Here is a 72,089-nt window from a genome sequence, read left to right as displayed (position 1 = left end):
GGGAGAGTGGTAATAAGCATCAAGAATATTTGCACAAATTTAAGTTGATAGACAACAGGTGTGGTACAGCAACACGACAACAACAAAATACCTTATTGAAATAAAATGGCACAATCAAAGTAATACAGCACAACAATGCCACAGTAACACAACATCAAATATACTGCACAGCACTGCAACACAATTCAATAGAACAGCAACACACTGATAAAACAATGGCAACACAAAAACACACTTCAGTAATACAGAAACAAACCAATAAAAGAGGCAAACCAACACAACACAGCACAATATTAAAACAAGACAAAACAACACAACAGCACACATGTGCTATTGTGATAGGCTAGTTTTTGTGGGATTCATTTATTCTCATGTTCATTTGTTGGACCCTTTCCCCCCCATAGTCGAACCTGCTACCCCACAACATAAACTGTGCGTCAGTATCAAAGCACGCCACTGAAACAGCGGAAACCATTCTACTGCACAAAATCGGTCTATGCTTTCCGACAGAATCTTTACTAAATGACCACTCATTAACTATTCTGGATCTCTTCACCCCACCAGATTTCTCAATCATTCGTTGCGACTGCAAAGATTGCTCCTGTGGTGGTCCAGTGATCATACACAATAGCGACCTCCACTGGACTGAATACTCAACATTTGAATACCTAGAAGTTACCCTTCCCTCTAAATGCCCAAACTGCTTGAAACTCCACACCACCTATCATCCTCCATGTGCAAAAACTTCAACTCTTAGAAGAAATAACAGTCCATGTAAGATTAAACTCCTTGAAAGATTCCACAGACATTATCCTAGGAGACGTAAATGTAGACCTGAATTATGTCAATGACGCTACTGTACAAGCACTAGGCTCCCTCCTACAATCAAAAGGTCTCACCCAACACTGTAAAAAGCAAACCCACAGTAAAGGTGTGACCCTTGGTGCCATCATCTCCAACCACAATGCCTTATCCCGTCCATCCATTCTTCCCATGGACTGGTCCGACCATCAACTAATTCTGTTTGACCTAAACATCAAACAACCTAAGCTCCCCACCCAAACCACCTTTTAAAGCACTTGACAAGAAACATGCACCAAATCCAACAATCAGAGCTAGGATCCCTAATTAGTTCCAAAATATCCCCCCACCTGAACTGACCGCAACTGACAAACTCAATTCTCACTACAACACTAAAATGACTGAATTTCCTGACACCCTCGCCCCCTTAAAACTTCAAAACTTAAGAAGTGCCCCCTGCAGATCATAGTATAACGCAGATGTTAACAATGAGAGACAACAACTAAGAATGACAGGAAGAAAATGGAGAAATCAACCCTCTCCAGCTGATCTCTCACTCATCCAAACAGAACACCCAAAGAACCTCCGTTCCTCAACATTCTACAGATGTCTCTACTAAACAATGTGAAGAGTTTGCTAAATTCTTTGCAAACAAGATAACAATAATTTACCTCTCATTAGCCCCTCCTTCTCCTACCACCAAAGACCGTTCCTCCAACACTGCCTTCCCACATACTGCCTCACCAACTAATGTTCACTCTACAATCTCACCACCTCAGAATACTAGAACTGCAGCATCAGCCACCTCCATCCAAAAAATAACACAATCTGGTCCGAATTTGCAAATATATCTGAAAAGGAAGTCAAGGAAAGTCTATCATCCATAAATGTGAACTCCCACTACTCTGACACACTTTCTCCTACCTAGTCAAAAACTCAGACACATCATCACTCCAACCTGGAAAAATATCATCAACTCCTCCCTATCCAGTGGCTCCATGCCGGCCTCCCTTATACTTGGCCAAATCACCCTCCTCATCAAGAAACCTGACACTGACCCCATTGACCTCTATAATTAGAGACCTTCTGCCAAACCCCATCTACTTGCTTAAACCATTGCAAAATATGTCCTTTCCTAATAAAACAATCACATTGAGAAATTGAACTTTCATGACTCATTCCAATCTGGATTTAGGAAAGGCTGCAATACAGAGACTGCAATCCTGACCATCACTCATGACCTACACAGATCCCTCGAGGAAGGCGATACTGGTCTCCTTATCTACCAGGGGCTCTCACAGGCCTATGATACTATCAACCACTACACTCTTCGCAACCTCCTCACATAATGGGCAGGCATCAGTAGCACTGTTTATATCGGTAGTAACAATAGTCAACCAAGAAGCACCCAAAGGATCAATACTATCCTTTATCCTCTTTAACCTCTACATGACCCTCTTGCACTGATCCTGAAAAAAGCCAGAATGACCTACCATCTCTATGCAGAAGAAACCCAAATCTACATAAAAATCTCTTCACTCAAAGGCATCCAACAACAACACTGTCTCCCTGATATACACCTGGCTCAACAACAACCAAACAGATAAAGAAATCATTCCATGTATCCTTTTTGAAGACTTGAAGACCGGAATCCAAACCTTGTTCTATCCAAGCTGGACTACTGCAACACATGGATTACTGGCACCCCAGGAATCCTCCTCCCAATAAAATTCACATTCAACGCAGAGGCTAGACTGATCTCTGGAGAGAGACGATTCAACCACATCAATCGCACTCTCAAGAAACAAAACTGGTTGCCAATAGGAATTAGGAGAATTTCAAAACAGTGTGCATAATACACACAGCTCTCTACTCTTGAAATCCTACCCACGTCGCCAACAAACTCACAAAAGCGGGCTAAAAAGACCTCTACGAAGCTCCAACACCCTTCTCCTTATTCCTCTCAAATTCAAGACAACCAAATCACTTATTGAATTCTTCGTGGGAAATGTCCAGAGATATTGTAATGCCCTTCTTAAGGTACTGGGAGACAACCAATCCTTCCTTCACGTCAAGAAAAACCTAACACTGTCTCTTCTCAATAAATTCCTAAACTAATCCACCTAAATTACTTTGCTTGACCTACCAAATACTGCATCTAACAAACTCACTGCTAACTCTGACCTTGATCCCAAACCCACTCTTGATACCCCACCCACCTCATATACTGTATTACTAAATGTTCTCGCTTGTATCTATCTCCTCTAAATGAGCCCTGTTTTCCTGTTTCCTTTTTATGACCTTTCTTTCCCTCCCACTTTCACCTTGCCTCCTGTAAATGATTTAAAAGATGCACATGTAACTCTTGTACAGCCTTATTCTATGGGCATAGATCCTGTAACTGATGTATATGTAATTCTTGTAAACCTCTCTGAAGCCATGGGGTCTAGTCCAAGCCATATGCAACTCAATAAATAACTAAATTAAAATATGTACATGAGACTTGAATAGCAGCAACCAAGTCGAGAGGCTTGTAGAGCGTCAAAGGTCAACCAGTAATAGGGTGGCTGTTGGGTTCTGAGAATGGTAGTGGACTGTGATATAGTTTTGTTCAAAGAGATGTCTCTTAAGCTATATCCTTATTGGGGCAGCAATGAGGATATGGACATGTTGTTCCAGACCTGACTACAGGGAAGAAGAAGACGTGTTGCTTGGCTTATTTTTCTTTTTTACACGTCTTTGTCTCCAGCGTGGTGGTGTCCTGATTCTGGGTGAGACGAGAGCAACAGTATGTTATGCCAGATGGGCAGAAGTGCTGGTCATGATGGATTTTTAGATGAAACAGCCAGGTTTAGAGTGAGTGTTGCTTGGCAAGGGGTGCCAGTGGCATTACGCATCATATCGCTTCAGCCAATTGATGATGCATGCTGTGGCCAGTAAGATGTCCTTAATGGGACCATCAAGTCTAGGAGGCCCTAGAGCAAGTTGTTGCCATCCCACAGTTGTGAGAGTGCAAGGGCTTCAACGGCAGTTCTCATGTCACTTTCTCAAGTTTCAAGTTTCAAAGCTTTATTCGACAGCATTGTCATAAAAGCATTTTCACCCTAATCTAAACATGAATAAATTCTATACTAAATTACAACAATTTAAAATACACATTAAATACAAAATGCTGGGGAATTCATGTTTTAAAAGAGAATTTTACGACTAAAAATACAGAATCATTGTGCCTATATCAGAAATAATAAGACCAGCTAAAAACATAATACTGTTCATTAATCACTTTTCATTAAAGTTAAATTGCGGGTGCGAATGATCCATGCCCAGCCCAAATATTCAGCTAAGGGAATTGCAAGACAAGGGGAGCAATTTGATCTTAAGATTCTAAGTGCTTCTTGATATCTTCTTATCCCCATATTCTTGCACACTGGTTTTAACCATCTACTTCTTGGTGCGGCATAAAGGGGGCAAGCAAACAAAAAGTGTGGGATGTCCTCAGCATGGACCTTGCAATGGCAACACGTATTAACATTATCAGGTGACCATTTTGAAGTGAAAGCATTTAGAGGTAAACAACCAACTCTGAGCTGAAAGTACAGCTTTCTGTCCAAGGGTTTTGTAATCTAATCCCGGTATTGTTCGCAAGTTGGGGCTAATTTTGTCTCCAGATACTGGGATGTCAACATAGAGGGCTGATTGGAAGTCAAAGCAGAGTGGTGTACCATGTACCAATACATTTTCTTTAACAACCTCTTAGATGGGAAGGCTGTAGGTCAGTGATAGACCATAGGTGGTCTAGATGCAGTTTTTGCCACAAGTTCCTGATTTCATTGAGCCAAGATATTTTGTGGAACCGGTCTGAACTGATAATGTCCATGAGTGCGGATGCATAATGGCTCAGTTCTGGTGTTGTCTTTATGCGCCTCCAAAATAGCAGTGGTCGCAACCGAGCCTGATCCCCAATCTTTTTCCTCCCTAGGTCATATAGGAGTGGGATCAATGGGGTGCTCTGCGGGACTCCTATCAACCGACGTAAGAATTTATTCTCCGCAGTTGACAACACACTAACATTGGCGAAACCCCACAGTTCTGAACCATAAAGGCATGCACCCAGCACTTTCATACCATAAATCTCCAGAACAGGATGGATAGGTTTAGTTAGAGAAGATTTATGTTTCAATGCTATGGCCCCAGAGAGCTGATGGAACTTTAAGACCACAGAATCAATATGAGATTTCCACTTCATGTTGCCCTGTAAGGAAATACCAAGGTACGTGAAGGCATCCACCTCTTCTAGCGCTGTCCCATTGAAATTTATTGTGCCCCTAAATTGTTTGGCAGGATTCAAATTCATGAACTTGGTCTTTGTCGTGTTTAGTTCTAAGCCCCGAGTCCGACAGAAATCCCCAAATGCATTGATTGTCTTTTGAAGGCCACTAGGGGTTCGCTGGACCAGAAGTGTGTCGTCAGCAAACATTAATACTGGGACCCACACCCCACCAAGTATTGGGGCATCAGTTGGAGATTTCTTGAGATAGTCCACTACTCTGTTAATATAGAGGGAGAATAAGGTGGGAGCCAGGACACATCCCTGTCTCACCCCACGCTCTACTGGGAAAGAATCAGTGACCTCGCCCTGGGTCCCCCACCGAATCCTGGCGTAGTTGCTTTCGTGCATACGGACTAGCAATGTCAATAATTCGGGGCTAATACCAAGCTCACTAAGGACAGTCCATAGTTTTTGTCGAGGCACTAGGTCAAATGCTGACCTCAGGTCGACAAAAACGGCATACAATGGGCCATTTGCCAAGGTCACATTTTTTGCAGTAAAGAGCTAGAAAGTGAAATACTTGGTCAATAGAGCTGGTTAGGGGTCGGAAAGCAGCTTGGTACGAGGAAAGAACATCCTTATCATCTATCCAGGCTTGTATTTTATTTTGTATAATTCTACCCATCAGTTTTTGTGCCGAATCGATATGGCTGATGGGTCTATAATTACTTGGTAAAGCCTTATTCCCTTTTTTGAAAACTGGGATGATCTCAGCTCCCTTCCACGAGACAGGTATTATGGCTCCTTGTGCTACTGAATTTGCAAGCCAGATGAAATATTGGCACCAGTTTTCCCGGTCACATAGAAATACATCGGCCGGTATTCCACAATACCTGGGGCCCTCCCACTTGTCACCCCCCAAGTGCTACGTTTACATCCCCTATTGTAAATACTTCATCTTTATAAAATACCATAGGGGGAGGAGGGTGAAACCCGGGGGAAGGGCTGCAAGAATATTGCGGCTTGAAAAAGTCAATCCAGGATTCCTTTGCCACGTGGTTTTTTGAGCATTCCGCTATTCCACCCCTATCCCATTTTATAATTGCCCAAAAAAATTTTTGCTGCTTGGCTGCACAGGCATTTTGTAGATCCAGCCACTGATTTTCATCCCACAACCTTTTTGCCCTAGCTTGTACTTTTCTATAATCATCCCTGGCCTTCAGGACTTCTTCTCTGTTTTTACTCCTCAGCACCAGGCTTAGTTTCTGTCGTGCTCTTCTACAGGATTGATCATACCATCCTTTCTTTGTTAGGGGATGTGCACCCTTTTTTTGGTTACCTTGCTTTAGGAAAAACCCCTGTAGTTTTGAGAAGAACTTGGGGTGTGACTCTTCAATTAGTTTATTAAAATTGGGCTCATTACAATGATCCTGCAAACTACTAACCTCACTTGCCACAGCCAACATTAGATCTTGCATTTTCTCTGGCTTATCTAGCAGTGTTGCCCACTTAACATGGCGTTGGTTATTAGAAGAGATAATGTCCAGGGGCGTGATACCCTTTTCCGAAGAAATGCGTTACTTACCTGTAACAGCAGTTATCCAGTATTGGTGTCTTTCATAGATTCACATGCCTGAATCATTCCCCGTCGCCGAGACGGGAGCCTCCGGTACATAAAAAAGTAATGTCCTAAGGACATACGTAGAGAATATAGGCCGAAGGGCCTCCCCTTTTGGGGCCTTTCCACGTCCTTATGTAAAAGGACCGAACTCTCATCGTTAGCCAATCAGCTCCGACCTCCTTCTAGAACCTTCCCGGGAGGAGCCTCCGTCCCTCAGATTTTCGTACGCACCCAGCTAGGGTGTCGCAATGTAGACCTAGAGGTACGTGAGTCCTTACCGGGGAGGCGGGAGGGTTGCATGTGAATCTATGAAAGACACCAATACTGGATAACTGCTGTTACAGGTAAGTAACGCATTTCTTATCCAGTATTTGGGTGTCTTTCATAGATTCACATGCCTGAATCAGAGTAGCCAGCAGTAATACATGCATAGTGGTAAGGCACATTCTCACATCTAGTAGGCCTGCATAAAGTACAGACAACCTGAGAGAAAACATGGTAATACATAGTCATGCATATAGCAGAGAAAACCATGAAGAATGTGCATACCTGGATGGCGGGACTAGGTAAGGCTCACCTTATTGGAAGAGATGGCGCAGCACCGCTTGTCCCACTGCAGCGTCCTTCTGCAGTTCGATGTCCAGGCAGTAGTGCTTGGAAAAGGTATGCGGGGACTTCCATGTCGCCGCTCGGCAGATGTCCAGGATCGTCACTCCAGCGAAGAGCGCCGCTGACGTTGACATCGCTCTGGTCGAGTGAGCAGCCACTCGGTCTGTCAAAGGCCGTCCGGCCTGATCATGGCAGAAAGCAATCGCTGAAGAAATCCAGCGTGAGATGCTCTGTTTTGTCAAGGGCAACCCCATGCGCGGGTTGCTGTAGGCTACAAAGAGTTGAGAAGACTTCCTGACGTCTTTGGTCCTGTCCAAGTAGAATTTGAGACACCTTTTAATGTCCAGGGAATGCAGCGCCCTTTCCGCTGCCGTGGAAGGGTCCGGAAAGAACGACTTGAGGACAATTGGTTCGTTCAGATGAAAGTCTGACGGCACTTTAGGAATGAATTTAGGGTTGGGCCTGAGTACCACTCGGTCGTGCCTGAATTGGAGATACGGTTCCTGAATGGACAGCGCCTGAAGTTCGCTGACCCTTCTGGCCGACGTCAGGGCTAGCAGGAGAGCCGTTTTCCAGGAGAGATGCTTGAGCGATGCCCGGTGTATGGGCTCGAATGGGTGTTTCATTAATTGGTTTAGCACCAAGTTCAACTGCCAGGTTGGAGGAACTTTCCGAGGCCTCGGAAAGGATCTGTAAAGTCCTTTTAGAAATTGCTTTACCAGTCGACTGGACCAGAGGGAGGGTCCCGATGGGGTCCTGGTGAACCTAGAAATCGCAGCCAGATGAACCTTAATGGAGGCGTGAGCCAGTCCCGATTGAGCCAGGTGCAGTAGGTACGGTAGCAGCTGGACTGGGGTGACCCGGAGCGGGTGTAAGTCTTGTTCCGAACACCACACGCAGAACCTCTTCCACTTCAGCGAGTAGGTCTTGGTCGTGCTGCTCGCTCTCGCTTTGGCCAGTACCTCCCTGCAGTCCTGCGGTATGTCTAGCTCCCCGAACTCACGGTGCTCAGGAGCCAAGCTGATAAGTTGAGCGAACGGAGGTTCGGGTGGTGTACCTGGCCTCCGGACATTGTCAAGAGGTTCGGGAGTTGTCGCAGGTGAATCGGGGGCCTGATGGATAGGCGAAGAAGATCCGAGAACCAATGTTGTCTCGGCCAGTACGGAGCAATCAGTATCAGCGTGCACGGTTCCGTCCTCATCTTCCGGAGGAGCCTCGGTATCATCGGGAACGGCGGAAAAGCGTACGCAAACACGCTGGACCAGCCGATGGAAAAAGCATTTCCCAGCGACCCCCGTTGGGGATGCCAGCTTGCGTAGCTTCGGCATTTGGTGTTCTCTGCCGTCGCGAAGAGATCTATCCTCGGGGTGCCCCATTGTGAGAAGACGTGGGCCACCGTGTCGCCGTTGAGCTCCCATTCGTGGGAGAGAGAGGTCTGCCTGCTGAGGGCGTCCGCGATAGTGTTCTCCTTCCCTGGAACGTACTCCGCCTTGAGGGAGAGGCCGTGCGCCACCAACCAGTTCCAGATTTTTTGCGATTCTCGTGAGAGAGAGAGAGATCGCGTTCCCCCTTGTTTGTTCAGGTAGTGCATCGTCGTGGTGTTGTCTGTTTTGACGAGCACAGGGGAAGAGCCGATGCGTGGCAGGAAGGCCTGTAGAGCCAGGTACACTGCCCTCAGCTCCAGGAGGTTGATGTGTAGTTGTGTCTCCTGGGCGTCCCATTTGCCGCTGACTCGAAGGTCTAACAGTACTGCGCCCCAGCCTTCCAGTGAGGCATCGGTCGTGATGACCAGTGGTGCCGGCGGCAGGAGGAACGGCAATCCGGCCGTCAGGTGAGTCCTGTTTCTCCACCACAGCAGGGCCTTTATGATGGCCGGCGTGATTGTGAGAATGTCGTCGAACGAGCCCGAACACTGTTTCCATTGTCTCGCCAACGCTTCCTGTAGGGGGCGCATGCGGAGCCTGCAGTGCGGTACGAGGAGAATGCATGAGGACATCATCCCTAGCAAGGAGGTGAACGTCCGGACCTTGATGCGAGGCTTCTTGGCCACCGCCGCGGCCAGAGACAGTACTTTGCAGATCCTGTCCTCTGAGGGAAAAGCCTTCGCACGCTCCGTGTCCAGGGTTGCCCCCAGGAAGGTGATCCTCGTTGACGGAGTAGTGCAAGATTTTTTGAGGTTGATCGTCAGACCCAGCTGTTGGAAAAGAGCGCTGCAGGCGTTGAAGGAAGCCAGCGCGTCCTCCGGGGAAGGAGCCTTCACCAGCCAGTCGTCCAGGTAGGGGAACACCTGGTGACCCCTTTGTCGCAGGAAGGCAGCCACGGGTGCCAAGCACTTTGTGAAGATACGTGGGGCAGATTTGAGGCCAAACGGCAAGACCTTGAACTGGTAATGTCTGCCCGCTATTTCGAACCTTAGGTATTTCCTGTGCCTGACGAGGATGGGGACATGGTAGTAGGCGTCCTGTAAGTCCAGGGAGACCATCGAGTCGCCTCTTTCCAGTGCTCCTAGGATCTCCTGGATTGTGACCATCCGGAAGGATTGACTCCTTAGGAAGGCGTTGAGCGCCCGGAGGTCTAAGATCGGCCTCCACTTGTCCCCTTTCTGTTGGACCAGGAAGAAGTGGGAATAAAACCCCTTCCCTTTCTGGGAGTCCGGGACCTTTTCGATGGCTCCTTTGACCAACATGGCAGAGACTTCCTGGAGAAGGAGGTGCAGGTGTTTGTGAGCACGCTTCAGCGGAGGGGTGTTGGGAGGGGTGTTGACCAGTTCGAGGGAATGTCCAAATTGAATTATTTGTAGTACCCACCGATCCGTGGTGATTTTTCGCCAATTGTGGAGGAAGTGGGTCAGTTTTCCCCCAATTCGAAAGGATTGAGACGGTGGTGGGACTGGCTGGAGTAAGTGGTCACTGGCGGCCGCCAGCGCCCTTCTTGGCGGATTTGCCTCTGAAGGACGATCTCCCATAGGATGACTGTCGGGACTGTTGTTTCTGCTGGGGTTGGTTCCTGTTGCCATAGGAATAGGACGACCTATTTTGGTAGGAACCTCTGTAGGAGTACTGACCTCTGGAGCGGCCTCCCCGAAAGGATTGGTTCCGGGACTGGAGGGAGCCCAGAGCCCTCGCCGTGTCGGTGTCTTTTTTGATGGCCTGGAGTGCCTCGTCTATCTTCTCCCCAAAGAGGAATTGCCCATCGAACGGCATATCCAGCACCTTAGATTGGACTTCCTGCCGAAAAGACGTCGCCTTCAGCCAGCCCTGGCGGCGGAGCACGGCAGCCCCGGCCAATTGGCGGAATCCCGTCATTGCTGCGTCGATGGCGCAGTCGATAATTTCAGCCGCGGAGTTTTGTCCTTCCGCCAGAAGAGCTTTCACCTCGTCCTGGACCGTGGCCGGCAGGCCTTGCAGGTAGGGAGCTATGTCTTCCCACAGCTGGCGGTTGTAGCGGCCCAGGAGGGCGATGGAGTTTGCCACCTTGATGGACATGGCGGATGTGGTGGAGAACCTCTTGCCTATGGTGTCCAGCTTCCTTCCATCCTTGTCCGGGGGCGCGGACAGCGGCGAGGAGGGGTTTCGGGATTGTTTTTGGGCCGCCTGAGTGACAACCGAGTCCGGTTTGGGGTGGCCGGTCAGGCAGGCAGGTGCGGAGTTCGGGGCCTTATATTTTTTGTCCAGGCGCGGAACCACCGCCGGCACCGAGGCAGGCGTGAGCATCAGCTTCTTGCCCTGTTCCCATAGAAAGTCTATCAGAGGAATAGACTTGGTCGATTTCTGTGTGTGCTCCTTGAAATCATGGAGGAAGCATTCCGTTTCCGCGGATTCCACCGTCATGTGAAACCGCCTTGCAGCCCTGTCCACCAGTTTGTGGAAACCTCCCACGTCCGCCGCTTCAGAGTGGCGCGGTCTCGGGGATGCCGGGGCAGACGAATGGTGTGATGACGCAGCATCGGCATCGTCGTCTCTGTGGTCCGAGGCGACGTCTTGCACCTCGCCTTCCTCTAAGTCCGTGTCGTCCTCCTCGCTTTCCGATGAGTCCTCCGCCTGTGTCTGCGGTCGGAGTTGGCTCCGAGGACGGGCCGGGGGAGCGGAAGGGTGCGAGGCCGCCGGTTGCGGTTGGGTGACCGGTACCTGGGCACCGCTGTCTGCGTCCGGGAACCTTCGTTTATAGTCCTGCACCAGGGATTTCAAATCGTTGACCAGAGACAGTGGCAAACAGATCATCGGGGTTTTCACCGTGTCTACGGTCAGGGAGCTGCCTCGATACGTCACTCCGTCCCGGATCTCTTGGACGTCCTGGTGGTCTTCGTGAACCTCCTGTTCTTCGTCCGACTCATCGCTTTGTAGTGTGTCTTGTTCTTCTTCGGGTGCCAAGTCCACCGTTGGGCGAACCGAGGGTGTAGGACTCGAGTGAATAGAGACTTCGACCAATCTCGATTCCTTCCAAGATGGCGCCGGGGTCTCTTCCGACGACGTGCGTGAAGATGGCGCTCCCGCCATGTGTGTTGGTGATTTGGGCACCTCCGTCAGGGTCAATGGTACCAATTTTTGTGGGGATAAGGGTTTCGCCGCCTTACCGATGGTAGGGTCGTGGACTTGAGATGCCTTTGTCGAAGGTGTGGTTTTTGAACTTGACTTCGACTGTTTAGGAGACGAACTTGACTTCGATGTCTTGGGTGACGAGCCTTCGGTATGAGGTGTTTTCGGCGAAGGCGTACCTGAAGATTTAGACCTCTTAGGTGACGAAGAGGCGTCCTTCGAGGGTTTGAGAGGAATGGTCGAGGAGACCGGTGCGCCAGAGGACGCAGTGGTGGTCGTCGTGGTCGCCGCGGAGGGCGATGAGGCCGTAGTAGTCGACACAGTGGTCGTGACTGAGGTGGTCCGCTTAGTAGATGGAGCGGGCTTTTTGAACCTCTGGCCATCCTTAACAGACACGGAGGAGGTGGTGGAGCGTGCCTCCGAAGGCTTCCTGTGCGCCTTCTTAGGAGGAGTGTCTGTCTCTCCAGGGGACTGCACCCTGGGTCTCTTCTTGGAGACTTTGGAGGTCGCGGAGACACTACCCTCGGAAGATTCCAGAGTGTCTCGGACCTTAAGCCTGTCGAGCCATTCGCGAAGGCGAGTTTCCCTTTCCTTAACCGTCTTCTTTGGGAAGGCTCTACACACCCTACACTTGTCAGTGACGTGGTCAGGGTACAGGCAATATATGCACAGGTCGTGCTTGTCCTCCGCTTGAATCCGCTGCTTGCCGCAGGAGGAGCAGGCCCTTAGGAGGGCTTTCTTCTGTGAGTCCGCCATGGACGAAGTTTTCTTATTAGATTCCGACATTTAGTCGATGCTAGATGAAATCCTTTTCGTACAAGTGAATGTCGGCGAAGTTTGAGACTTCGAATTTTGGAAACCTGAAGAGCTCAGGTTGGAGACTCCCTAGCACAACGTGCGGTAGAAAAATCTGAGGGACGGAGGCTCCTCCCGGGAAGGTTCTAGAAGGAGGTCGGAGCTGATTGGCTAACGATGAGAGTTCGGTCCTTTTACATAAGGACGTGGAAAGGCCCCAAAAGGGGAGGCCCTTCGGCCTATATTCTCTACGTATGTCCTTAGGACATTACTTTTTTATGTACCGGAGGCTCCCGTCTCGGCGACGGGGAATGATTCAGGCATGTGAATCTATGAAAGACACCCAAATACTGGATAATTTGGCACTATTACTCCTTGGTTTAATTGGAAGAGCAAGCACAACGGGTTGTGATCACTCTCCAATCTAGATGTAACCCTCATGTCTACTAGCATATGCCAATCTCTGACATCTACAAGGATATAATCTATCCGACTACTTGCCCTTATATTGTCAAAAGTATGGGCCCCCGTTGGTCAGACGGGGTACGTCCATTTGCTGCCCTCAGACCCCTAGCCAGACACATGCTCTTTAACTGTACTGCCACCTCGGTCTATTTCTTTACCGGGGGCAAATCTAGCTGAGGAACTCCCCATTTTGCATCCTCCTCTTGGGACATTTCACTATCCTCCTGGCCCAATAGTTCGAATGTGGTGTTCATGTCTCCCCCCACCAAAATTGTAATGTGCGGTGAGAGGAGTTCCAGATCATTGTCTAATGCAGCTACCACCTCTGAAGCTTTACCCCCCGCTACTCCCCTGGCATATATATTGAAGAGGGCCATCTCGTGGCCATCAGCCCAAGTGATCACAATTGGCAATATATCACAGCTGTTAACGGATCTCGCTCTTATAGTACATTGCAATGATTGCCGTACCCATATAATTAGCCCCCCTGAAGGCCGCCCTTTGGGATTCTTTTTTGCAGGGGTAAAGAAATTTAGGAACCCTTGCCGATAGACAGGGAGCACTGCCCAAGTTTCCTGCAGCATGATTATATCATAGAGCTCAATAAATTCGCACCATTCTGGGGACTCTAATTTATTCAAAATCCAGCCAGATTCCATGATAGGAGTTTAAGGCCCTCCTTAACTGGACCCACCCTCTCTTGTGATAGCAATACATTTTGACTGTAGGGAGGTTGGGCCAAATTAGGTGAGGGGCTAACTCTCTTCTCAGCAATCTCAAGCTCGCCAAATAGCGTACCGCCTATTCGATCCTGGGCAGCACCCTCCATCCCATTCAGTCAGTCACACTCATTTAGGTCCGATAGGGCAGAGAATCTATTTTCCAAGGGCATGCCCCAGTTACTTTTTATACCAAAGGAATTTCCCCTCCTTACCACAATATTCCATTTTGTTCTCAATACTGTGGGATTTAGAGTATTACCTTTCCTAGCATAAAAAAAGTCTAATGTTATAGGGACTATCTCAGTGGATCTACGCTGGGGAGAATATATGTTAGCCAGAATATTTGGCAACACTTCGGGGTCTGAGAGGTGTAACACCACACAGTCCCCTCTGAATTTTTTATTACCACCCCCGATCCATTCTACTCTTCTTGCCTTTACTACCTCTTGTGCCAGCTGATCCATGCCCCCTGGAGAAAAGGCCATATTGCGTGAAAGCCAATGCAGTGGTTTGTTTATCAGGGAAGATGAATTCTCTACTTGCCCAGATTCCAAGTGAGGGACATTAGCGAGAACCAATACTAGAGGAGAAGCCTCTACAATTAATTCTACTGGTCCCTTCTCAATGTTGCAGTCTATTAGCCTGTCCCTTTGCCCCAGCCCTTCATAGGCCCCGCTGTTTACACCCAGTCCCCCAGTGGCCCCCCCACCCAGATCATTGCTCAACGTGGAAGTAGGGGGTGTATTAACCAATGGTTCTAACCTGCGCGCTGTCTGAGTTTCTTTTGCCTCAACTCTGAGCGTCTCTTGTTTGGGGATATTTGCTACTTCCTGTAATGTTTTTTGCAGGAGACCCCCTAACCTATTCACCTCTTCGGTGAGATGGTCAATTTTAGTCAGAAGGGGTTTAGTTATGTTCTTGATTTTAGTGTCTAGGGCGTTTACTAATCTCTTAAATTGATCTTCGTCCAGTAATAACTTCCCTCCAGAAATACCCCCCTCATCTTCTCCAACCCTTTTAGGTGGAGAAGTGTCAGGGCGTTTTTTACCTGAACGGAGCCCACCCCATTTTGGGAGACTCTTATCCCCCCCTTAGCAGCTCTAGGGGCTGGTACTGGTGCTGGGAGCTCATCTTCTAGTAGCACTATTTCTTCGTCGGGTATATTATCAGCATCTGACTCAGCTAAGGCTACTATTAGCTGGGTTAAAGAATTACTCTCATGAATGGACTGCTGAAAAACCTCATTACTAGTATCAAGAACAGGTATGTTAGAAGGCCCATTTTCAATTAATGGCAATGGAGGGGAGAGAGTCAAGCCCAGGGAGGATCATTATTTATTTTCACAACAACCTGCACTAGGTAATTATCAAGAGTGTTAACAGCTTGGGGTGTTTTAGATTTAGACATTTTGAGTGATTATAAAACTAGTTTTCCACTGGTGGTACCATACAATATAACAGGTAAGTAGCGTGTTATAAGTAAGGTTAGACAGAAATAAATATCAATAATTGCAGCGGAGGGTGTGATCAAAGATGGGAACTCACAAATAATGTATTGGGCAGCGTTCCTGGCCCAGTCCAGTACCGGCCAGTCCCGGACTGTCACAGACTGTCCGCCCTTTGTCCGGGCTTCGTCCGGGCGTCCCGCGGTACGCGGCGCTGGTGCCGAATTTCACCTAGCTGAGGGGGGCATGGCGGGGAGGTGCTCCTGGCCCAGGTGTCCTGTGGGCGTTGTAGTTTCCTGCCTCCTGTATTGCAGCCTGGCCCCCTGCTACGAGCGTTTCCCGCGAAGCGGGAAATGCGAGAGGTGGTGAGAAGCGCTACCAACTAGCGCTACGGGGCTGCAGGCTCTCAGTGACACAAAGCGCTTCTCCTCTACAGATTTGGCAGCAGAACGGCAAGACGAGCCTCTCCTCAGGGCAGGTAGTTGTTGGAAGTGTTCCGCAGTCCCCTGCGCTGGTGCCGAATTTCACCCAGCTGAGGGGGGCGTGGCGGGGAGGTGCTCCTGGCCCAGGTGTCCTGTGGGCGTTGTAGTTTCCTGCCTCCTGTATTGCAGCCTGGCCCCCTGCTACGAGCGTTTCCCGCGAAGCGTGTCCCTCAGGGGTACACAGGGAGCCCTTCGAGTTTCATTCAAATTCTGAAAAAATGCCTTGAATCCTTGGTATTGCCTAGAAAATCAGTCCTGGTGCAATACATAGACGACCTCTTGGTGGCGTCTAAAAGCAGGTAAGACTGTGACATTGATACCATTGCCTTACTGAACCATTTAGGTGAAGGGGGACATAAAGTGTAACCAGACAAACTACAGTTCTGTACCTCCTCAGTGAAATATCTGGGGCACCAGATAGAGAGAGGTATCAGAAAGGTTACCACAGAAAGGATTAGAATAATTCGAAACATGGAGCTGCCCAATACCCAGAAAGAAATCAGAATGTTTCTTGGAGTTGTAGGATACTGTAGGCAGTGGATTGTGGGATTTGCAGTCCTAGCAAGACCAATGCTAAAAATGACAAAGAAAGGAGCTAAAGACCCAGTGGAGAGGGATGACGAAAGCATGTCAGCTTTTATAAATTACGGGAATGTCTGTGTACAGCTCCCGCATTAGGAATGCCTGACTACTCAAAGGAGTTTGCACTGTTTTGTGACACACGAGACAATTGTGCACTTTCAGTCCTGACCCACATTCATGGTTTAACCAGACGTCCTGTAGCATATTTTTCCTCTACTTTAGATCCAGTGGCTGCTGGATTACCTGGATGTCTAAAAGCAGTAGCTGCAACTTGCATGAGTCTTGAACAAAGTGAGTCTATTATTATGGGACATCCTGTAACTGTGTCTGTTCCACATGCAGTTGTAATCTTGTTGACCAGAACCAAAACTCAGTACCTCACACCTAGTCGGCTGACTAAGTATGAGAGAATTCTTGTAGGTGCAGGAAATGTAACCATTGCCCGATGTAATATTTTGAATCCAGCTACCCTGTTACCAAATTCACTCACAGCAGGAGTGAAGGGAGAAGTTGAGCATGACTGCCTTGATCTGACTGAGTATAGCACAAAACCACGCCCAGATATAAAGGAAGTGTCCCTAACTGATGAAGACTTTGAACTGTTTGTAGATGGCTCATGCATGAGACATGAGGACAGAGGCTTAAGTGCTGCCTATGCAGTATGCACTCTAGGAGGTCCAGTGGAAACATCCTATTTACATGGAGTCAAGTCTGCACAAATAGCCGAATTGGTTGCATTGGCAAAAGCCTGTAAATTTGGGAAGAACATGAAAATAACCATACATACTGATAGCCAGTATGGTTATGGGGTTGTGCATGACTTTGGCCAATTGTGGCTACAAACGGAGTTTCTGACTCCTTCAGGTACTCCTATCAGAAATGGAAATTTTGTGCAAGAATTACTGGAAGCAATCCAGTTACCAAAAGAATTGGCAGTGGTCAAGTGTGCTGCTCACAAATCTGGCGATGACAAAGTGACAGCAGGTAATCGATATGCTGACCGACTGGCCCAACATTGTGCCAAATACAAAATAGCAATCAATACAAAGATGGGGGTAGGCGGAAGCAGCTGCCAACTTATGGTGTTTGAGGAAATAAAAAAATGGGAAGTAGTGAGAGATTTGCAGAATGCAGAAGAACCAGAGGAAAAGGAAAGATGGAGAAAATTTGGTTGTCGAAGAAGGAATGAGGATGGTGTCATTGTTTACCTTGATGATATGCCTGTGTTGCCAGATTGCCTGCTTGCTCCTATGGCTAGATTGATACATGGAGACACACATTTAGGAAGAAACGCTGTGATATGCGTCTTCAGGCAAACATGGTTTAATTCGAAATTCAAAAACATAGCAGAGGCACTTTGCCAAAGGTGCCTAGTCTGTCAACAATTCAATCCAGGAAAGAAAACTGTAGTTTTACCAGGAAAGATTGGGACGGCTGAAGGACCTTTCATACAATTACAACTTGAATGTATTCAGTTACCACCATGTCGAGAAATGAAGTACGTCCTCGTCATTGTCTGCCTGTTTTCAAAATGGGTAGAAGCTTATCCTGCACGCAGAAATGATAGCATCACTGTTGCCAAATTGTTACTGAGGGAATTAATACCTAGGTACGGTTTTCCAGTCACAATTGAATCAGACAGAGGTGGGCATTACCATAGTGAAGTAATAAGACAAATCTTTGAAGCATTCAAAATTACGCAGAAACTGCACTGTGCATATCGCCCAGAAGCCTCTGGAGTGGTAGAACAGCTGAATGGCACAATCAAATCAAGATTGGGAAAAATGTGTGAATCTACTCAGATGGAATGGCCAGATGCTTTGCCACTTGTCTTGATGGGACTCAGAAGTATTCTAGACCGGAACACAGGCTTGAGTCCACATGAGATACTGATGGGAAGAGCATTGCGGCAAGCATGGGTGCCAGGATACAAACTGATAAGAATATCTGATGATTTGGTACTGGAATACTGCAAGCAACTGGGTGACCAAGTGCGTTCTATCTCTCACCAGATTGGGGAAGACGCCGTCGCCAGGCCAACAACTCCAGCACATGACTTGAACCCAGGTGTTTGGGTCGTAATAAACAAACATACTCGGAAGAGTTGCCTAGCTCCGAAGTGGGGAAAAGCAAGACAAGTAATTCTGGTTACCACAACAGCCGTGAAGTGTGCAGGTGTTCCATGGTGTTTCCGTGCCAGCCATACGAAGAAAGTGACTGAATCTGAAGAAACTGAGGCTGAAGGTTGTGTAGCTGAGGGGTCTCCTAAAATTGTTCCTGAAGTAGCTGATGAAGAACAACCGAGCTCCAGTCAAGATGATTGGGTCCCAGTAATCGACCTGACTCTCAATCCAATAAGAACAAGAAGACAAACCTACTTAGATAGAGAGTGGGATAGTGAGGATGAGACAGGAATAGAAGAAGACGATCAGATTATCAAAATCAAAATCAAATCTGATGATGAGGAAGATCAGATAGGGAATGAACAGATTATTGACACTCCTTCAAGAACTCCAGAGCCTGAAAAGGGACAGATCGAAATTAGAGCAGAAGTTCAAGCGGAAGAAAATCAAAAGTTCGAAGTGCTTGAACAGGATCAGATAGAATTAGATAAATGTGTTCAGGAAGAAGAAATTGAAACAAAACAAAGCTCAATCCAGCATATACCTGAACAAGGCCAGGTTAGTGACCAGGCAGAAGAAGCTGAAATAAGACCTGGAACTAGTCAGACAGGAAGAGAAAAAGAAGGAAATGAAGTAGATTTGCCACAACAGAACGAGAATAAAAGAGCACTTGAAGAAAGCCAAATTACAGTGCCAGTGAAAAGATTCAGAAAATGTGACAAAGTACCTAGATTTGTCAAAAGACTGAGACTGAGATCAAAGACTATTGACGAAGAACTTGAGCAAGAAAATCAAGACTCCAGTACAACTGATCAGTCTGGAACAAAGCCTAAAAGAAGAAGTGCCCGAATAAAAAGACTAAACAACAAGTATCAGAGTCCTGAATGGACTTATCTGGTGTTGGAAGACTTTGAAAACCTTTAAATAAGTGACGAAAGTGATGAAGAATTGATCACTGACCAGACTGACGAAGAAGTGAAACCAACCTGAAAGTTGCCCTGTGTAAGCAACCTGTGCAAAGTTACAAAGAGGGGTTGAAGCTTCTTTTGAGCCAAACTGTCTGATTCCACTGTGAATGGAAGCCCGAGGCGAAATTGTTGCAAAAAGTGCTGTAAAGTATGTTTATATAGTGTAGCATTAGTACTTATATTATGGATAGGACTAACAATAACTATTCCTTACATGATGAGTAAAGATACTAATTTGTACCCTACTAAATCAGTGACCAAGGACACAAAAGAGCAACAAACGAAAGATACACCACAAAGAATAGAGACAGAAGAGAAAGCACTTAGCCTTAGACAAACTAGAATGGACTTAGATGCACCAGATGAGGAAGGACTACATTATCATAGAATCAAGAATAGAACTCATTTAAATGTATTTGCAAACCTTTTAGTACATTATGTAGAAGCAATAGAAATAGAAGACTGTTACGTCTATACGAAGCTACCTACTTCAGTAGCTGAGGGTGTGACCTACCATCACTTGCCACTAACATATGGAATTTCCTGTAGTATTTTAGCTAGTTTATTCTATAAGAAAGGACATGTACAGTATTATTACTTTAACTCAGATGTGATTTTTTCTGAACTTCCTATACGTGGAAATCTGAATCCTGAACATACTAAGAGTGATGTAACAAGTTATATGGGAGAATACTTTTTAACTATAGGTACAATAGACTTAGGTGAAGCACATAGAGATAACTTAACATGTTCATTACAAGAACAGAAGAACATGTTTCTAAATATGGCAGAGAAAAGAAGAGAAAGTTTCCAAAGAAAGGCAAATGACAAAAGGCAGAAAACTCCTAAATGGGATGGAAATATGGGGAGCACCTCAAATGGTGGAGCAAATGCTGCTTTGTTGCTGCATTTCGAAAAGAAGGGGAAACTTTGTCTTCACAGAGAAAAGACTAGTTACTATAATAACATATTCATTAGTTCCTGTGAAGGCGAACACAATTACATGGTAATTGGAGGTTGGGGTTTCAAAAATGGGTCAGAACCTGTGTTTCCTGGAATTTATTATATATGTGGAAAAAAGTCTTATTTCAAATTGCCAGATCACTGATATGGAAGCTGTTATTTTGGAATTACCATGTGAATGAAGTCGCTGGAAGCAATGAAAACACAAATGGTTTAGTGCGTAGTAAAAGAGAAAGTGTAGGAGAAATAATAGGAGATATATTTAGTGCATTGATATCAACAGTGGGAGTGACTCTGAATACACACAGAATCTGCAAATTGTCAACAGTAGTAGATCGGTTATCAACTTGACACTGCTGGAGGTTTGCTGATGGTCAATACCGAATTGGTTGCGATCATATCTATGGTTTTACAAAATCGACTTGCTCTTGACACATTATTGGCAAAAGAGGGCGGAGTCAGTAGAATGTTGAAAGCGCAACATTTTTGCACGTATATTCCAGACAAAAGTGTTGAAATTAAGAAATATGTGAGAAACATAACTAATTTGGAAAAAGAGCTCAAACCCCTGGAGGTTGATAGTGCCTGGAAGAGACTAACCAATGGTCTCTCCTCTGTAGTTAGTTGGTTTTCTAACCTAGGTAAAAGTCTTGTGAGTAAAATACTGATGCCGATAGCGGGAATAGGTTTATTAGTGTTCACTATAATAATTTGCTGCAAACGTCGAAAGCACAAAAAGAAATATACAGTCAATAGGAGAGGAATGAAACGAAATGTTGAAGAACTCGAACTAGAAGAATTGAGTAATAAAATGTATAAAAAGATGAAAAATTCTCATCCTAATAAGGATGCAGAGAAAAGGCTGAATAGAAATTTCTAAGAGATTGAAATGGGTGAAATGTGAAAAGTTGGCATCTGGTTCCATTGATAGTGATGATAGTAAATATCATCAAAGCGGGGATTGATGGAGCAAGGATTCGCACGTTAAGCGACTTGCTTGTATCATGAACCTCAAATAATGTTAATAAAGTAACCAATTTGTTCGTCTTACTAATTTTGCACATTTTCCATTATACGGGGTGTCCCACAGACGCTTGCCTATGTGTTTATTAATCCTAATACGCTTGCATTCTAAAGATGGCCGCTGCTACTCGGGAATATAGACTGCGCATGCATCGGTCACACTCATGTGACGTGACTTGAGCGTGTTTGCTCATGCGCAATACAGCTGACATGGCCGCTCTGTGTTCTCACATGCTCTGAGCTTGCATTGCCGATTTCGCAAAGCTGTTTGTTCTGCATAACCAAATAATGCTATAGTTATATTACAGTAATGGGTGCAGTACAGTGATTCATGGTATACAGTATAATCATTTATTTCTATGTTCAAAATTGTTTTCTTTTGCTTTTCATGTATCGTATCCTTTTGGGCCTGGGAGGTGCTTATTACTCCATATGTGAAGTCCCTACTGCGCAGGTCTGGATGCGGAGAGAGAAAATTTCTGCAGCAGTGGAACCCAGCCAGCTGGCAGCCACAGCTAAGATGCTCCTGGGAACCAACCTACGACCTAGCGAAAAGAAGCTGAACTGTACTACAAATGCAACAAATGTATACTAATGTTGTATTCACTATTGTTCACCGAAAAACATATGTCATGGGAAGATAGAGTTTAAGGGGTGGGTACAGAGATTGAATATTAAGCCTGAGAAAGTCTAAATATTAGGTGGTGTAATGACCTATCCTCCTCCTTTGTCCAATCAAAATTGGGGAACCTTACACTTGCAACATTGGGGGGTGGTACACTGACCGGAAAAACAGTATAAGTAGCGTAGGTTTAGCTATAGAATTTGTCCGACTTGTCCGAATAGCTGACCTGTCACTGACCCATTGCACTCTATAGGTGACTGAACTCAGAGAGCTGCGAAGCAATCTGTTGGGAGGTTCGAGAAACCCATTCGGGGTTTCTGCAGACTTAGAAGTACTGGCGAAGCACTTTGCTGGGAGGTTCGAGAACCCAATCGGGGTTATTGGCAGATTCCTTGCAGAGAGGGAGTAGCGCAGGCGTTGCAACCGAAGCTGCGGGTGTTGGTCGTACCCTTTGGTGAACCCGGTCCTGATCCAAATTCTTGGGTTATCCTGTCCTGACTGTTCATGAGCTGTACCTGCTCGCCTACTTGCACCTAAGTCCTTGAGGGTCTCTTTCCCATCTTTTCCAAACTGACCTGTGGCCAGGGTTGGTCTTCACTCTATCCTAGGTAAATATAAAGTCTGTGTGGGTGATTGCTTATCTGTATTTGTATTTCTAACTCTTGAATATTGCAAAGCATAATTGCATATGTTCCTTTTTCTCCCCGTCCCTTCATAAATAAGATTTCATGCATTTCTCGTCCATTAGCATGTTCCACTTTTGACCTACCTTTAGTTAATACTAAATCGTTTTAATCTTAAGTTCCTTATCTTACCCTCCTTCTAGGAGATAAGCCGAATTGAATAGTATGTTCCAATCTTACCTACCCTTTAGTATTTGAGCTAAATTAAATCTCGAATTTCAAAAAAAATTCTTTGACTGTTCTAAAGACTTTTTGAATATAGCATGTTCCCTTTCTTTACCCTCCTTTAATCTAAAGTGTTGCGAGAGTTTGTTATCTAAATATAGCATGTTCCTTGTTTTTACCTATCCTTAATTTTAAAGTTCTAGATGCTAAGTATACTCTGTCTTATTCATAGCTATATACTGTTTTTGATGCTAGTTATTGATAGCCTTATCACATTTAATTTTCTGCTCATGACATATGATGATGAAGATGATTAGATATAGTTTTGAACCTACCCAGAGTATGTGGTTATTTCATATTACTCAAATGTTTATAAATGTTCTTGACTACCTAATATTACGACTAGACTCCCTGATCCTAGGTGGTTAGGTTCCTAGTATCTATACTGCTAGGTTATAGATATAGGAATTAGTAGTATAGAGAATCTCAAGATATACTGATAGTAGAGTGAGGGTTACCCAAGGTAAATATTGACGTGTGTTTAATGAAATTTATGGGCCCAGGTGAGTATTTAGTAAAAATATCCTAGCCGGGTGACCTGCACGCTCTATCAAGGTGTTCCTTGAGAAAAAGGGTGGAAGATCTGAGTGACTTTGCAGTAAGTGAAAGTTGGGGTTTGAATCCATCCAGGATCAAATCCTGGCTAGGTTTGGTCTAGTTTTTGCATGGTGTTCTTGGCTGAATAGCATGAACTTTGATTTGGCGGGGTTTAGCTTTGGGAAGGTATGTTCAGGTCTGGATGAGGTGCAGGCAGCATCTGTGGCTTTGGATGTCTGGAGTGGGTGTGACTTTCAAGCAGAGTTTTATGTCGCTAGTGTATCAGCAAAGTGTGTTGGTGTTCCTGGAAGTTGAAGATGACAGCAGACAGGTGAAGCCGTAGCAAACTCCACAGGGGATACTAATCTTATGGTGGGACCTGGATGTGCATATGTGAATTAACTGGTGTTAGCTGAATAGGGAGAATGAGAGCCACTGTAAAGGAACCAAATTCAAGGCAAGGTGCGAATCAATCAATCAATCAATCAATCAAATCATTTATAGAGCGCGCTACTCACCCATGAGGGACTCAAGGCGCTGAAGGAGGGGGGGGGGGGGTGCTGCTATTGTTGGATAAGCCAGGTCTTGAGGTGTTTCCTGAAGGTGAGATGGTCCTGGGTCGTTCGTAGGTGTGCGGGGAGGAAGTTCCATGTTTTGGCTGCCAGGTAGGAAAATGATCTTCCTCAGGTGGTGGTTCTGCGAATCCGTGGGACGGTGGCGAGGGCGAGGCTGGCGGAGCGGAGTTGGTGGGTGGGAGTGTAGAACGAGAGGCGGTTGTTGAGGTATTCGGGGCCCATGTTGTGGAGCGCTTTGTGTGCATGGGTGAGGAGCCTGAACGTGATCCTCTTGTTGACGGGGAGCCTGTGCAGGTTTCTCAGGTTGGCGGATATGTGGATGTGGCGAGGGATGTCGAGGATGAGTCGTGGGGGGCGTTCTGTGTGCATTGTAGTCATTTCTGAAGTTTGGCGGTGGTTCCTGCGTATAGGGCATTTCCGTAGTCCAGTCGCTGGTGACGAGGGCCTGGGTGACGGTCTTTCTGGTTTCGTTGGGGATCCACCTGAAGATTTTTCGGAGCAGCATGCGCAGGGTGTTAGCAGGAGGACGAGACGGCGTTGACTTGCTTGGTCATCGTGAGGGAGGAGTCCAGGATGAATCCCAGGTTCCATGCGTGGTCCGAGGGAGTCGACGCGGAGCCCAGTGCTGTGGGCCACCAGAAGTCGTCCCAGGCGCATGGGGATTGTCCGAGGATGAGGACCTCCGTCTTGTCTGAGTTCAGTTTCAGACGACTGAGCTTAATCCATTCTGCGACATCTTTCATTCCTTCCTGGGGGTTGGTTTTGGTGGTGGCTGGGTCTGTGGTAAGGAGAGTATCAGCTGGGTGTCGTTGGTGTAGGAGATCATGTTGATGTTGTGTTTGCGTGCGATGGTGGCTTATGTAGATATTGAAGAGGGTTGGGCTGAGCGAGGAGCCTTGGGGTATGGCGCGGATGATCTTGGTGCCCTCTGAGCGGAAGGGAGGGAGGCGGACTCTCTGGGTTCTGTTGGAGAGGAACCAGGTGATCCACTCCAGGGCCTTTCCTTGGATCCCGGTGTTGGAGAGGCGGGTTATAAGGGTGCAATGGCATACGGTGTCGAAGGCTGCCGAGAGGTACAGGAGGATGAGGGCGGTTGTTTCTCTGTTGTCCATCAGGGTCCTGATGTCATCGGTGGCTGCGATGAGGGCAGTCTCGGTGGTGTGGTTGGCTCGAAATCCGGACTGGTACGGGTCAAGTGAATTGTTTGTCTCGAGAAAAGCAGTCAGCTGTTTGTTGACGGTCTTTTTGATGACTTTAGCCGGGAAGGGAAGAAGAGAGTTGGGGCGGAAGTTCTTGAGGCTAGGACGGGCTGGGATGGTTGATGGTGTCAAAGGAGGCCAAGACATTCAGAAAATAGCACTAGCAGGAGGCAAAGGTCACATTACCTGTGGTCAGGATATTGAAGTTTGAGCTGAAGCCTAATTTGTGGTTATGCAAGAGATGGTTATCATCTGTGTAATCTTGGGAGTTACAAGCAGAATTGCTTTTACAATAGTGTTGGAGATGAAAGGTAGGTAAGTGATTGGTCAGTAGCTGGTGGGGAAAGGAGGGTCTAGTTTGAATTTTTAAAGTAGTGGGGCATGTTTGTTGTCTTGAGATGTTTTGGTAAGATGCCAAATCTGATTCGGCATTGTCAGAATTGACTAGGAGTAGCAGAGTTTCTCCCAAAAGAGCTATTAGCAAAAGTGAAGAAATGACAATGGTAAAGTATTTGATTGCACTGAGGTGCGAGAGAGACAGAGGTTTTAAGGGTGACCTTTATGGGACGCAGCAAAAGAAGTAGGTATAGGATTGGAAAAAGTATTGGTGTTTTCAATGTGCTGTTGGAAACCTTGCATTTGTAAATGAAGGAAAGGAAAGTGGAATTGCACTTATTTGTGAAGAATGCATTAGAGGGAAAGGCAGGGAAATCATGCTGTGCCTTATTGTCTTTGAGAGTGTTTGATGGGAGCTCCATTGGTTGTGGTAATATCTTAGTTCTACTCTTTTGATTTGTTGTGTGCCCGGCTGTGGTTTTGTTGCTTTTCTTTTTTGCTTTGTGTTGTAATTGTGTTGTGCTCTGCAGTTACTTTAGTTGCTACAGTTCCAGCCAAAAGTGACACACTACTTTACAGTTCTAGAATCAAACACCATTTACCACTATATAAGGTGGTAACATATTACTGCTCCAGCTCTTTAACTATTTAAGACACCAGTAAGCCCAAACCTGACAGAGGTAATGTACTGGATTCCCTTATAATGAATTAATTCATATTCCTAATGTTGTGGTTCTCATGCATATCTGTTGCAATTGGGACCCGCCTTTCAGTTCGCTCAGATGTTTTGCTTTTTGAATCACCCTATTTTGGACTTTTTACTGTGGGTGAGTTTCCCTACGTGTGTCTCACCCACAGTTATTGCACAGCAAATGGATTGCACATGTTTACAATGAGTGTCTGCCTTCTAAGATAAAGCTGCTGTGACAGAGCAAGGGTAAGGGGCACTTGGCTGGTTACACGTGAACATGCTTACGCATGTGTGTGCACATGTGCGGGCTGTGAGTGGAAGACTACTGTTGTGTGCGGCCCGGTAACTGTGCACAGGTAGCCTGGTTCAGAGCAGACTCTGTAGGATTAGAAATTGACTTGGGGTAGACCTTGTAATGTCTTTGCACATTAATAGAGAAGTCAGTGTTATATACTGTTCTGTCTGTAAGTGACACTTTCTTATACGCATAGGGAGAAAGCTGCCTTAAAATGCGATTTAGCTTCCCTTTGACCTACAGAGACGAGTGATGTATCTAATTCTGCAAGGAAATCAAATCTGCAAGTTAAAAATATAACTCTACAACTTATGGCCCATCCAGAATTGTCAAATTTCTCTGACTCGGCTCAGGATCAGACCCCTAGCCTTATGTCTCCCTGATGTGCCAAGTTATTTATATTTCTCTCAAGCAGCAACAAAGACCTCCCCAAATGAAAGGAGCAATGAACCGTGCTTCACCCAGCTCCTGCAGAGGATGGGGTGAGGTTGAATGATCTGCATCAACCAACCAACTGTTATAGTTTAAAAGAGATGGGCCTACTGAAGCCCACAGAACAAAGGAGGGAGCCTGGACCTCTGTATCCAACACTGGAGAAGACTCCCCTTTGCAAATTTCTTATAACTTCACAAGGGTTTTGGTTGCTGCTTGACTTAGGTTTACATCCCACTCAACCAGTAACCCCATTTCTTGCACTGTCACACATACACTAAAACTCACCCCCCACTCACTCATTCACACATATACACAGATAAACAACCATACACTATGAGACGCACTCCCAAACTTCAATAGACTAACAAAACATATAGTTTTTCTATCTTTGAACCAATATAGGCAGTTCTAAAAAAGCTTTTTTTCATATATTTTATTATTTGTTTGTAGTTTTTGGGTGTTTTTTTATTGATTTTTACAAACAAAAACAGCTTTGAGAAAAAGGATTTTGGAAGTTCTAGAGAGAAACCCCCCCAAAAATGGAAGTTAATTTGATGTCAACCATTGCTTTTGTAAAAGCAGCCATGGACTGCCCTCCTATTGATCCAATCTTCTTGCACACTTTGCAGTAAGTTGCAGTCTTTTGCATCTTTGGGATGTTGGCAGGAAGACTGTCCGCAATTGAGGTTGGCACTAGGTCTCCAGCATTCAGCAGAGGTTGTGCCAATGATATGGATGCTTGGGCTGCATCTAATGCAATTTCTGCTACTGTTGGCTACTTTGAATGGTTAGGCCTCAGATGTCTGAGCATACTAGATGTGTCATACAAATAATTCTCAGCAGCGTTTTACAAACTTAGCCACTAATGTCTTTTCTCCTGATGAGATACTGAAAATCTCACATGCAGGTGGCTCCTCCTGTTATTCCTCTGCCTCCTGTTACTCCTGTTCCTCACCAGAAACCACTGGTGATATGGTGATATTTTTAAATATCAATAAAAAACACCCAAAAAATATAGCAGGGAATGGAAAGGTGTAAAGAGGTTCCTGACACACCCAAAGATGAAATGAAGGGTAGGGACATTCTGCTGAAGATGGTAGTCAGGTGTTTTAACCAATCAGGATTGTTCTTTGCTGTGTCATTGGATTCGCCATGCCATCGCAGAGACAACTCTGCGCCGCCACATATGCAGAAAAATGTACCAAAGAAACATGGTGACCATCAAAGTATCTTAGTTTCGAGGACTTTTTAATAAACCATTTGATTCTATATTCACTAATAAAGTGTCCTATATGTACAAATCAACTTAAAAAAAATCACACCAGACCAGCTTTAGTACAGCAGGAGGGTAAGTTCCACCACATAGAGACATCATGGTAAGACGTTCCGCCTCCTAGTGGCTTGACGGAGCCAATAAAAAGCAAAAAAGACAAAGCAATTTTATACTACCTTCCTTAATAAATATATGAATTTCTCTTCTTTGTAGATTGATTTTTTTTTTACAATTACTAAAACAGTAATTGTCATGCAAAACGTTTTCTTGTAGGATGTGCATATCTGAGAGTTGGGCACCTGTAGGGGCTTAAGTGCTGGGCTTAGCTGTAGGCCATGCATGGTGATTCACAGCTAACTTTACCTTTAAAAAACCCTAGACATTCACTGAAAAAGCAAAGGTTACAGTGACAGAATAATGAGGTATAGTAATAATACCTTATCTCTCAGTTTAAAAACAAACATTTGACATTTACTGAAAAAGACAAAGGTTAAAGTAATGTTAAAGTTGGGAGATATCTTTAAATCAAAGCTCTTTCATTCTGAATGCAAAAACAGCACTGAAATGTGTCAGTTATAGTTAATCTATCCCAACTATAACTTGCAAGTCCGCCATGCAGTGCTTATGACCTCACATGTTATATAACCCTGGGCGGAGTTCACGTAGCAGCACTCGGTGAAGTGGCAAAAAATCTCTGCATGTTACGCGGAGGTCCGCTGGCAGGTGGTATAGTCACTTCAGTCTTAATCGACTCACAAAACTAAAGTAAATAACCAAAGTGAAATAATTGACATGCCACGCTGCCTGAACATTGTTGAAAAGGAGACGTATGGCTGAGATACCCGCCACCCCCTCTCAACACAATCCCCAAAAGGAGGGAAATCCGGAAACAGTTCTTAAAGTTTTTGGAAGTGGGAGGGAGTGACCCTCCCGGCCGTATTTATTAAAACAAAATTAAAAACATTAAACGTTTCATGTTATGTACAATTTCATTAACACATTGCGATTTTTGGCTAACCTTAACATATTCTCTAATACAGAGGTTCTCCTAGCCGAACTAGCATCCTACAAAAACATTCTCTAGAAATACTGAAATTGTACATCCTAACGTTTAAGGGCCAACGGCAAGGTCATAACCGGTGTCAAGATCCCTAACCAGACTTACCCCTCCCACTTGGGAGGGGCGACAGCACAGAGGCTTACCTCAAGTGCAACTACTAACAATTTCCCTTGACTTGACGGGGGCACTTAAGACTCGACGCCATTTAAAGGTCGTTCGAAGACTCGTGTGAGGTATCTAGAAGGTATCGTGGACCTCCCCCCACCCCACACAACTTACCGCATCTGCCGTCGCAGATGACACTGGCCCCGGGAAATTCCCCAGGAGGGGGCTGTAACCCCTCCTACAAAGGAAGGGGCCTTGACCGCCTTTCCTTTACTTCCGGCGACCCACCCTTAGACGGGACCGCCTCCCCACTGAGGGGCCAATGGCCACCTCTCCCGAGCGCTCCCATCCGTGTTGGGTGACGCCCACTCATAGGGATCTTCTAATTAGTGCTCACCGATCATGACCTTACCGCCTACCAAAAAATAAATACGACAAGTCTTACTCAAACCTATGTAAACATTGGTCGCTACGACCGAAAGAGCATGCTTAAAAATACAACACTATATCAAATCGTTTTAATCGAAAAAACCTACACGACATTCACCATTCTTTATTATGCTCAACATAAAACTGATACCTTCACAGCCTGTAAACGAAACTGAAAACCTACTTATAAATTCACTTTATTACAAAACTACTGGCTGTCCTCAGGGGCTGGTGGGTGGGTCAAAATTGGCTCTTCGTTCTGTCCCGAGCTCACGTGTAGCGAGGAGGTGCAGCTTCGGAGCACAAGAACAAGAGGACGTCTTCTGGTCTTGCGTCTCTTTTTATCCGTCTTCAGGGCGGGCGTAAACCCGCCCCTGCCTGCCCCTAGGGCGGGGCTGGCTACGTCGGTGTCTAGGCCAGCCCACTCTAGGGCGGGAAAAAACGCGCCCCGGCTACGCCGCTTCGGGCATACCAGCCGAGACGCGCCTCCCGCCCAAAAATGGCTTCCCGGGGGGATCGAGGCACTCCGCCATACGTTCGGGGGGACCGAGTGGTCGCCCCTTTCCATATGGCTGAGATACCCGCCACCCCCTCTCAACACAATCCCCAAAAGGAGGGAAATCCGGAAACAGTTCTTAAAGTTTTTGGAAGTGGGAGGGAGTGACCCTCCCGGCCGTATTTATTAAAACAAAATTAAAAACATTAAACGTTTCATGTTATGTACAATTTCATTAACACATTGCGATGTTTGGCTAACCTTAACATATTCTCTAATACAGAGGTTCTCCTAGCCGAACTAGCATCCTACAAAAACATTCTCTAGAAATACTGAAATTGTACATCCTAACGTTTAAGGGCCAACGGCAAGGTCATAACCGGTGTCAAGATCCCTAACCAGACTTACCCCTCCCACTTGGGAGGGGCGACAGCACAGAGGCTTACCTCAAGTGCAACTACTAACAATTTCCCTTGACTTGACGGGGGCACTTAAGACTCGACGCCATTTAAAGGTCGTTCGAAGACTCGTGTGAGGTATCTAGAAGGTATCGTGGACCTCCCCCCACCCCACACAACTTACCGCATCTGCCGTCGCAGATGACACTGGCCCCGGGAAATTCCCCAGGAGGGGGCTGTAACCCCTCCTACAAAGGAAGGGGTCTTGACCGCCTTTCCTTTACTTCCGGCGACCCACCCTTAGACGGGACCGCCTCCCCACTGAGGGGCCAATGGCCACCTCTCCCGAGCGCTCCCATCCGTGTTGGGTGACGCCCACTCATAGGGATCTTCTAATTAGTGCTCACCGATCATGACCTTACCGCCACAGGTCCGGATAGTTGACCGGCTATCCGGACCCCCCACAAAACTCCTACCTAAAGGTCATGTTTTAACGTTTTTAACCAAGCTAAGAAGTCTCCTATGAGTAACTCATTCCCCACCCTTGACAAATGCACACCATCCCCCAAATACATACTGTCATCATTAATACAACTATGCGAGATCGAATGCAATGTCTTGGAACGGAACAACCTACTCACTTTGTTATTCAGTTTTCTAACAGAATGATTCAAAGCAGGGATCGAGATAGCCCCCCGCCACACTTTTCGTGGGATCATATGAGACCACGCAATTATGCACCCCGGAACTCTCCTCGCTAACCAACTTACCGTGGAAAGCATAGCCTCCAGGAGAAGTCGTCTACCGGTGGTGACCAAATCATTGCCCCCTAAATGCACTATGACTATGGACGGCGGTGACCTCATCCGCCCTAACAAACCCTCAAAGAATGCTTGAAACTGGTCAATACAGAGACCGCCTCTTCCATAGAAGGACACTCTGTACCCGTATTCCCCAGGTACGTGAATCATGTCACCTGCTTTGAATACGTCTGCGGCCCGTCTCACGTATGAGTGGCCCACGACCCACACCTCCTTTCTCACAGCCGGTGATGTCTGACCGCTGGCCTGGTGTTGGGTCGACTGCATAGTCCGCCCTGCCGCGTAGGCTTGCGCAACTGAAAACAAACAACAGACAAGAAGCGTGAGTACATGATTACAGCTTCACAACATGTGCAATCGCACATATCTCTTATAACAATTGGAGGACCAACGCCCCACTCGTTTCACTTGTTCTACATTAAGACCCCTGGCTGTAGCTTCAGTGGCAGCCCCTATTCGAAAGGAATGGGTCCCGAATTCGCCCGGGTTCAAGCCCGCTGCGGCAATGGCCATTGCAAGCACCCGCTGAAACTGAAACCTCGTCAGCGGGGTGGCGTCTGCATGCCTCAACAATGTCCCCCCCCATGATGCCACCCTTCGTGCTAGGTAATCTTCTAAACACTGTACCGGACACATGGAGGACCCGGGGGTCCTGCGAATGATCGTGCAGTCCCCCCTCCCATCTTGGTCGGTCTTGGACCTGAGAAAGGAGACAATCATCGCATCACCCCTGATCTGAACGTGTTCCCGGCACAACCCCCCCACCACATCCTGTTTGTTCCTTGCAACCAGCTCACTTATCCTCATAGCCCCGTGAAATGCCAGCGTAAATGCAGTCCGGAACAAACACGTCTCGAAAGGAGACGAGCATGTGGTAGGGAGTGTGGCCAGCAACTGGGACAACCTATCCAGACCTATCGGTCGCCTCACATCTACTCTGCGACCCTCAAGGCGTTGCCACCCACGCAGCGCCTTTTGTACTGCAAAAGACGCTGTCGGGTCCTGGATGTTATGGGCCCTGGCAACAAAGGAAATGGCGGCACGATGCCTTTGGGCCGTAGCCACCGACTTCCCAGCCCTACGTAAGGACATCAGAAAATGTACTACCCACTCCTCCTGACCCCAAAGTCCCCCTCTCTCAGTCCCCAAAAAGGCTAAATAGGCCTGAAACGCCCCTTCATATGCCTTCCTTGTCCTGGGTGCTAGACTCTCTCCCACGAGGTGACGAAGTTCGGGGCACCGAGAGACCAGAGAGCTTCTGGGAAGGGTGCCGGCTCTGGGTCCGCTGAAGGAAGGAAACCCGAGAAAGCCTGCATGTGAAAACGAGACAGTGCATCAGCCGCCTGATTCATCACCCCCGGGACATGTTTTGCTCTGAATATCACGTTCAGTTGCATACACAGTAGGACAATTTCTTTGAGCAGCCTCAAAATCAGTTTACAACGGGCTGCCTGACTATTGATGCATTCCACAACGGTCATATTGTCAGACCAGAACACAACAGAATGATCTCTGAACCCTTCAGGCCAGGTTCTCAGGGCCACCAGAATGGGAAATAGTTCAAGGAAAGCAATATTACTCGTCAGCCCCTTCTCATGCCACCATAGGGGCCACCTTTGTGCCGACCATTTTGTGCCGAAGATGGCGCCAAAGCCTATGCTTCCCGCTGAATCTGTCCATAGCCCAAGCTCTTCGGAGGATACGGCTGGCTTGTTCCAGACGACTCGACCATTGAAGTCCGCCAAAAATGCTAACCAAATACGCATGTCCTGGCGGACCTCGGCCGATAACCTCGTGCGATGATGACCCTCCTTTAGGCCAACCATCGCTTGGGCGATTGAGCGGGAAAAGGGGCGGGCCATTGGGATCACCCTCAAGGCAAAGTTCAACTTCCCCACCAATTGTTGCAACTGATGCAGTGTAACCTTAGATGCAGTTAAACATACTTGGAGGGCTGCCCTGAATTTCAACACTTTGCTAGCTGGTAAACGGAAACACCCCTCCCTAGAGTCCAACTCGATCCCCAAAAACTCGAGGCAAGTCGTGGGACCCATAGTTTTACCTGGTGCCAATGGCACGCCAAAATGACCCATCAACACACAGAATTCAGCTAAGGCCTGGGCACATTCGGGATTTCCGGCGGGGCCAAGGAACAGAAAGTCGTCAAGGTAGTGCATTACATTTCGGAAACCCGTTTTCTTAGTGAACACCCATTGCAGGAAAGTACTGAATTTCTCAAAATAAGCACATGATATAGAGCATCCCATTGGCATACACCTATCCATGTAAAATGACCCCTGAAACCCGAATCCCAGAAGACGCTGGTCGTCTGGGTGTACCGGGAGCAACCGGAACGCTGACTCGATATCTGATTTCGCCATCAACGTCCCGGGCCCCAGGCGATTCAAGATGGCTACTGCCTCATCGAACGATGCGTATCGCACCGAACAAACCTCTGGATCAATTGCATCGTTTACCGAAAGACCATGTGGAGCAGACAGATTATGGATCAAACGAAACTCACCTGGGTCCTTCTTGGGGACCACCCCTAACGGAGAACAGACAAAATACGGTACCGGGGGTACACTAAACGGGCCGGCGACCCGTCCCCGGCTAACCTCTTTCTGAATCTTCTCTTGCACTACAGATGTATGTTGTAAAACGGAAAGTTGGTTTTTGCACGTCCCTACACCCTGAAAGTCCCCCACCGGGATGCGGAAACCATGTGTAAAACCGTTCCGCAGCACCCCAGCAGAAGTACGATCCGGGTATTCACTGAGCCAGGGAATCATTGCCAAGGTATCAATCGGGGTTGGTAGAGGCGCCCCTCGGACTATCTTAGACCTGTTTGGCGCCTCCCTTACCCCCATTCTCACTCGTTCTGGCTCTGCACGATGACTCAGGATGGGACGACCCACAAGTACTACATTCATGTTTGAATTTACACGATCCCGGAGGCCTGGTACATTTCCCTTTGTTGAAATTAAAGCAGAAACCCTTTTTCCCTGTATTGCCTGCGGGTCTCGAATAATCGTCGGTGCTCGTACTTGGTCGAAAGGGCGTCCCCACATTTTGGCGGGAGTAATCAACAACATTGCTCCCAACCAATGGCATTTTTAACATTCCTGATTCTTTCATTTTATCCCATGTCACAGAATCGTAACAATCCCAAGTCAAACTCTTGTTATGCTCCTTTTCTTTCCTGAACAGATTGTCATAACAGAACCAATGGTTACCTTGATACGCTGTCGAGTAACCCATAATTTGTGATTGGTAAATGGGAAACTCAGGAAGCAACTCGGGCCTACGTTCCCCCAAAATCGATGTAAAAATACCCCACGCATTGCCCCAGTTGCCAATATTCTCATTTACCTTAAAGGCGGCCATTTTTGCGCGCCAAACACTTGGATGCATTAGGTCCTTCTGACTCTTGACATGCTCTACCTCATAATGATCGACAAGCAAGGAGAATATATTCACGTATTCCCCCGCCCAAATCTTTTCTTTTATTGCTAAAGGAACATGCTGCCCCAATCTTTCTCTACGAGAGGGTGCTGACTCGTCCCTTGCGATCGGCAATGGCCGCTTACCTGAACCGGATGCTGCTTCTGCCACTTGTGGCTTTTCTATCACCGCCACCGGTGCGGTCACCTTGGCTGCTTCTTTTTCCTTACGCAGCTTTTTTATCAGCGCCTGTGCCTCGGCAGCCGTGGCGCCCTCAGTACTATCGCCCAACCACGCTGCTAGCTGTGCTGCCAGCTCGGGGGGCATATCCTCGTTGGATGTCGGGGTGATGACAACGGGGATTGGATTCCCCTCCATCGGTAGCGGGGTCGGCACCTCGAGCGGGGCAGAGGGAGCCGGGACATCTCCCCCGGCTGGAACCCTTCTCGGCCTCTTAGGTCTCCCTCCAGCCGGTGGTTGGCCCGATCCCTCCTCCCCGTCTCGCTCCGCCAGCCGCTTCTTTATGTCGGACATATCCTTAAACAGGGCCCGAACCATCTGCTCAGTCGTCATTCTCTTTGCGCCTTTCTTGGGCATCTCTCCGACGAAGTATCTAGAAGACAAAGAAAAAAAGATCAAAACGCTCAAAATTGGCTCTTCGTTCTGTCCCGAGCTCACGTGTAGCGAGGAGGTGCAGCTTCGGAGCACAAGAACAAGAGGACGTCTTCTGGTCTTGCGTCTCTTTTTATCCGTCTTCAGGGCGGGCGTAAACCCGCCCCTGCCTGCCCCTAGGGCGGGGCTGGCTACGTCGGTGTCTAGGCCAGCCCACTCTAGGGCGGGAAAAAACGCGCCCCGGCTACGCCGCTTCGGGCATACCAGCCGAGACGCGCCTCCCGCCCAAAAATGGCTTCCCGGGGGGATCGAGGCACTCCGCCATACGTTCGGGGGGACCGAGTGGTCGCCCCTTTCCATTAGCGGCGTACAGCTCACCCGTGGCAGGGCGGTACTGAATTGATCACCCACCAAACAAGTCTCTCAGTACTTGACCACCGTGAATTTATTCATCAACAGCATAACATACAACTTCGTCCGTCATACCTGTTAGTGCTATTTTGTCATAATTTTAAAAGGTTCCCGGGTCGCACTCGTAACAAGGTAACCAATCCCACAGTATGCATCCTTCTGGGGAAAGTCAGTACAATGTGTAAGGAGATCAAGGGTTCAAGAGTTAGGGCACCCCAACCAATCCCAGTGCACCATACAGAATTTTGAAGTATTGACCGCAGGTGCTTTTGCTCGTTCCGTCCTCGCTCAGTGATGTGTGTTATTACCGGCGAGAAGCGACCTTGCTGGGAAGCGTTTTATGTGTGCGGACTTAGTCGACTATAACAGCCTCACGCGTGTCCCAACTGTTAGACAATGGAAGTGTTTGTTTTTTTCTGACGTCACAAGCAAGAACGTTTGGGCATCACAGGGTCTTGAAATGTATACATTTTTCAATATGTACATTTAATTTGTTAGGGAACTAGTGGGAAAACTGATTGTGAAAGGTGAGCCATAAAAATCTGAGCTTTCAGTTCTTTCTTGAGGGTTATGGTATAGGGCGACATCCCTTTGTAAAGTGGGGTGTTGTTTCATGGAGAGGTGAATGGAGAAGAAAGCTTGTCGCCCGCCAATTTTCTCTTTTTGTGTTTTGAAGATTTGATGTATCAATTGGTTGGTGCTACAAGTGATGCTGAAAGAGCAGTCAAAAAGAGCCTTTCAGTCAGGTAGTCTCTTTATGTGTGAATGGATTCTTCAATTATATGTATGGGCTAAGGCTTTCATGCAAACTGGGAATTAGCCAGGCTAATACTGGGTGCTGGTAAATTAACTCCCCTCCGCCGGTGGAGTTAAGTTTATGCCGAACTTTGCACTCCAAAGCGAAGTGCGGAGCAGCAAAACTACGCAAACTCCACCGGTTGAGTGGAGTTCTCCGCCCGCCCTTAATATTACATCAGTCATGACATCTTCAATGACATTGATGACATCACTGATGGCATCTCAAATCACATCATTGGTATCATCACTGATCACATGACTGGTGATGACATCATTCACCCAAGTCTTCTAACATACAAATTTACAAGACTACAATTTTTTTAAAAGTAACAAATTTAAAGCAGAGCAATCAGCCCGTCAACACCAGCTGAAAATCACAAATGTATGCAACACAGAGGTGTAAACAAGGGCACAAGTTAGTTATCTGACTCTATTACACACACCAAAATGAAACAATACAAAGACAGTTATTCTTCACGTTAGTTCGAGGACCTTCCACTGCTGAATCACCAGGTCTATTCTACGCTGTGCTGCACCCCACTTCCTTTTGAGAAATTTCTATCTTACCTGCGGTTCCTGGGATGATTGTATTTAGCCTTTGTCCAGCAACTGTCTTTTCCTTCCTGAGCAAAGACATCTCCTTGCACCCAATGTACCAGGTTCTGTAAAAGAGACACAAGGGGTAGATCATGGTAATCTAACACGTTTAAGCATCAGAAATAATCAAAGGGCAAGCACTGCGTTGATCGGTCCAGAATTTCCCCCCGGTCAATTTTAGCATGATATGCTTCAGTCCGTACATTTTAATGCTACTTTTTCTCCATGCAAACAATGTAAGCAGGAACACACCTGAACATTTTGCCGCACCGCTCCTGTTTTTGCTGAATTCGTTTTTGTTGGCTCTAGGACTCTGTACAATTTACCACTGCTGACAGGTGCTAAAGTGCTTGTGCTATTTCCTTTAAACGTGGTAACATTGGCTTACACATGATTGGCATATTTAATTTAATTATAAATCCCTTCTAGAGTGGTTTACCATCTACCCAGTGCCTGTAAATTAAATGCTACAAGTTGGCATGCCGCACCCATTGTGCCAACCACTTAACTAGTCCTTAAAACATGACCCAGGTCTGCCCTTGCAGCTTGAATGCAGTTTTAAACCGCCAGTTCAACTTGGCAATATAACTGCCTTGCCAAGTCTTAAATTCCCTCTTCCAAAGCTAGGCTGAAGGAAGTACATAGGACAGGTGGCAATTTAATTAAAAGGTTGAACATTTACTTTTAAGCTTTACACGTCCTGGCAGTGAAGAACTCCTATATTTGTTTTTTCACTACTGGTAGGCTTACCTCTCCCACAGGATAACTTTGGGTTGCCTTATTCCATCTGAATGTCACACCTGCTCTCGCCTGTGGGCCGAGTGTCGATCTATAAGATGTTCATCCTGCCTCGGCTATTGAACTTTTTTGCAGCCCTACCACTCACTCGTCCCACACACTTCTTTGCTGACTTGAACAAGCTCCTATTGAAGCTGATAGGGGCACGACAGGCAGTGAGTGGCTCCTAATAAACTTTACTGGCTGTTGCATGAGAAGGAACCGGGTGCAACTAATTGCGAGCTGCTGCCCACCTGCAGTGGCCAGTGCGCTGGTTCGGGACGGCCTCATGCTCGAAGCGGTCAGACATCCAATGCTTCCTTGCTGGATCACACGTGTACCTGGTTATCGAGCTCCGAGCTCCACTTTCCACACAAGACACATAGATGAGGGTATCCTGGCACTGCTGGCACAAATATATATATATACACAGTAAAACAGCCCCTCATGCTTGCCCTTGATTCCTGCTTGGCATGTGACAGCTCTGCAGAGTTAGAATCATCATGATATGCCGAGCTGAAGAGAAGCAGTAATAGATCGCACGGGATCTCTTTTCTGAGGGTGTTTCCAGTCCTTTCAGAAGCTTACTGGCACATATGGTGTACCCATATGGCATTTTCTAATGTACAATGCCTTACATCATGCTATCACAACATACTGGGGGAAGGGGGCTTACTGAACCACCCAATGCACTACCACTACACACAACACTGTCCCACAGAGGTACGAGAAAAGTTGTAACAGCCCTCTACAATGCCTTGCTGACCAATAATTACATGTCGGACTCAAAGGTCTGCGAACATTGGACTCTGGACCTTCACACGCACTTATCGGACACACAGTGGTCCAAACCCTGGAGCAGGTTAAAGGGGTCACACATATCTCCTGCTTTCACTTCATGCAATTGAATTACCTCCATCAAACGTATATCACACTGTGCTGCATAGCAAGCAGGTTCCCAGCCGCCCCCTTAATGCCCCATGTGTGGGGTTCCGGATGCAGGATTTTTACATATGGTGTGCGAATGCTCGGTGTTTGGGCGTGTTTCGGCGAAGTTTAGGGGACGACCTTCATATTGGTTAATTGGGTAGTTTTGGCCATGCCATATTCTTGCCTGTTGGGCTTTTAACCCAGGGCTAAGGGTGGTAAATACCTACATAGATTTATCGACTTGGCATTTATACTGTTCAAGCAACAGACTTCAATGTCCCTAGATGCCCCTGATTTGCTGTGCTGGCTCTGCTTTTGCTAAAGTGGGCAAAGGCTAAATCAGATATGCTTACAGAGACCATAGATGTGGTGGAACCGGCCGTGGAGTTTTGGTCTGGGAACTTTACATTAGGAACCTGGAGTCGAAGAATGACATGCAACCACATTAGATACCCGCTGCACATCCCCTACTAAATCCTTTACTATGGGGCAATACAGGTTCTCTTAGTAACAGGATAGTTCACTTTTAAATGAGTCCGGTTGGGGTCGTCCCAGTATGTTGCACTTCCATTAACGCTAAAAGAACTGTTGAAGGACAGATTGTAGAACAATGTCATACATTCACCCCAGTACAGCGATCTGGGCCTAAATCCACAATTTCCGGTCCAGGGAGGACCTGGCTTGGCAGTTCTGGCTGGACTGTTCCCATGAGGCACAGGGTCAAGACTGATTTGCACATGGCCAAGACTGATTTGCACATGGCCAGGTCTAAACTGGGGTGGCATGGTGAGCAAAAGAATGATGGATTTAACCCAGATCTCTTGACCGGGGGTGAATGTTTTGATTTGTTCTGCATCCCGTCCATCAATTGTGTGCCTTTTGCTTTCTCTTGCTTTCTCGCCCTAAGTGCGCCAGGTATGCCCAGACGTGGGTCCTGGGCTCACTGTGCTATTGGAATCAAGCTATCCTGGCTGAAGTGGGATGAAACCCAGAAACCGGTCCTGGGAGGCCTTTTTCTGGTCCAGGGAGGACCTGGCTTGGCAGTTCGGGCTGGACTGTTCCCATGTGGCACGGGGTCAAGACTGATTTGCATATGGCCAGGTCTAAACTGGGGTGGCATAGTGACCAAAGAATGATGGATTTAACCCAGATCTCTTGACTGGGGGTGAATGTTTAGATTTGTTCTGCATTCCTTCCTTCAATTGTGTGCCTTTTGCTTTCTCTTGCTTTCTCGCCCTAAGTGCGCCAGGTATGCCCAGACGTGGGTCCTGGGCTCACTGTGAAACTGGAATCAAGCTATCCTGGCTGAAGAGGGATGAAACCCCGAAACCGGTCCTGGGATGGGAGAGGAGGAATTGGGCGAAGCACAACTTGAATTTGAATACACTGTGCTCTGCTTTAGCTCAAAGGACTTGCCACCCCGGCATTGTCCATTCTGCCAGCTTGGAAACATGGCAGGTGATTCAGGAAACTTCAACATTTTCAAAGGGAATTCTCTAGAAACTTCTCCTACTTCAAAGAAAATACAAGGTATACAAATAGTACCCTAAGACCCACTTTCAAGTTTGCTTCCTAGAACTGCGGAAGGACTCTCAGAGGGTTTTATTCTGCTGTGGCCTGCCCTGTACTCCAAAAGACTCAGTTACTGTACTTGGAAGGACTGCTTACTGTCTGGAGCCTGCCTGGAAACCCTCAGTGGACTGCTTTGCTGCTTGAGCTCTGTTGCATCACATGAACACAAGACTACCAGAGTGACTCCCAGGGCTTGTTAACTGTCCTCCTGATCATCCTTACTAGTGCAATAGGTAAATCATCTTGAATTTGAACTTGGACACAGTCTGAGTAGTCGTAATCCCCAAAGTTGTACTTATTTAGTCTTGGACCCTTGGTGGTGGTGATAAAGGTGCTTAGATAAGCAGAAGCCAAAAGTTGGGACTTAGACATTATTGGATGAAAAACTGCTTTGAGAACTCAGGGAAGACTGTAACCAACCTGGTCGTCTATCTGCCCAAGGTGCATTGCCAGTCAGCCTGACTTTGCGTCAGCTCCCTCTACCTTTACTGGGCTTTCAACAGGAATAAAAACAAATTCACAGATGTTAATACCAACAGAGTGATATAGAAGTGTTTCCATTCTCACTGTTAATTGTATACAAATAAATTACAGAGTATGGTAGAGTATGGTAGTTAATGCCACCACACAACTTCATAAAAAGTTCAAACTCATGGCAAATAATCTAAAATGTACGTTAAGTTGCATTCACATCTTATTTCTATATTGTCCTGCATACATTTGAGCTGTTTGCCATTTCATATTTATTGATAGCATTTAGGGTTCTGTTCTTAACTCCTTCTAAATTGATCAGATAAGAAGAATAAGATCTGGCAGGCCATTTTTAGGAGTTTCCGCTAACAGGGTGCCTACAGGCATCCCAATATCCTCTGCAGAAAACAGGTTGAGGACTTTCGACTGTGGGCCTGGTTTATCACATTAAACCACCTGGAAAAGTCCTCCCTGCAGAAAAAGTGGGCGCGATGGTTGCTGACCCCCATTTCACAATATTTGTGTATCACAATATAGTTTTTCCAATATTTTGTCCAAACACCCTACAGTAGGCCCTAAAGGCTCATATGACTGGGTATTTAAAAAGTAGGACATGTGCACTTACGTTTTACATGTACTGGTAGTAACAAACTCCTAAAGTAATTTTTCACTACTGTACAGCCTATCTCGCCTATGGAATAACATAGAGTTATCTTCTTAAACTTAATAAATACTTTCTAGACCTGTGTGGTATATTTACCACACTACTGATGGAGTCTCATGTCCATCCAAACACGAAGGCTTTTATCAAGTGATTTAGGAGGCTTACACTCCTTGATGACGAGAAAACATGATGGGTATGTGTTTGGGTATGCCTCTGCAAAGCATGATGCGTTGGCACTATCATGCAAAAGACAGCACTCTGTGGGATTGGCAGGAGCCAGTGGCCATTACTTGTGGCCTTGCCAGTTGTGGACATTGGTGCCCTGGGCAAGTGCATGACCAGGCTAATAATGCATGCCTTGGCATTCACAGTTTGTGTTTCATGGCTGGTCCACAAGGTCCAAAAAATGGGATAGCTGATGTATACAATTGTGAATGCAGGGCATGGGCTAGGAATCTACACCATGCAGGAGATCTTCCTGTTCATAAACTATACAATTTTAATGTAATATTATGGCTTATGCGCCAGAATTTAAGATTGGGAGATCGAAACTTCTCCACAAACGTAGCAAATTTCTCTGCCACCATATTACAAATGCATTATAGTCGGTTGCATTTGTAATGTGGCAGACAGGAATTACGCTACATTTGTTAAAGAGCATCTGATCCTTCAATTCTAAAGATGAGCGACGAAAGGTCTGCTAAAATTGTCATTATTACCGTTACATCATATTGGTAGCTTTATTTATTTTGGGAAGTACCCTTTCTTAAGAATATTCACATTTACTGAAATGAGATAGAAATATTAATTGTGTGTGCATTTTGATATTTTACAATGTACTGTGTGACTGCAGTGTGCAAATGTCTTCTTTCAGATTACCCCGGAGGAAGTGAGGTAGATGCTAGCCACACTCAGGTGGAGTAGCAGAATTATCTGGCAGCAACATTTGCACCTGTGGGCACTACTGCCAATACCATCAGCACCACCCTCAGTCATGTCCACCCGATACCAATCCAACACCCAATTTGAAAATCGACTGGAGTCTCCTATTGCTCTGTTCGTTCCCATCAGCACTGTTGTCAGAGGAAGCACTGTAGGTTCTTAGGTACCACAATCCTCCCGACTTCCACCAGAGCCATGGGGGTCAGATCTCTAGCACCTGGTTGAAATGACTTAGTTCAATGCACCAACTCAAACTAGCAATGCAGTTGGAGTGAAGCCCAGACACAACCCAATGCTCAATACTACTAAGGAAGTATTTCCTGGAAATGTTTCAATTTTGTTAGATCCATTCAGGGACAGCAGTGGAATCTAGTGCACACAAATTTGAATGAGAACATCACAGAAGATACAAATTAAATAATTGGAAAATTTCATGAAGCATTTAATGAACAGTGAAACAACAGGAAAAAGTTATAACATGGTCACTGAATTTTGTAGTTCTAACACCTTCACTGTGCTATTTTAGGTCTAGCAGAATCAATACAGAATAAGCCTATACTCTCCATTTCAGAGACACTGAGAAATGGTTCTTTTTGCAGGGTCTCCTCCAGATTTGTTTGTCTTCACTCCTCCATGCTGAATTCATTTCTATTGGCTTTAGAACTCTCTGCATTTTCTCCCTGCTAACCAGTGGCAAAGCACTTGTGTTCTCTTCCTAAAACATGGTACAATTGCCCAATCAAAGATTGGCACATGTAATGTATGTGTAAGTCCCTAGTAAATCGTTCTATATGTACCCAAGGCCTGTAAATTAAATGCAACTAGGGACATGCAGCATTTATTGTGCAACCCACTAGAGTAGCCTTTTAAAATATGTTTCAGGCCTGCTATTGCCGCCTGTACTGCAGTTTTAAACTGCCACGTCAACTAGGTAAAGTAAATCTTTTGCCAGATATAAACCTTTCCTTCTATTACATATAAACAACACCTACAGTAGGCCATTCAGGTTGATGAGGCCGGGTGCACTGTATTTAAAAGCAAGGACATATGTAATTAAGTTTTACATGTCCAAGTAGTTAAAAACTTGTAAGGTCTTTTTCACCACCTGAAGGCCTATCTCTATCATCGATTAACATTGCGTTGCCTTATTACATTTAACAAATGCTAACTTTTGATTGGGAGCAGATAAGGATATAATGTTTAGACTCACATTAATTGTAATTTAAAATCCTCTTTATTGGTTAAGTCAGATTTGAAGTCACAATTCTGAAAATTCAAATTTCAGAAAGTCGGTGTTTTCCTGTCCAAACCATTTATGTCTTCTGCCAGTGTCCTGGGCCACATGACTGGGATTGGCTCTGCTGTTGGGCTTTGTGTATTCCTCCCAGAAAGTAATGTGAAACAGGACTAGGTGCAATCCTTCTAGGATGACTGGTGTTGGAAAATGGCCCTCTCTGAAGGGTGACGCCACATGTTTTTGCCTTCCTCCTCCCATTTTTCTGGCCTTCATTTGTTGGTTTTAGGACTCTGGGCACTTTACTGCTGCTGACCAGGGCTAAAGTGCATGTGCTCTCGCCTTAGACATGGTGAAATAGGTGTATACACAATTGGCATATTTGATTTACTGGTAACTCCCTTGTAAAGTGTTATATCATATATCCAGGGCCGGTAATTTAAATGCTATTAGTGGGCCTGCAGCACTGATTGTACCACCCAAACAAGTAGCCCTTCAAACCGGTCTCTGACCTGCCAATGAATTGCCTGTGTGTGCAGTTTACTGAAACTTTGACTTGTCATTTAAAACCCTTTGCCAAACTGTAACTCTACTTTTATTATACATATGCCACCCCTAAGGTAGTGCAGGGTGATATGTAAGTAAACGGGAGGGCATGTACTTGCATGTCCTGGAGGTGACAAATACCCACATTAATTTTTCACTACTGTGAAACCTCCTCCTCCCATAGGCTAGCATTGAGACTTCCTTAATACACATTAAAGCTGTAATTCCTGAATAGGAAGGAGTAGCTGAGTCGTATTTAATATCTTTGGAATGGTAATGATAGTTCCTCTTAACTGGAAAAGTGGGCATTTCTCTGCTCTTACTGCTGTGTGTGAATGAACATGTCTCCAATACCCGCCTTGGGTGGGTGACACAGAACAGAGGAAGGGTAGGTGTATCTGAGCACTTATCTGCATTCTGGTGGCTCTTTCTGGGCAGGAAGGAAGGAAGAGGCTGACATTTACACCTGAATAGGCAGTGCCATGTCCCCACAAAAAGGACTGATTATTCCCTACTGATAGTCCGGAGCTAGGGCTGGGATGAAAGGGCCTTTGTGTACTTCTTTGAAGTCACCCCCACTTCAAAGGCACAACTTTGACTAAGTACTGGGCCTCTGACCCAATCAAATCAGTCCACTACTGGACCTGTGAAGAAGGACTGCTGTGCTGCTAAAAGGACTGCTACTTTGTGTGACTGCTGCTCTGGAAGAACTTCTTTTCTGCTCTGCTTTGTTGCCTGCTACCTACCCTTTGCCTTGCTGAGAAAAAGGACTGGAGCCATCTCCCTTTAACCCAGAGTGACATCAAGGGCTTGCTTGCTTGCCCCCTGTTCTAAAGTCTCAGAGCCATCAAAGACTTCCTCCAGCTGTACAATAGCACTGGGATACTGTCATCTGTGAGTCCTGCTTTGACAAGTGGTACCAGTCCAGTCCTGGACCCTTGGAACTGCCTTTTTCTTTGCTGATTCAGCAGAACGCATGCATCACCGACTTTCCTTTCGACCTTGACACAGCAGCTGCCCTATGACATCGCTATGATGGTCTGCACGGCTCGACAACGATGGACTGCATGCCTTGATAACAACTCATTGCCTTCATCACCAAGGGGATCCTCGATGAGGTCTCGCTGACAGCGTGGATCTGAACCGCTGCATTGCCTCAGTCCACAGAATCTAAGAAGACACGCAACATCCGTGCAATGAGACTTCAACATCGACGCTTCCTTCATCCAAGTTATTTTTGGTTTGTGGTTATATTGCCACAAAGTGCAGTAGGGACCTAATGGTCCACACTGTCGAGACTGCTAAGAGAATTTGTGCAAAAGAACAGGAGGAAATTGATGCTTTAACTAAAGCAATCAATGATAACCATAATACGCTAGAATCCAAAGTCTTATTAGACAAAATAGAAAAAGAATAACAAAGGTTTAAGGACAACACAATAAACTTTAGGATCAATAAGTTTGAAAAAGACTGTAAAGCATTCAATCTTGAAACTGTTTATCCCTATCTATGGGAAGATTACTACACTCAACAGGAATCTCGTAGAGCTCTCTCCCAATATCAAGGAAGATCTAAAAACCGTTTCCTCACTTTTTCAGAGAGTTCATCCTCAGATTCCTCTGGAGATCCAGACTCCAGAGAAGGCACATCAAAACGCCCAAATCCTTTTTTAGAAAAGGGCGAAGGCAGAGGCCGGGTAAGGTTCAAGCCTCAACCCCAACAACAAGCATGGGAGATGAGAACTCGCAACAAGAACTATTTCAAGACATAACAAACTCTTCGATCATTAATCTCTCTTTGAAACAGCTTACCATACATGAAAGATCAGTCCTTGAACTAGGGATCAAATTTGTTCCCTCAACATACACTGATATAATAAATCTCAAAATAGAGGCACATGATCTATTCAGAAAAATACGATTAAAGGCTTTTTTTCATAATAAAGAAATCACAAAACCTCCAGAACCCTCGAATCTAGCCGGCAAGTCTACTTTCACTCCGACAGCACAAATGGTTCCCAAACAAATATTGGCATTTGAGCAGGCAGTCCTGTCATCACTCACGCAGTTGGGCCAACAAAAAACTTTCCTTAGAAGAAATATTTCAAAAGACCAGCAGGCAGCAATTAAAAATTTAAGTGAGGATACGTCCGGATCTATGACAGAATTTCGACTACAAAAATATCGACCTACAAGAATATCGAGTCAACAATATCGAGGGCAAAAATATCGACATCCTATCTACAACATGGTAAGTACAAAAATATCGAAAAAATAATATCGTTGTAAAAAATATCGATGTTAAAAATATCGATTTTTTTTAATATATATAAATATATAAGTAAGTATATAACACTAATAAATAAAATATACATATTTAAAAGTATCTAATAATGTTTAAAATTAATAAATAAAACATATATATTAATAATACATTAATTAAATATATACAGTAAAGATATAATATATATGTACTGAACAATAAGTATTAATAATTAATTTACTAATTTCTAAATTAATGAAATATATTCTAATTTACTAATACATGTACAAACATAAAACAATAACTTACATAAAATGTAAGTAATATAAAAAATAAAATAAACATGTGATATTTTAACAATTAATTATATAAAGCGTTTGATAGCATAGGGATAAAATTACTATTCCCACTCCAGAGAGTGCAACAGTCGAGAAAACTGACCCTGAACCCAAAAACAACCCCTTTACCCACGAACTGAAAACTGACCCTGAACCCTAAAAATACCCCTTTACCCAAAAACTGAAAAACTGACCCTGAACCCTAAAAATACCCCTTTACCCAAAAACTGAAAACTGACCCTGAACCCTAAAAATACCCCTTTACCCAAAAACTGAAAACTGACCCTGAACCCTAAAAATACCCCTTTACCCAAGAACTGAAAACTGACCCTGAACCCTAAAAATACCCCTTTCCCCATGAACTGAAAACTGACCCTGAACCCTAAAAATACCCCTTTACCCATGAACTGAAAACTGACCCTGAACCCTAAAAGTACCCCTTTACCCATGAACTGAAAACTGACCCTGGACCCTAAAAATACCCCTTTACCCAAAAACTGAAAACTGACCCTGAACCCTAAAAATACCCCCTTACCCATGAACTGAAAACTGACCCTGAACACTAAAAATACCCCTTTACCCATGAACTGAAAACTGACCCAGAACCCTAAAAATACCCCTTTACCCAAAAACAGAAAACTGACCCTGAACCCTAAAAATACCCCTTTACCCATGAACTGAAAACTGACCCTGAACACTAAAAATACCCCTTTACCCATGAACTGAAAACTGACCCTGAACCCTAAAAATACCCCTTTACCCAAAAACTGAAAACTGACCCTGAACCCTAAAAATACCCCTTTACCCAAAAACTGAAAACTTCCCCTAAACACTCAAAATACCCCTTTACCCAAAAACCCAAAAATGACCCTGAACCCTAAAAATACTCCTTAACCCAAATTTAAATAATATTATTTAATTAGCAATTAATAATTAATTAACAATAACAATAAAGTAAATATATTAGCACATAAGCTGTAATTAATATAATTTAATAATTAATATCATTTTTCCCCAATTAATTAATTAACAGTAACTAAAAATTATATATATAAATAAATTACTCTAATAATGTAATTAACTAACTAATATTATTTTATACCAATTAATTACTAATTTAAAATATGTACCAAATTATATGAATTAATTAACTAATTAATATTAATTATTTGCCAATTAATTAGTTATAAATATTTAAAAACATATATTAATTAATTAATTATTATTAAATTACTCCCCACCCTATTCCCCTATAAACCCACATCCCGCTACAGAAAATATATATCAATTAATCAATTAATTATTTCCAATTAATCAATATTAATTAGCAAATAATTATAATTAATTAATTAATCCTACTAATTATTAATCAACTTACCATAAATAAATTACTTCCCACCCTATTCCCCTATAAACCCACAACCCGCTCCGGTACTAAAACATCAAATTTCCTTATAAATTTCTATATTATTATAGAAAATGTATACACATATAATAGTAATTATTTTAAATACTTAAATTAAACATATAACACATACATAATAAAAAACTATAAAATAATAGAAATATCGATATTAGTGTCATCGAAATTATTAACATCGATATATATGCTATCGATATTACTAACTTCGATATTACTTACATCGATATTAAGTATTTCGATATTACTTACCTTGGGTCGATATTCTGTCCTACGATATTCTTGCCTTCGATATTATGCTCCTTCGATATTTCAGACTCGATATTATGGTAGGTCGATATTTCCAACTCGATATTTTGACTGTCTACCGATACGTCCATAGTGGTCAAGCCGGCCGACAAGGGGGGAGCCTTGGTAGTTTGGCAAAAAGATAAATACATAAAAGAGGCAACCAGTCAAATTGACAATACAGAATGGTATAGGAAAATACCAGAAGACCCAACCAGCAGAATTCAAACAGAAATTCTCATCAAACTTAAAGAAGGACTAGACGAAGGCATATTGGGCCCAAAGGAATTTGAGTATATGAGCGTAAAAAACCCACGCACTCCTGTGATTTATTTCCTGCCCAAATTGCATAAAAATCTACAAGAGCCACCCGGAAGACCGATAGTCTCCGGTTGTGACTCGGTTCTAGAACCTATAGCCAAATATGTAGACGTTTTTTTAAAACCCTTTTTGAGTGATGTAAAATCTTACATCAAAGACACAGCTGACTTCATTAGAAAAGTAGAGAATCTTTCTTTTGATGACAACAAAGAACTGCTGGTAGCGTTTGATGTAAATTCATTGTACACCCAGATCCCTCAAGATGAAGGACTTGAGGCGATTGAGTACTTCCTAGAGGCCAGGCCAAAATCACAGAGAGTGCCCACAAAATTCCTAATTGAATTGGCCACTATGGCCTTAAAACAAAACTATTTTCGATTCATGGACACGTTTTACGTGCAGGTGAAGGGCACTGCCATGGGGTGTCCTTATGCCCCAGAGATGGCAGTGCTCTTCATGGCCCTGTACGAAGAAAGGTTTGTCTATCAAAACAACCCATATAGTGAACACATACAAAAGTGGTATCGCTATATAGATTATATCTGGTGCCATTGGAATGGGACCTCGGAACAACTAGCCCAGTTCCATGAATGGCTCAACAGCAGGCATCTGGATATCAAATTCAGTATGACACACAGTGATTCACGCTTAACGTTTTTAGACGTTGAGGTCTTTCACCAAAATAAAGTACTAATCACCACATTACATCGAAAGCAAACGGACAAGAACACCATTCTCCACTATCAGAGCTTTCACCCTAAAAGCTTAAAAGAGAACCTACCATATAGCCAATTACTAAGAATTCGAAGAAATTGTTCCAGAAAAGAAGATTATCTAACACATGCAGAAATCTTTTGTGAACAATTAGCGAAACGTGGCTACCCGAAAAAAATGTTGAAGCACGCAACAAAACGTGCATGGTTCACACCAAGAGAAGAGCTGTTGACCAATAAAGTAAAAAAAACATTAGAACAGTTGGTATGTGTCACAACGTTCGGCCCATTCACAAATTGATATAAATCGATAATTTTGAAGAACTGGCACTTGCTGTCTAACTTAGAAGCTCCATTTGCTAAACCAATGTTTGCGCTCAAAAAGAACAGAAATTTAGGTCAACAATTAATACGAGCAGACCTTGGCACATCAAAAGCAAAAAGTGATTTGCGCGCCCTATGGAACTTGAGCCCTGTGCAAGGACACCATAAGTGTGGCACATGTATAGCATGTGCAAGTACCATAGAAGGGACTATGTTCGAGCATAACAACATACATTGGAGCCACAAAGAGTTCACCAACTGCAAAAGCAAAAATATTGTGTATGTAATATTGTGCCCATGTAACAAAATTTACATAGGGAAAACAAACCAGCAAATTACACAAAGATTGGCACAACACCGCTCTAGGATCAAACAAAAAATAATAACTGCACCCATGGTTCAACACTTTATAGATGCAAATCATACAGAAAAAGATCTGAGGTGGTCGGTTCTCTCCGGAATAAAAGCTCCATTAAGAGGAGGTAATGTGGAAACGCTGTTACTCATGAGATTCAACTGCGTGGAGACAGGCCTTAATGAACAGTTAGAACCTGAAAGGTATTAACATGCCCTCTGCAGAAAACATTAACACCCAAACATGTCAGGACTACATCTCCCATAAACACTGAAAACACATGACACGAATAAAACCAACCAGTCATGCGACTCGGGCTGTGTAACTATTCGTTCTACAAAGAAGCCGGCTGGAAGACATCGGAAACTTTCACCAAAACCCTCAGGTAAGATAACTCCCGAGGTTAGCACAGAAGCATATGAGCACAAAAGCGGAATGTGTAATTAAAACGATTCCTTCGTCTTTCCAGCTACACGCAGGAAATCTGAAAATGAGATAACCAGGACGCCGCCTCCAGTGTGCGAGCAGCGGTCAGCCTGTGAGCTGAAATACAAAGTAAGCAATGTTTCAAGCATAGGAAATAACGTTCGGTAAAGCTTAATGACTTAAACTAATCTCAGCCCAAACCTTCCTCACCAGATCAGACCCAGCCGCCTTTGTGTGTTTATAGAAGCGTGGTTAAAGCAATCTGAAAATAGAAATACAGAACCCTTAATGAAGACCCGCTCCTACAGAGTAAATAGGTAAAGTGACGTCCTGACATTTAACCGATTTTAGCAATAAATGAAAAGAGACCAAGTGTTCAAACAAATTGAACAGATATATATTGTGCCCTTTACCCCTGCAGAACGTCCTAATAGCGAGAAGTGCTATGAAAGACTGACAGAAGACCTATTAACTGCGGAAAGGTAAAACTATATGTAACCATGTGAAGCATTTTGACTCAATGTTAAAGAGAGGCCCCATTCTCAAAACATCCCATGTTGTTTTCACACAGGTACCCACCTAACCAACGCCCTGAAGAAAAGCCTGACGAATAAACACACAGGCTTGGAAACGTGTCGGCGTTTTTTTGGTTCATCTGAATAATTGAACTTTGATTAGCGCAAAGCTGACCTGAATAATCTATAAATTATGACAAATATTTAATAGTCATAAAATTTCACTTTTGCGCTACTAGACCTAAAATACACAAAAAACAGTTAAAAATGGTCTAGTGTTCAAATCAGTTAGTAGGGTACAGTTCATTCTTTCCTCATGGAAATGTATATTGTGTAAAAATTGTTTTTTTGAAATGTTGTCTCTATATTTGTAACATAAATGTTTGTCTATATTGTTTAATGTAAGCACTGTACATAGGATATACCCACTTGAGTATGACACAGCAAACTCCCAGACAAATAGAACAATCCCCACAAGTTACAAAACTTGTAACCTTTGAAAAAAACAAACCAAAACACCTACTGATTAAATATAGTGGTGTATAACAAAAAACTGCTCAAAATAAAAAAGTGGCAGAAACAAAAAGCGACTGGGTTTCCAATTTCTATTTCACAATTGTATGGTGTCCTACCCAGCGCTCAACAGGGCACAATCCCCCCTTAATGTTCCCATGTACAACCACCCAGCACTTTCTAACACAGTGCTTTCCTGGGAACTAGTTATCAAATGGGATTTGGAGATTGCAGGTCTGGTATGAATAGACCAGCTGAAAAGCTCAGCACATCTCAAACTGTCGTGTTTGATGCCCACAGATCTTAGTTGGTCATGATACCCCCTTGTCATTATTACAAAAGGTTGGTCAGCAGTAGATCCCACATTTTCACTCATCATGGCCTTAAATGTGTTTCTTGATTATTAAAATGTGGATAAGCATACTTGTTGTTCAGCATTTGTTTAACCACATCAATGCCCCATGAATTTGAATTTGAAAGAAAACAAAAATGATGACCTTCTTATGACAATTTAAAAAATATAAAAATCTGTATTTTCTCAGTTAGTCGTATGATTTGACAGAGGACCTTTTCTCAAACGACATTGTCCAGCAGGGGACATGCAGTGATGCTCACAGCGTGATGATTCTGACATCCTCTGTGAGAAGAAGAATGTATTTGCCACACCTAAACCACAGGAAATGGCACAGTTTTATCAGCAATATAGTTCACATTTATCAGGAGCAAAATTGTAAACAGTACGATAGTCCGTATTAAAAAGAAAAAAAACACTGTACTTGCAAACCACAAATAGGGCTGTGGTGGTAAAAGGCATTTCTTACAAAACCAGCAGCAAATAAAAAGGCCTTGGTGACGTTGAGCCATTGTGGAGTGTGTTGATATGTTGTTTAATTCAAGAATGGCATCTGAATCATTCACATACAGTACAACTTCCTCTAGTGCCATCATTACAAATGATGTGAGCTCTGTATGCGGTTGATAATAAACCAGAGATGTGGTTGAGTTAATTGAGATAGTTGAAATTGTGTGGAATCTCTAACTTGGTATAAAGCTTGAGACACAGTAGGTTCTACAGTCCCTGGATTGGGAGTCAGGATTTTATTTCTTCTAGTGGTAGGTCCTTCAGAGTAGGGAGAGGATCTACTCTGGAGGCATTACGGTGCAAAGAGGGGTGTACTGGATGGAGTCAACCTCATAATGCTTTTTAATGTGCTCAATGTACACCGTTCAGTTTTTTATTTAACCAGACAATGGAGGCAGGATTGCAGTTCATGTGCCTTCTACTGCAAGAACTTGATCAGGTGGTCTGTAACATGGCCTGAAAACGTGTTTGTCAGAGATCCTTTCTCGCACTAGTTTTACTCCTTTGGGAAGCCACTCTCCATCACCTATACAAACTTGCATCTCCACCGGTAGCAGAGTCACCAAAAGTCACACTGGGTAGTTTAGCTCTAATCTTGTGGATATTTAGCAACATGCTTTTGATAAGTCTCTGTGTCAGTCACTTTTGCTTCTGCAACTTCCCCAGGGAGATCAAGAAAAGGTTCATACAGTGATACTCTGAAGTATGCAACCAACTAATAATCCTCTAGGCAGATTATTCAAAATTCTCTTGACTCCCTACAGATTATGCATTTAACTTAGTCCTGCATTTCACAGCAATTTGGTAAATATGTGTTAGTGTTTCTTGATAATGGATAACCACCAGTATCTTTGCAATATAATGGGGCAATTAAGGACTCCCAAAGTTAAGAAATCCCAAGAAAGGACTCTCCGAAATTAAGAAGTTGGATACTGGCTTTAAGAAGCCATGTTTTAGCTAAAAAACACATTGGAAATGTCCAGCAATGGAAAGTAAAACCCTGTTTCATCAGTGAATCTCAAACTCAATGATCACTAAAAACTGAATTTGCATTTTGAAATATTTATTTTAATATTCCTATCTAGTGCACACAATATTAAATTGTAGCATCACAGAAGATACAAATTCAACTGGCAAAGCATTCATGAACAGTGAAAACAAAAAGAAAACATTGTAACATGGTTATTGAATTTTGTAGCCCTAACTCACTCACTGTGCTATTTCTAGGCACTGCGCCAGGTCAAGCAGAATCAATAAATATAAGCCTGTTCACCGAGTTTCAGCGGTTGTGTGCATACCTGGTTTGGGATAACAAGATTGTTTTCTGTCGGGAATAGTTTGCCTGCTGTCTAGGCAGAAGGCCAAGGACATTGTGTCTGTTCAATATAAACAATCCTGGTACCAGCCAGTGGAAGCTAAAGGCTAAATGCTTAGCAGAGCCTTATCTCGTCCGGAGCCACCTTCTATTATAGTGGAATTTAGTGTTATGCCTCCCATCTTGGTCTTCCCCCATGTGAGGTTCTTCTCCTAGATGTGGTCTAAATCCTGCACATTTTTTATAGGATTTGACCATTGATTTTATCTTATGTTTTTAAAATAAAACAGAGATTGGAGACATATAGAAACCTACAGGATTAAATTAAGATGACACTAAATATGTCATCTCCATCTCCATAAAAACATGCCTGCTTAAAAAGTGAGCAACCATGAGCATTTCAGCATTTCCTGCGTGTGTTCCAAGAATGTCAAACTTCTACTAAAATTAATTCGAAGAATCTGAAATAAATATAGACAAGTCTGCACCCATAGCATAAAGAAATTAGAAGTATGTAAAAGGGAATTCCTGAGCTTGTCACACTTTCTATGAAAGAAATAGAAAAAGTCTGAAAATACTAGAAATTAAAATAAAAAAGTTGGGAGAGTAGATGAGAGAAAAATAGAATCTGAAAGGGAACAGTTATAGTATTAACAACTTCCCCGGAATAACTCATTAACTAAACAATAAAAATAGGGCATCCAAGGGTTCTTACAACTACTTGTTGAACGTTTCTGAACAAAACATTCACAGAAATATGTAACCATTATGAATGTGTTTTTGAGAATGTTGATTATTACAAATCCATGACACATTTGAAGAGCAGAAAAAAATTCTACAAAGATGCATCTGATGGAATCACAGCTATTCATTTGTTGCATGTTCAATAACATGTTTTCATATTGAAATATAAAGGTTTCTGCATTGAAAAACGCAGTGATCATAACATAAGAACCCTCTGTAGGAGAGATATCATTGTTGGATACCATGCAGAGTGTCAGTCACCAACCTACAAATGGGATTGGCATTCTGGAGAACATGTGCCCTGTAACATCTGACCCACAAAGAAGTCCTGTCTGAGCTAGTGGCTCCATAGGCACCAGGGCTGCCAGGATACCTGACCCTACTTCTTACCCTGCTCAAATCCCTTCTTCTGCACAAGTTGCACCAGCTGCCGAAATGTCACAAACCTACCCAACAACATCGTAGACCTAATTCCTCCACCTCCCTCCAGTAATCAAAACTTCACCATGCTCTAAAACATCACCATTTCCTAAAACCTCATCAAGTCCCAAAAACTCACCATACCCCAAGATCTTCCTCCCCCGGAACACCCTGGTCCCGCCCATCCCACAAATTCCTTACAACCACTACCCATCCAAACAAATAGGTGCCCAGATTCCCATCGACCTAGCAAGGATGGAAAAACCTATGAGGAGAAATGTATATGAAATGGTAGGCTATTCCTGAGATTGTAACTGTGATAGGATACGATCATTCACCCCCAACACTTTGGTTTCTTGTTTGTTGATGAAACTTTTACTTTTATTTGCACATCTTTGCATATTTCATATTTTGCTTATGTTAACCATTTTACTGATATTGCCGCATCTTGTGATTCATTGTGGGGTATATAGGTAATTTCCCTCTCTATGTGTGTTAAAACGCTTGGAGTGATAGTTTGAGGACATAGTGTGTGTGGCATGTAGAGTTGGGGTGTGTATGACTGCATAATGCATCAGAATACCTTCAGGTTTTGGGTTTCATATGGCGTCCATGCCACTTATGTATGCATACAAACTGGATAGCCTATATCATTGTAAGGTTTAGTATCTGTTATGTATTGGGATTATTTGTAGTATTTACCAACATAACATAGCAGGAAGTGTTTAGACATGCATTAATGATAGTCTCATAGTAGGTGTTTTAAATCAAACCACTTCTGTTGGCGTCATTACAAGTCTACATATAATTTAGTAAAAATATAAACAGGCTAGTTATAGTGTGTTTGCATGCTATATTTTACTGTCAATGTACATTTAAAAAAAGTTGTGCACTCAAATACAGATTTGAGGTGGGGGTAGTACAATCGAGTTACATGAGTATTTTAAATGGGTAAGCGGTGTGAGGCATGTGGGCAAACAAGTAGACAATACATTGTTGTTAAATATGCTTTGGTGAGTACAAAGTTAAGTTTAATGGCCTTGGAAGTAGTATAGTGCATTTAAATTAGTTTAAAATGTTATACTTTCCTTCTATCAGGGACATGGTGATTGGGCTGGTTGTGAGGGGGCTTTGGGCAGGGTTCGTCAATTGATGCTCCTTTTCCTTTAACACTAGTGTGGAAGATGAACCTGTATAACTTTCATCAATGGAAATTATACTGTTAATTTGTCAGGTGGAGCATTGATTTTTTCTTGGTCTAACTACCATATTGAGGGTATATCACCATCGACAGAGTAAGGAAAGCACTGGAGAAGTGGCAGGACAACAGACATTCATCGCTCAAGCTGACTATGAATAGGGTACACAGGCCTAATAGCAGCAGACGATTAAACAGCCAGTTTGTAATTTCCTGTCTGCTTTCACCATACTCTAGATAATGCCTGCAATTTCAGCCTGTCCAGGGCCAGACTGGGAACCCAAAACTACTGATTTTGTTACTGGGAGCCAATATTGCAGCACCACTGCAAAAGCGTCCCACAGTAACAAAAGCAGCCCCAACTGCAAAAAAAACAACCCCACCAATCTAGCCTCCAGGAGGAAACGCCCAATGCCTGCTACGGCCAGACTGGCCTTAAGCCGGTAAACCCACAGATTAAAATTTAGAAGAACCGATATTCAAATGCTCAACTTGTACCACAAGAAATCATCTTTCTGATACATCATGCCTTTTGGCACCCAGACAAATTATCTAAGACATGCGTGTTAGAATCAAATGCATGTTGGTGATGCAACAAGAAAGAAGTGTCAAGAGAGCAAATTATCTTTTCGTGTCCATCCTTTACCCACAACTGGTCTGTTATCTTAAACATGATGATCAATGGCATTTCAGCTGTTGGCCCTTCCTTGAAACCCTTGTTTGACTTCTGATCTCACTAGGCCATGATGAGCTACCTGTTGCTAAATGCAAACTTTGAAGCCTAATGCTGCCCACTGTCATATTTGACCCATTGTGCTACTCCTATTGGTGGACAAATGTATGTCGCACACATCTTTTAGGAGTTTACAGAAGCAAAGGGCTTAGCTATGCAGTTCACCCACAAACATACATGGTCCATTCCAAATAATGTATTAGGGAGACTGCCCTGTAGGAATCTAAGACTGCTGCATCCAGGTTTAGATTAAGAAGTAGTACTTAAATTCCATTGAGTCTGCTGTTAAGGACAAATCTTTGACATTCTTTAAACCCAGCTATGTCTAAAGTGTGTGCAGTAGTATTATAAACGTGTGGCTTCGGTCAGGTACAAAGATGTTGCAATAGCTATAGAACAAAACAAGGAAAATCTGTTTTTATTCACTCCTGTGTGTTTCTGGCACTGGTTATCTGATCATATAACTGCAGGAGCATCACTCAGTCTCCTGTAATCACAATAGCTGTTCAAGACATAAGACAAGGGTGTGGTGCTAAGCTACAGTGTAAAATGTACATTCTTAAAAAACATTTCTAAAGGTAATATATGGGGTGATTATGGCGGGTTCACCGCCATCATGCAACAAATTATTGCCCACCAGATCAGGATGGCGGGCGGTGTGCCTGGCGGGCGGAAAGCCTGTCCACCATGGGTCCGACAGAGGCAATCGTTACAATTGTCTGTCAGACCCGCCCGCATCCTCAAAATGGTGGCGGTGCCTTACAGGCATCGTCGGCCAGATTAGGATGCCTCATCCCCACCAGCCTTTCCATTGCAGTTCAACTGCCATGGAAAGGCTTGCGGGATGTGCTTTTGGGGCTCGTTGCGGGCCCCCCTTATGCAGGGGCTGGATGTTTGCGGACTTGGTGCCTGTCACATGGTGCAGGGAAATACAAAACCTGCATTTTTTCCAGTGCTGCGGGTCGCATTGTAATTGGGCATTTGGGACCCCCAACACTATGTCGGGTGGTCCCCCTCTCTGTTAGGGTGTCCGCCCACCATCCTAATCAGGCCCATAGTTTGTTAAACTAAGCTACAAGGACAGAGCCGAACATGGCAGAGTTTTAAATGCAATGACGCAAGCAATATATCTGTAGTTTTTAGGTCTCAGTTAGAGAGCGCATGCGCTGTCTCGAAGAGACTGTTGTATTTAATATGTGTGCTTAAGCCCACCCATAGGCATTCCATTTGATAGCTCCATTGTCCCTCCCATATTTGTTTTCCCCATTTGCCAATGTCATGCATGCAGAATGCCTCTTCCTGTGTTTAGCCCTCCCTGAGAGCATTTACCAACTACTACTACCCACCCACTGATCCTTAGGAACTGTTGTGGGAACTGTTTTTTACATTGCTTTCGACCACTTCACATGTAAACAGGCCGGTAAATCTTGTTCTTATCTCATCACATTTGCTGTGCATTCATGACTGAGGTCAAATGTCAGGTGCTGTTTTCCGAGGCGCCTGTTTATTTTCCTCATGTGATTTCAAATTGAGAGGATTTCTTCATTGTAAATGAATGTCCCGGTTTTGCTTGCACTTTTAACGCCAATCGAGCTGGGACAAGAGACATCAGAGGGAAGTCTCATCTGTGGGAAGCAGGTTCTTGGCTGATGCTCAAGCTGACACTGCAAGCCTCGCCCTCCTTGATGACTCGCCAGCGCCACTTCAAGTTACGAAGCAGTGTCAAGGCACTGCAGCAGCCTACTAGTCAAATGTACAGGCTTCCCAACCCCCTCTTATTTTAATAAATATTTCCACACTTCCTGTTTTACCATTAAGGTGCCACACCAGTAGGCAGCATTCAAATACACTAGATGTCAGTATTCTGTGAGAGGAAAGGGGCTGCTTTCTTGGCACAGAGCCATAGTGTATTCATGATTTTCATTTCCAAGAACATGTGGTGTGTCCCTGGGTTTGAGTACCGTTTCGTGTGCGACTGTATGTTAATGAGACATCCCTTCATCACACAATCTACCATGCATGGGTGAGGGAAGGGGATATTGCATGTGGATGGGCTCTAGATCTGTGCAAAGATGCAGGATGGGTCTTTCCCCATGCTTTTGTGAAATTATCTGACCTACATTAATTTTTAAAAATGTGGGACAATATCTACAAAAATGTCCTTTTACTTGATGAATAACCAGCAAAATACCAGGATATGGATTATTTTGCAGCAACATGCCTCGTTCTCGTGCTGTAAAATTTTAGTACAAGAGTGCTAGGAAAAGAAACATCTGAGGCAAAAATCATGAACTTCACCAGATGCTTACCTTAACTCACCGTCGGTGCAGCATGCGCTAAAGAGCGATACACTATTTGTGGAGCAGCCTGTCCTCCGGGGGCAGAATTCAGAGCTGCAAAGCACTTGAGTCTTAGAAGGAGATGTCTGTTTCTGAGAAAACACCCCCCTTGCTAAGACTTTCCTCTCTTCAGTACTGACAACATGTACTTGCAAGTTCACGTTTTGTGTGTACTTTTACTGATGGGTACTGTTCCTTGGCGGCACGCATAGAAGTTGAAAAACGCCTTCTCAGATTATTTATGTGCACGAAGGGAACCCTTTCTGCACATACGCAATCAACCCTATGACGCAGGCATCTTTGAACCATGGTGCGAGGGTGCCTTTGTCGTGCATGGGAGCCCATTGTGCACCTGCTCAGGAGAGAGCACAGGAATGTGACATATTATTGTAAATATTTCCCATCACTGTGCTTTGAAAGTGCCGCAGTGTGGCACAGCCAAAGGGCTTGTGGTGCCGAGCAGCAGCACTTTCTTGTAAATGAGGCCCCTGATCTGATGGACGATAGCCTGTCAGTATGGCTGAGGTAGTGATCTCCTCCACATTTACAAATGGAGGACTATCCATCAAACCATAAATCAGGCCCTAAGTGTGTTTGTTAACTAACACTCTGTGCTGCAGGATGGGGTTTTGCAAATCTGACATCCCTGCAAACAGAAGAAAACAGGCTTTGAAGATGTTTCTTGCATTTACTCCAAAGTTTTTGCTATGTTTCTGGTATCTGGTACTTCGAGGATGAAATCAAGGCCACCTGAATACTACTGTACACTTCCTTAAATTGAGACATTTTTAGGACTGCTTGAATATGGAAACCAGTGGAAATGTTCAATGGTTACGTTTTATCTTGGATTGTGTATGTTTGTGTTGAATTCGGACATCCAGAGCTATATGGCATGCCTTTGTTTGCAGTTAAAAAAGATTTGGAAAAAAGATCACTTATTGATCAAAGGCATCTCACTAGAGAATTTTCAGAGTTTCTTAAATCCTGTGGCTGGTGGCTTGTCTCTAAAAAATGGCTTCCATAATCGGCCTTATTGTTGTGTCTTATGTGATGCCTTTCCAGAAAATAATTTTGGCACAGATGCTTTCTCATGAAGGTTCCAGGCTGGTCAGTTGGTAACTGTTTTTTGGAGCAGCTGTGAGGGAACGTCATTGTTCTCTCTTGTCATAACCTACTAATAAACTTTGCTTGGTCTATGACCCCACTGGACTCAGAGGATTTCATCTTTTCTTTCCTGAAGAACCCTACAAATTTGACAATGAGCACTCCATTTAAAACAGCACCTAGAAGAGAAAGAGCAACTGAAACGCCCTCCAGAGGTTTAGTGCAGAGAACTTTCATCTTCACACCCCTTTCTGGATCAGAGGTATTTTGATATGAATATGTTATTTTCCACAGTGCTGAATTTCACATTATCTAGCGGTGATGTGAGCACTCAACAATTTCACCGGTATCCAGTGTTGATGCGAGTTTCCACCTCACGCCACCCCGACAGCCTCCTCGAACCTTACACACATGGTTTGAGACACTCCAACAAACACACATTTGGCTACACACATGGTGCTGCCACATCCTCAGCTTTCTTGAGGCACCTTGCTCGTGCTTTGAATCTTTGAGTCTGCATTTTGGCACCTGGGCATCTTAAAAAGAGCAAGCAGCACATGGCACAAACTCAGTATTAATTTGCCATACCCACCGGAATGCATTGTGTTTTTTGGCCCTGATGTACTGGCATGTCTCCTGTGAACTGCATTCAATTTGCCTTAATACATGACATCTGATTGTCTCTCACTCTACAGGAGCTCTTTGTTAAAGTGCCCCACCAATGGCCCAGCATTCTCTCCTGTGGTAATACACCGCGCAAGCTTAGAAAGTCACTCATTCGTCAATATATTTTTCATTTATTTAAAAGTGCTAAGCCACTGACTGACTTTCAGGTACTACTCATTTGATAATTTTTCATTACCGTTGTTAATTTAACTGGTGCTTAACATACAGCAACATTCAGAAAGTTATTTCTCCTGTAAGCTTCCTGGCAGATATTAAATGAAATTCTCTTGGAGAGGAAATGAAGGAATGTTCACATCAAGTTTTCTTACACTAGTTGTCTCACCCATACGTGGTAAGCCACATTCATACACAATCACTCAAAACTGCCCCAGACCCCACTGGTCAACTGTAATGTATGCAGAGTAACAAAGGTAGTGTATAAAAAGAGGTTTATTCTTATTTAGTCCCGAAATGTCATAAAAATTGAAAGTAAAAATAAACATAAAAACATAATATATCAAGAAATACACTTCATTAAAAACACATTATTACACAAGAATGAATAAAGTGAGAGACAACAACGGCTTTGTGCAAATAGATAATTGCATCTATGTTACGTTGTTCCCTGAGGAATCCCAAACTTAAAACATTTACGTGTCCACAGCCTGACGTATTCTGTTGGACATTAACTTGTTCCTGGGGTACAACCAATAAAAAAGAAGCGCTGACGCGTTTCGATGGTATTACTCAATTTCAGACCACCTTTCTCAAGACTTAGATTTATAAAGCAGTCTCTCGTGTCAAACTGATACACAAATATCCTCAACGATGTCAAAGACACAAGAGGGCAATACCAGAGCTGCTGCCTAGCTGCCCACAGAGGTTCCCCTATTGGTGGTAGCAGAGCGGAGGTCCTACTTACACAAAGAGGACTAGACCACATATAATTATCTTTTGCACTAATACACCAAATACAGTGCATGTTTATATCAAAGACCGTGGTTCTTAAAACCGGATCCAGACGCAATAATACTGAAGTGACGCTGAAGCTTAAGGGAATTTTATCCACCCCTAGAGGAAGAGATCTACTAGGGTCTTATTTGTTTAATGTTTTAAGATTTCGCCTAGGACGGGCAGTTGTAGCCAAGATGAGCCCTGTCTTGCACCGAAACGAATAATATGAATAGTATCTATATTCGTACCGTCTTTGACATCGTTGAGGATATTTGTGTATCAGTTTGACACGAGAGACAGCTTTATAAATCTAAGTCTTGAGAAAAGTGGTTTGAAATTGAGTAATACCATGGAAACACGTTTTTTTTTCAGATGTCTAATCATAAAAACGGCAACAAAAACTCATAACTGTCTTCTTTTCTTGACGCGTGAAACAGTTGCGTAATATACCCGTTAAAGGTTTACCTCCATCACCACCTAGTTCATCTTCAGTCCCCTCAACAGTAGAAACAGGAGCAACTATGAATCGCATACTAGAGGAAATTTCATCTATCAGCTGCTGTTTGACAGAGATGGACAATAACATTGCTTCCCTTACATCAGAAACTAAATCCATTAGAGCGGACATTGCGCATTTCCATCAAAAAACAGAAGGTATAGAACCTCGCTTAACAGTAGTAGAAAATATCCTTGACTTAGTACAAAGCAATGATCAAGACCTTCTATTTATTTGTAGTGAGCTTGTTGACTTGGAAGACAGCAATAGAAGAGACAATATTCGCTTTTTCGGATTTCCAGAAAAAATTGAAGGCCAGAATGCACGGCTATTCCTATGTGACCTCCTTCCTAAGCTATTTGGCATGACTTTTGACCAAGCATTAGAAATACAATGCGCTCATCGTATTGGACCACCGCATAAATCTCCGAATTCTCAACCAAGACCCTTAATTGCTTGTTTTCTGCGACATGAGCAAGTTAGACAGATACTAATGCTAGCACGCCTGCAAAAATCCTACATCTATGATGGTCATCAGATATAAATAGCAGCAGACTTCTGAAGAGAAAGCAATGAAAGAAGGAAATTATTTTTGTCAATGAGGCCACAATTGCAGAAGTTGGACATTAAGTATGGCTTGTTCGATCCAGCACGTTTTCGCATTACTAAAAATGGTGAGTCCAAAGACTTTTACAACCCTGAAGATCTACAACAGCCTATCGATCCAGGATATGTATGTACAGCATGTTCCTCATGATCAACTATGTGATCATTCTACACAACCTCAACAGATAACAGACACCGCAATTTTTGTGAAGTTTGGCATCAAGGTAGAGATTTGGACTGTCCTTTCCGTGCACATGGTGATCAAACATCTATTTTACAGCCTGAGATTACTTTGCCACAAGAACACCGTAGAGATAAGTCTTGATCTCCTTTGAAATCCGCATCAGAAAGAAAATAGACATAGTTGTCACAAGTTATCCTCATAGTTGCATTCTCTGTTAATATCCTTTCTTATCAAGTACCTTAGTTTATGGAGCTGAGTTAGTACTCAACTCTTATGTTACACCTGTAATTTGATTCTCAGTTAGGGGGGGACAAACATGAGTATTAATTATTATAATATTAAATATAGATGCTTATAATCATATGCTGTTTAGTATTCAACTCTATAACTATATTTAATATGTATCCTATTTGAGCTCTTTTAACAGGAGAATTACATCCCTAATTATATGCTGTGTCGATCGTCTGTTATATTATGTGATGAATGCTTTGAATAAGTTGATATTTTCATCTTTTATGAATAGGTTTCCTATCCATGTTTACGTTTCTGATACTTCTTCTTAAACAATACTCATGCTCCTATTTGTAGTTATTTATCTTTAATACATGTTATTTATTATAAACATGCTACATGAATTGTATTTATGATTGATAATTTGAACTGTTCACCATACCTTTTAGAATAGTTTCTTTATTTATGCTTTGTTATGATTGAATTTTCCCTCTTAATACATACTCACATCTGCATTAAGGCCTCAAGGAGAGTTTTCTTCCCCCTTTATTTTTTCTAACTTATAGTCCTGGCTATTACTTGCATTAATATTCCACTCTCCTGAGGGGGTTCATACTTGTGGTGGTGCTCCAGTAAACCCAGACCCGCTGTTAAAAGTTAAAAGTCACAGACAGCAGACCTATATACATTTTGATCTCCCTTCCCATTCCTCACAGGTACAGTTATCCTGATTGCCTAATTTAGCTTGATCTTCTTCATATACTTCTATACAGAGCTCCTTTTCCTTTTTTCTCTCATCTTTTTCTTCTTTCTTACATTCTTCACTCACAAGTTCTTGACATTACACCTCTTCTGTTTCTTAATAGCCAGAGTAACCCTCTTCCCAGCCTGCCCTACCCCCCCTTCACTGTTATCACATTATTCTTTTCACCCTTTTATTATTGTCTGTTTATTATATTGACTATAAATAACTTTTGAATATACCCCATCATGGTTAATACCCATCCTCTATCTGTTATTACATGGAACGTACATGGTCTCACCCATTACATTAAAAGGAAGAAAGTCCTTTCTTATTTGCAATCCAAGCATGTGGACATAGCCTTATTACAAGAAACACACCTTGATGAGATTGAATCTGACAAACTCAGTAGAGATTGGGAAGGGAAAGTCATTCGTAGCAGTATTCACAAAAGTGATCCTACAAATACTAATCTCGTCCGTAAGTGCGGAGTTGCAATCCTTATCCGGAGATCACTTCCAATTAAGATTTCCAAAACCCGGTCAGATCTTGATGGTTGATATGTATTTGTTAATTTACGTATTGGGAATTCTTCAATTTGTCTTGGATCAATATATGCTCCGATTGGCACTAAAAAATCTTTTTTCCTTCAACTAAATCGTCTTCTCTCAGAGATTAATGCCTCACAATATCTCATTGGTGGAGACTGGAATTTGGCACAAGATCCTATCCTAGACAAAACTGGTCAGTTTATTAGAGCTAATGCAGCAGATAGAGCCATTTTAAAAGATATACTTTCTGACAATGGTTTGGTTAATCATTGGCGTCTCATTCACCCACAAGACAAGGAATATACATTCTTTTCCTCCTTGCAAGGCACATTCTCCCGCTTAGACTATTTTCTTCTATCACACAAAGCGGTTCGACTGGTCTTGGATTCTAAAATCCTAGAAGCAGCATTATCCGATCATTCTCCTTTTCTTTTATCTCTTGATCTAGGTTTATCCAAACTAGGGCGTAAACCATGGCGTATGAGCATACAGAAATACAGGACACCTGTGGGTAAACTTTAATTACAATACCTTTTCCAAGATTATCTCTCTATTAATCAGGATTCTGTTACTTCTAAGAGAACAGTATGGGCGGCTGCCAAAGCCACCATTAGAGGACAGTTAATGCGTGATGCACCTCTCGCTAATAAGAATAATATTGCAAAACAAGCAGACTATAACGGGATATTCAACATTATTCTCAATTATATATATCAGTTCATACTTTACAAAATCACAAATTATTAGAGCAAGCTGAGGTGAATAAAATTACCGGGACTATTTTTCTATACATTAAATGACAATAAGGATAGCTCAATAAAATGAGAGGCAGAGTCCGTGGTATCTGAGTCATACGGGCTTTAATTAAGTGGGTCGAGACACTGGACATCGGGTTCCATCACCACTAAGGTTCAGGAAGGGATATTCAACATTTTATTAACATCACACATTATATATAGTAAAACTGTACAATTGAAATGAATACAGTAGGCGTAACAAGTGAAAAGAGAAGAGATAAGAACACATGGGCGTAAAAGAAGGCGTGTACAGGGGCGTACACGGAGGTGCGTACTGGAAACGTCACAGAAGTGTCATAGGTGGGTGGATGCATAGAGAAATTCTGCAGGGTCAGCAGAAACCTTTACCCTGGATGCGTGCGCAACTGAGCATGACGTGTGACTAGGGAGAGATGGGGGGCTTGACTTTAGCACTAGTAGAGGAGTCTTGGTGTCTGGGATGTCAGAACGACCTGCACCTATAACATATCTGATATCTTGTGTTTGGAGGATGTGTTGTCTGAAGTTAAAGGCCTCTCGGGCAGAGGCCGTTCATCGCTGAATGCTAGTGCGTGCATATGGTTCTTCATGCATGTACGGGGGCCATGGGCCTACCATGGTAACGGGTTCGGTAAATCACTTGCAAGGAAACAGGAAAGCAGGGCCCTTTGCTCTGCAGCCGGGAATATGTTTACCTATTTCACTAGACTGGAATGTGTTTTCGCGGAGGCTGAGCAGATAACTGTAGGCAAAATACCGTCTTGGCAGGCAGGCCAGGCCGAGCCGGGCACCGCTTGGCTGGGCAGGAAGTAAGGTAGAGGTCAGGGATGCATACCTAAACTGCAGCTTTCAGAGACAGAAAAGACTTGGAGCCTCAATTAAGGGCCTGGCTTGACTGAGCCAGAAAAACGTGGAAAACGTGTGCTTTGCAATATTAAAAAGTGCACCATGTAAATGCATTGGAAACGTAGGCCTAAATGTGGAATCAGTACTTTATACATGAAGGGTAATATCTTAGGATCAATTCAAAAAAGGCATCCAACAAATATCAACACAAGTCAGAAGAAATCAATCCAGTGTATTTCACAAAACTTCTTCTTTATTTTTCTTCTTTTCCAGACATTCAGTACTTTTTCTTTTCTTTCCTTTGCCAACACGTGTTTCGTCCTAACTAAATATAGTTAACGGACTTCGTCAGGGCAATGAATATCTTTAATCTATGGTATTGGCGAGACCTCAGATGATCATAACTTGAAAGTTCCTTTGTAAGACGATGTCCACTAGGTATCATCTATTCTCATAAACTGCAATATCGAGGTAAAGTCACTTCGAATCGGATAAATAAAACATGTGCCTCGTTTCGTGGGGGTCCTGGTATAATCGGCGTCTACCTCGATATTGCAGTTTATGAGAATAGATGATACCTAGTGGACATCGTCTTACAAAGGAACTTTCAAGTTATGATCATCTGAGGTCTCGCCAATACCATAGATTAAAGATATTCATTGCCCTGACGAAGTCCGTTAACTATATTTAGTTAGGACGAAACACGTGTTGGCAAAGGAAAGAAAAGAAAAAGTACTGAATGTCTGGAAAAGAAGAAAAATAAAGAAGAAGTTTTGTGAAATACACTGGATTGATTTCTTCTGACTTGTGTTGATATTTGTTGGATGCCTTTTTTGAATTGATCCTAAGATATTGCTATAGTAATTGCTCAGGAGGAGAATTGGTTAAAAATTCATTATATAGACAGAATCTTCTGCCTATTTCTACAGTTTATGACAAGGGACTGTATCTCAACCTTTGAGCAGTACTAAGCCAGATAGATCTTTCATTTAATAGGTACACTGTAAGCGCAAGAAGCCCCTCTTGTCAAGTTGTTAAATTATCTTTATACATGAAGGGCTTACCAACTGACATGCTATCATTGGACGGAAATACAGAAGCATTAACATGGCGGGCACGGGAAGGGAATTACATGACATACATGGGGCACGGGTGCATGGATAGGGTGCGAGTGGGGGACACACTGGATACCTGAAAATTTCTATTTCCTCATTCCCTCCTTGGCCCCTACTGCGCCCTTTAGGATATATCTATTTTCATGAGACCATCTATTTGTTTGTATAACATCATTTGCTCATCTTTTTTCATTCGGGAACGGGAATGTGAACTTGGACGGGGAATACAAGACGTGGCGCACAAGCCGCAAATCGCTGGCCCACATTGCAGACAGAGACAACAACTGAATACTATGAGCAGTATTAATCCTAGGAATGACAGTACTTTCCATCCCCAGGCGGATATCACGCTCCAGAGCCAACAGGACCAAGTCCAGGTGCCTGGATTCTGGTGTATCTGGTGAGCTATTGTATGAAGCCTTGTTATTGCTTTATATACTGATGGTGCGTTATTAGGAATAAACACATAACAACTAGATCCCATCACTCTACAAGCCCCGCCCCTATCGGCCAGGATGACGTCATGGACAAGGCGGTTTTGAAGAACAACAAGTCTCATAGCAGACTGCTCTTCGGTCAGGTTACCTAAAGCGAAAGTAGTCTCATTCGCTACTGCTTCAAGAGTTCGTGTTAACCTGCGTATTATCTTACTGTTTTGGACGGGACCTATGAACCAGAAGTATCCTTTAATGTAATCTTTATACTGGTCCCATGCTGACTCGGAATAATCGATAACAGGAGGAAGGTCTCGTTTATGTTTAACATGCACAAGATGGGTATCTCGATGATAATTGGATGGGGCTAGAAAAACAGGTGGTAGTAGGAATGCAATATAACACGTTCCATCCCAATCCAATGGCAGACGTACATAAGCTGTCTGACCACATATAAAATAAGAATGGCGGGAAGCTTTGAAAGTAGACTTTCCTTTATCACTGAATTCGACCACAGTATTACAATCACTGTGTCCTAGATGTACTGAACCATTCTTTCTAACGCATAATTCACCTTTCACTGGTAAAACTGTAATAAACGGCAAGTCCGAATTAGTCACAGACTGAACGTTCAGAATCATGAGGTTAAGGGAAAAATTTCCTAATCCATACACTTCATTTTCTAGATCGGTCCCTGTCCTTTGGGGAAGACATTCCTTGTCTGGGAAACATGCTTTATTCATAATTGTATTCAGGTTCCCCCATATCCAATTGCCTTGGGAAACCTTGGACTCACTGTCTAATGAGGACATTAAAGTAAACCATGCTCCGCACGAACCATTATATGTAAACGGGTAGGGAAAGAGGGGCAGAACTCCCTTCATTTTCTGGTAAGGTGGGAGTCGGCCACATAGCCAGCAATTCGTGACATTGCTGGTCTGATGAGAATGGTGTAACATACGGATAAAAGTATTGTTGCGCAGTGCTAGACGATAGGATAGTTCGTGAGGTGGCAGGTCATTGAAATTGTGCTCTATAGTGTCATTGAAAGAAGTATGTACATGTGAACCAAGAGGAAGAAAGAAAACATGTAACGTCCAGCTTATACATATGATCGTAATGCTCAGAAAAAACATAAAAAGCAATGTTACATCTGCTACGTAATTTTTTACAGTATTTCATTTTCTTGACTTTCTGTCTATCTCTCTCACTATTTGGGTCTATCTCATACATGTCAGAAACCTGTCTAACCTCTTCACCCGAGGGGGACTTAAACAATTAAACGCTGTCTGACTTACTAGACCTTAACTTAGTTTTATACTCCTGTTGCGGAGTTTTCTCTAATAAAGGGAGTTTAGAGTCGGTATCAGGGCAGTCCTTGGGAAATGTCTCTGGACACAGTCCATGAAAACGCTTGATGTGGCTGGAATGGAGCCAGCCTTTCCTTCCCTCTACTTTTACTGCGGTCCTCGTGGTCATCAACACCAGTTTCGGTTCCTTCCACCTGGGCTCCAGAGGGCTTGAGCGATCAAAGTTCCGTATGCATATCAGGTCACCCGGAACGATTTCATGCGGTTTCACTTGGGTGTTGTCCGGGAAGGCAGCCGCGACCTGTGAACGACAAGAGAGTAGTGCAGACATCAAGGAAGCCAGGTAATCTGTCAGCATATTACTATCGACATCAGTTATTCTACGCGGCATAGGCGTACCCCACATATTTGGGGGTCTGCCGAAGACTACTTCATAAGGAGATAGTCCGGTTCTGGAATGAGCTACCATACGCATGTAAAAGAGGGCAACCGGCAGGGCGACCATCCAATCTACACCTTTTTCTGCACAGACCTTCGCTAACCGTGTTTTCAGAGTCTGATTATGTCTCTCGACGAGACCGGCTGCTTCGGGGTGTCGTACGCAGTGAAATTTCCACTGGTACCCTAACAGGAGTGATACCTGTTTCATGAGTTCGGACGAGAATGGCTGTCCATTATCTGAGTACACGACACGGGGCAAACCGTATCGCGGGAAAAATTCACGAACCAACTGTTTGGCAGTCGTTACGGCAGTGTAATCTGGGACTGGGTAAGCTTCTGTCCATCTGGATAGGGCACATACAACTACGAGGACGTACTCAAATCCACAACATCGATCCATCTGGATATAATCCATCTGGAGGACTTCAAAAGGATGGTCAGGAGGATGGAATCCACCTTGTTCCACGGGAATGCCTTTGCCTGGATTGAACTGACAACAGATCATGCAGGTACGCACTTTCTGTTTGGCTGCTGCACGTAAATGCTTGTTGAACCAAAGGTTCTGGATGCTGTCTAACATGGCTTTCCCTCCTAAGTGTGCTGGACTATGTGCTGTATTAATGATAACTTGAACCATAGAGTCGGGGAGAAACCATGTGGCTTTTCCCTTCGTCATCCATCCCTGATCTGTCTGGACCCCTCCTTGTTCAGTCCATTTCTTGATTTCGTCTGGAGTAGCATGTGTCTGTATGTCAAGTACATCTTGTGTGGGATCCCTGACTGTCATGCAATGCGTCAGTGGAGTTACTTCGGTCTTTGTCGTGTCAACTGGAATGTCTGTATGAGTCTGAGCTGTAAGTTTGGCTGTTCGATCTGCCAGGTCGTTACCCTGGGAAATAATGTCAGTGACTTTAGTATGTGCTTTGCACTTCATGATGGCAATGGCTGAAGGCAAGTGTATTGCTTCTAACAGAGCTTGAATGAGGGGACCATGCTGGATCTTGGCTCCATGGGAGGTCAGGAAACCTCTCTCTTGCCAGAGGACACCGAAGTCGTGAACGACTCCGAATGCATACTGTGAATCTGTGTATATATTTACTTTCAGGTTCTTGGCTCGTATGCAGGCTTGGGTCAGAGCGATGAGCTCTGCTTCTTGGGCAGACAATGTGTCAATACGATGTGTTTCTTTGACTTTAGTTTCAGTAGTCACTGCATATGCGGCCACTAACTCTCCTGTACCTGTTCTCATACATGAACCATCCACATAAAGTGTCAGGTCTGGATCGGGTAACGCAATGTCTGTCAAGTCTTGTCTTGGTTTCGTAATTGTGTTAATGACTTCCACACAGTCATGTGGTGTGAGGTCTGCTGTAATCGAGGGTAACAATGTGGCAGGATTTAATATGTTGCAACGTCTGATCTCTATGTGTGGCCGAAACAGTGTCAGTTCATATCCTGTCAGTCGTGCTATGGTCAAGTGCTGAGTCTGTGTCCTGTTTAAGGGAACTTCCACGTAGTGTGGAACCTGTACTGTCAGGGGATGTCCTAATACTATGGAGTCGCTTTGTCTGATAGCTAGAGCTGTTGCTGCAACTGATTTCAGGCACGCAGGCAGAGCCTGGGCTACTGGATCCAATGTACTAGAAAAATAAGCACAAGGCTTGTGTTTTCCTGCTTGATCTTGTGTGAGAACAGATAATGCTGTGCCACCGCGTTCAGTGACAAAAAGTGTAAAAGGTTTGCTGTAACATGGTGTCGCTAAAACAGGTGCTTGACATAGGGCTTTCTTCAATTTATCAAAAGCTTGTGTATGTTCCTGAGTCCAAGGGAGGACAGTCGAAGTCGCTGCCTCCTGTGTTGTCAACTGTATGAGTGGCTTGGCTGAATATGCATACTGGGGAATCCATTGTCTACAGTAAGAAGTGAGGCCAATGAAGGCCCGTACTTCCTTTTGTGTCTTGGG

This window comes from Lissotriton vulgaris, chromosome 6 (assembly GCF_964263255.1).
Source record: "Lissotriton vulgaris chromosome 6, aLisVul1.2, whole genome shotgun sequence".
In the NCBI taxonomy this organism is placed as follows: domain Eukaryota; kingdom Metazoa; phylum Chordata; class Amphibia; order Caudata; family Salamandridae; genus Lissotriton; species Lissotriton vulgaris.
The sequence above is the reverse complement of the archived record's forward strand: the minus strand, read 5'-3'. Positions refer to the sequence as shown.